The sequence below is a fragment of the Polyodon spathula genome, chromosome 24 (assembly GCF_017654505.1).
Source record: "Polyodon spathula isolate WHYD16114869_AA chromosome 24, ASM1765450v1, whole genome shotgun sequence".
Taxonomy (NCBI): Eukaryota; Metazoa; Chordata; class Actinopteri; order Acipenseriformes; family Polyodontidae; genus Polyodon; species Polyodon spathula.
In genome coordinates, this window is record NC_054557.1 from 3,355,464 (window position 1) to 3,427,552 (window position 72,089).

Consider the following 72,089-nt stretch of genomic DNA (forward strand, 5'->3'; position numbering starts at 1 on the left):
TAAAAGTTTGCCACACAAAATGGCGTGTGCTAGTCTCAATACAAGAAACATCCCGCTCCAGGAAGCTGTTACTCTATGTAACCCTCTCTATGCTGTTTTGGGATTATTTTCCCTAAACTGGCCTACTGTTGTTCTGTTACTCCCAAAGTCCCAGCCTCCCAGGAACTCCAGACCGTTCCAATAGTCCTGGCTGGGCAAGCGCCTTCACAGGCTCCATCATGCAGTTGAAGGGTTCCGTAGTAGTTCCTGCAGAGTGGACGCACCCATCTGGATGTAAACAAACACACGCTTCACTCAGCGCCCGTCTGTGCGACAATGGCTTTACTTATTACATTTTACATTTACATTTGAAAAAGTAGCACGTATATTGCTTTTAACACTAGAGCGGCAACGTTTATAGGCATACCTAGAACAACCATGACCGGTCAATTTGACCGGTGTATTAAAAACAACATAAATATTATAATGAAAGGACAAACAATTGAATAGAAGCTATAGTTGTATTCAGGAACATCATATAAAACATCTACGCAAAAAAAAAAAAAAAAAAAAATTGAAAATGTGTGTGTAGATACAGGTATATCATCTACGTACAAAGCTGTACAACTGAAACAATGTAAATAAGTATCAACATGTTTTTAAATAAATGTTTTTATTGCCTACATAACATATATATTATATACAGACATACTATAATCAAAATCACATGAATAAATAAATATTTGAACAGAATGGGCTTGTGGCAGAGCAAAGCTCTGCCCTTTAAATTGGCAGGGATGGGGTTAACTAACCCTACCTGCCTGGGTTTATTATGTTCAGGTGGCTGGGGTTGATTAGTTGATTAACGATCAATCAGCGCCCAGCCACCTGATATAAAAGGAGGCCTCTGCTTCTCATTTGGGGAGAGGGAGCTGAGGAAGCAGGTTGTTTTTTTTTTTTGGTTGTTTGGAGAGCTTGAATCCAGTGAAGGCATTGCCCAGCCTGGAGATTGTTATTTTTGTAAATTTTGCTTTTTGTCTTTCTTTGTGTTTAAATTGTTTTGTTTTGGCCCTTGTGCCCTTTCATTTTGTGTTTATTTATAATAAAATAGTTTTTTTTTTTGAACTACAGTCTGTCTCTGGGCCTCTATCCACTTGCCAGCCTGCCACATTTGGTGTCAGAAGTGGGATAGCGCCACCTAGAGGCTCAGAGCAGTATTTTTGTTTTGTTTTGTGGAATTTTTGGGATAATTTTTTTTTTTTTTGAAAAAAAAAAAAAATGGGAAAGAAGAGCAGACAGCGGCAAAGGCAGGAAAAGCAGCAGCAGCTGAAGAAATGTAAGCTGCTGCACCCACTGCTGGAGGACCCGGCCAGCCTCTTCCCCTGGTGTTCCTGGTGTGGGAAGGAGGACCATCGTTGGCGGTCCTGCCCAGACGTGCCACCGGCAAACTGGTGTGGCCGGTGTGAGGAGGACGGCCACAACTGGGCAGGATGCCCCTACAACCAGGCCCAGGAAGAGGTGCAGTATTCACCCCGGGCATCAGGGGCCACCCCACTACCTCCAGCACCACCACCACCGGCCGCCGCCTCCGCCACCAGAGGGAGCCGGGCCGCCGCCCGTCGCCGCCTCCGCCACCAGAGGGAGGCCGGGCCGCCGCCGTACGCCGCCTCCGCCACCAGAGGGAGCCGGGCCGCCGCCGTCGCCGCCTCCGCCACCAGAGGGAGCCGGGCCGCCGCCGTCGCCGCCTCCGCCACCAGAGGGAGCCGGGCCGCGGTCGCCGTGCTACCTTGGACATTCGGGGCCCCCTCAACCAAAGAAGGCTTGGGGGCTCCGACATCAACCCCGCCCACCACCACCCACCATAACAGCCCACCCAAGGGACATAATTGGACTCTTGGGGGGAGGGGGGTGGGGGGAAGGGGGGAGTTGGCCGATTGCGGCCGGTGTACGTTGTACATGGGGGGAGGTGTGTGGCAGAGCAAAGCTCTGCCCTTTAAATTGGCAGGGATGGGGTTAACTTCCCCTACCTGCCTGGGTTTATTATGTTCAGGTGGCTGGGGTTGATTAGTTGATTAACGATCAATCAGCGCCCAGCCACCTGATATAAAAGGAGGCCTCTGCTTCTCATTTGGGGAGAGGGAGCTGAGGAAGCAGGTTGTTTTTTTTTTTGGTTGTTTGGAGAGCTTGAATCCAGTGAAGGCATTGCCCAGCCTGGAGATTGTTATTTTTGTAAATTTTGCTTTTTGTCTTTCTTTGTGTTTAAATTGTTTTGTTTTGGCCCTTGTGCCCTTTCATTTTGTGTTTATTTATAATAAAATAGTTATTTTTTTGAACTACAGTCTGTCTCTGGGCCTCTATCCACTCGCCAGCCTGCCACAGGGCTTCATTTACAAAGTCTTAAATGCTGGCAAAAATCACACAGATCCTGCATTTTTCACAATATGCAGTGCACTTGCCAAAATTTGCAGTAATTCTAAATATTCTTTTCTGTCCTGTGTCTTCAGAGATCCATTTGCAATGTGTATTGTGACAACAATGACTTTCTTAGAAAAACATGTGATTTACAGTAACCAGTGCAGACAGAGATTGTGGCTCCGTGAGCTATCAGAGGCTCATTGAAACAATAGAAATATCAACAGACAGCTCACTTGAGGAATGTAGACAGATATAATCAAACTTCAATATGGCTTCAAGTCCTGACTGATACACACAAATAATCCTTCAACATTTATTTGTTATAATATGTATCGGTCAATTTGACCACTCTTCTTCGGACTAGGTATGACAGTATTTTATCTCGCTAAATTTTGCAGTTCAAGGGAATTAGTACATATATTTATATTTGTATAATGTATTATGCCTGTATTTAATGTATTTGCATTGTTCCTCACTATCTTGTAAAGAGCTTTGTGATGGTTGTCCACTATGAAAGGCGCTATATAAAATAAATATTGATTGATTTAGGAAAAGTCAGGAAAGCACAGCTCCTTATCTTAAATACACACACATCAATTTAAATTTAAATTGCAAAAACAGTCAAAATTACCGCCTTTGTCATTTTAGTATTAAATACTACTCATTACATTCCTTCTTCTTGTCTTGCCCTGTGAAACAGTTGTTGTGAATATTATTTACTTTTTTTAACTATCTGTCTGGTAATTCATGTATTAAATGGGTCAAACAGATAGTAATAAATATATTTCATTTTGTGGAAAGTAACTTCCATTAAAAATCTCGATGCAAAAGTATTGGCAAAAGTAATATTATCACAGTAAGGTGTTATTTAAGTAGTATGTTAACCCCATCTCTGAAAACACATCGTTCCTTCTTGTTCCATTTTCGGGCGTGGCATAAAGAAACATAACCAGAGGGCTCAGCAAGATAGGTTATTGACTAGAGTTTATATGTGAGTCTAGCAAGCAAATAGAAAATAAATGATGGAAATGTTTCTCTCTTTTTTCTCTGTTTGGAACATGAAAATGTATGTGACAACCATTTTTTGAAACTCGTGGCATCATTACATACAGCTCTTTGATGGAAACCTGTTTTTGTTCTATAAGGTTCTGTATATTTTCATGCGAAATTCTGCAAGTTCACCAGAAATGTGTTCATTTGTTGATGGAAACATAGCTAATTAAATATATTTTAAGACTGCATAAAATCTAATCATATTAATGCCAATGAAATACCAATCATGTAAATTTTACCAGAATCTAAAACTGGTGGAACTATTTTTGTGAATTGGAGAAATTGCCAATGTATTATTATGGTAATATAATGGTAAATTCATGCCAGGATAGACTTTTTGTTTCCATCATTTTTTTTAAGGATAAAACATGATCTGCTTAGAATTGTATACTGGTAAAACTTTATTGCCACATTAGAGAAGAGTATTATAAGCCGCAGTTCCTTCTATGTATCGAGCAAGTTTATAATTTACTCTGTAAAATTGCTACAAAAAAAGCGACATTAAGAAAGAAAAAACTATTTTCCAACTAATGCAGATTCTCCCGAGTAAAAGGGGTTTACTTGTGACGTTTAATGTCGTCATAACCTAATTTGCATTTGTCGCAAACTTTTCAGCTTAGTTGCATGAAATATATTCGCTGAAGTAAACAAGCTAAAACTGGTCAGCCCCTATTCCCATCAGAAAGTAGCTGTACAGTTTGTAAAAATACCTTTGTTTCTTGTTGCAATGGATCCCTTCAAGAACGCTTCTATTTGGAAGACTCCTTTTGCTGTTGCTCTGCCAGCTATCACCACCATTAAAATGATTAAACAGAGACAGTGGCAACAAAGACTAAATTTCACAACCTCAGTTTGAAAGCATGTTTTACATGGGATTGATCAATAATGAATCTACATTATTTCCCTTTAGTCAATATACAGTTTTTAATTTAGTGCAGTTATAACCCGAATATTATTAATTTACTATGCTTACTGTAATGGTGGCTGCCAAGGCCAGTACTGCAGTTGTTTGGTTAGGATTTAGCGGTGCTATAAAACTGAATGTCTGACCCTGACAAGGGGAGCCTCTTATCAAACACCAGTGAAGTACCATTACAACACAACCTCTCAAAAGACACCTGTGAAGTACCATTATAACACAACCGATCAAAAGACACCTGTGAAGTACCATTACAACACAGCCTATCAAGAACAACTGTCAAGTACCATTACAACACAGCTTATCAAAAAATAACTGTGAACACCCGTAACATTATAATGTAAAAAAATATAACAGACATCAATTTATATTTTACATAGTTTATTTGCTATAAAATTTAAATGATCATACATTTACATACATAAATATGGTGCATTTGTTTTTATTCTTTTAAACAATTATATAATACCTTTTCATACACAAAGGGAAGACAGACAGCATGACTGCAGTAACACAGCACACTCTGGAAGTGTGAAGCGCAAAATAAACAGGCTTTCTACACAACCACTACGGGAACCATTCCAAACTGCTTAAAATGGATACACATTCATTTTCAATGGCATCTTCTTTCTTTTAAACCCTTTCTGGTTTGAAATGTGTATTTTGGTTGTATTTGGCATAGCCTCAGATAACTCTTCCAGGGAATCATTAGTACTGTGTGTTCACACACAGACCTGCTCTCTGCTGTTGTACTGTGTCTTTTATTATTACACTTTCTTTCTCTTTTGTTGCTATACCCGTTAAGCCATTCAGACCAAAGTTAGTTTGTTTTTCAAAGGTAAAATAAAAACTAGGTTAAAAAAATATATTTTAATCTGACATAGGTCACAAAGTGTAGACTCCACTCATTCAAGCATGATATATAAATTACAAACAAATAATTACTGTGTATATTATTAAAGAAAATGAGAAATTCAGTTGCTTTCAGTTTCCATTAACATTTAAAAAAGGTTTAAATGAAAGATGTCTTCATTTTGCTTCCTGGTCCCATCTTTCTGATATTGCATACACATTCATTGCCCTGCAATATGAAACAGAAAGTCAATTATACACCTGAACAAAACCACAACAGTGCCACTTTGTACCTCTAACATGTCTTATGGTGTGTTGGGTTATCCTGAATGGTCTATGCACTCACTTTATCAGAAGAATGAATATATTGTGTTTACCGCTATGGCTAAAAGTTTCGCATCATCCTACAGAATTAACACATTTCGCTTCATAAAGTCGAATGAAACCTGCTAAACAGTGCGAACATATTGAATTACACAACACTTTGTAGTTTCTTTATACAATTTAAAATGTCACATTTAGAAATCTAACATGAAATATTGGTACTGCTATTCTGGCTTCCAGTAGACTTCTCCAATATAATTTTGTATTTTATTTGATTATACATGTTAAATAAAATATCTAAATTATGTTCATATAGTTTATTTTTTTTAAATCTCCTCAAATTCTAGGTAATGCAAAACTTTTGGCCATAGCTGTATAAGTGGATTTCACATTTTACATTTCAGATCAAACGACAAGACATATCAGCATTCAACTATAATTAAAAACTATAATTAAAAACTATAATTAAAAAATGATTCAGTATCATCAGCCTTCTACTAGACAATAGATGCCCTTTGGAATCAATAGATGCCCTTTGGAATCACCACATCAATGGTGAATCAAACTTAAAATCAATCTGCGTGTGTGTCGACTTTTTCATTTTCATGCTACATAGAAAGCTCAGTTCATATCTATTGGACAGCAAATACTATACAAAGATACAATTGGTGCAAATGTATTTTATTATCTACCAAAACCAGAGGGACACAAAACTCCAGTTGCAGTCAACTACCACACACAGAGCATTCATCGACAGGCACTATCGCTTAAATGTAACCAGACTTTAGAATGTATAATTATCCGATTTTGCACAGTAAATATATATTACAGTAAATAGTATACAAATAATTAAAACCAAGTTTTAAAGGGTATCCCCGAGGGGTTCATCCAGCTAAATCACTGCCGCTGGGATGAGTCACACAGGATGAGTCACACAGTTTAGACGCCAGGCTAAATTTTGTTGTGGACCCAGAGGGGGGGGGGGGCGTCACATTATATATATTATTCTTAGGAATAAATATGTCTTATTGTGCTTTTTTTTGTAAATCAATGTGAATAGGATTTGTCTTACCAAAAAGAGTGAGCCATTTAAAAGTCATAATAATCTGGTGACCTCAGAGAGAAAGCTTGTGCTAGCTTCTTGAACAGCCTGGTCTTCAAAGCCTGAAAACGAGAGGAACAGGAGCAGAATTAGAGTGGGAAACAACTTTCAACACACAGATATAGACTATAGATATGCTAGAATTCTGGGAGCAAAGATACTAAAGGAAACTGTATATTGTGTTTTATAATTCAGGAGGAACTGTGAATGGTTGTGTGGATTGGTTTAGTATCCCTCAGCACAACACGTTCTGTAGGGTGTAGTTGCTGAGACACTCCATCACATTACAGCTTAGGAGTGGAAATGATGAAAGACACGCAAACCCTTTCATTTCGTCATTTTGTACAATACTTGTATTCCATCAAACACTTATACAAGTTTATATGAGCAGCTTTATATGCATGTTATGATTGAAGAGTATCTTATCTAACACACTCTAGTATTCTCTCTTGTGAATGCATTAAATACACAAAGAGGGTACTTATATCAACAGTCATATTATTTAGTGTTATCAATAACAAAGCATGGAAGATTCTCAATATGTTAAAAATGTTTTGGTAATGTGTTGTATTCCATGCCACTGGAACAGCTTATTCTTTGAGCTTAGGGTTATCATAGCAGTCCAATATGGTTAGTTTGGCCTTGTTCTGTTGCAATCAGTCTTCTATTTATCCTGAAGCCATGTTTGCGTCTCTGAAGATCTAACTGTTTACTTTTACTTACCACAATAATGAGTACTGGGATAATGAGGATGGCCAGGCCACACAGTACAATGATGGCAACAGCAAACCCAGGGAAGGGTCTGGGGGTGGGTGGCACTGAAGAAAAAATAATCCATTTGAAACAAATATACATGCATGTCTTGCATTTCAGATTTGGATGAGTAATAATACATCTATCAACCCCTGGAGGGGTAAATTATGCACCCCCTTTCTTCAACACCTTCTTTCCTGTCATTAACCAATCACTTGTTTCTCCAAATTACTGGCATGCTTTACAGCCAATTATATGCTTTTACCCAGAAGACACTGCTGAGGTGAAATGACAAAATGTCACACTCCTGAAAAAAAAGGCATGTAAACTGAGACCCTAAAAACTCTAAGCATTTCTAATTAATGGAACGTTACAAAATAATCCTGACATATAGAATATTATTTTTTTTCGCAAAGCCTAATTTAAGTGAATCCTAAGCAGGGTCTTATTAGAGCATGCATGTAGAAGTCTTTTTGGAAATGAGTTTGCACACCCTGTATAGATATTTCTGAATGAACACAGTATAGTACCTGGCGGGCTAATGGAAGTGGGGTCTATTATCAAGCCTCGTGTTTCCAGATAGGGGACCCCATTAAGTAGGATCTGAGACACGCTATTTAGTGAGGTGGATCCCTGGGAGAAGGTCACCTCTGTACTGGCAATGACCGAGCCTTTCCTGTGGAGAGAGGGGTGCATTATGAATATCACACACTATCATACCTCCTGGGCTCAGCAAAAATATATCAGACAAAACCATACGGGGTTGGGTTATACTGATAAGGATTAGAACCCGTCAGTACACATGACTAGTTGGAGATCATTTGCACACAGATCAAGGATGATCTGTCCACTTAATATATACATATATACTTAAAATATAATACTTACGTGAGTTTTAATACATAGACTTCTGAAAATCTGTTCTCATTTCCAAAAACCGTGTTTATCTGTGAGGGATTGAAGAACACACTTGTGGTTAAATCTGTGTTCACAACTCTTTGATTAGTGTATTGTTATTGTCACTGTACAGTAACCCCACTTAAGAAGTGCAACCCTGAATCTCCCAGAGTCCAGTTACTCACCGAGGTTGTGATTTGTGTGCTGAGCTCTTTAAACTCTGTGGAGCCTCTGTTAGATAGGCTATCAGAGAAGTCTTTGTTCAGTATTCTCAAACTAAACAGGAACCTATGAAATTGTGCTTGATTTTCTGCTGGGTCCAAAGAAAGTACAATTAGAAAATGATTGAAAAAAAAATAACATAAAGATAAGAGTGTATATTTGGTTTGATGCATTATTGTTGATGTTGCTGTTGCATGTTGATTCTCTTTAGTCTTATACAATCAGTAGATCCCAATTATATTCCAGTCTGAAAGCAATAATACTTAGTGGCCATGGACTCCATGGTGTTGACTGTAGATGTAAGCCTCCTGCCTGTTAACATACCATTGACTTTCAGGGTGTATTTCACATAGCGTACAGGACTTGTGCTTGCAAGGATATCAGCAATTATCTTGCTGGTGTTCACAATTATGGGTGTGTTGAATTGATATTCCACCTTGGTCTGGATCCAATTATCAGAATTGCTGTGAAAAAAAGTTATAACTAATTTCTTTTTTTTACATCTACACATATCATTCTTAAAACATTATTATTTTAAACCATTATTTTCTACACAGATTACCAGTCTCATTTCTATTCAGTACTGACTAGTAACACTTTAGTTTTAAGATTTGTTAAATAATTGATGATGCCTTTATGTTTACAAGAGGTTATTAATAAAAGCAGGCTAGCAGGCTATCACATTATACTGTTATAAGAACATTTACTAAACCTTACTTTTTAACATGATATGAAGCTTTACAATACCACTGTCATTGACATGTTCTGATAAGAAACTGTAACACCGTGTCAATAATTGTCAAATCTTTAATTACACATTTAAAGATGTGTATAGTTTCAGAAATAAATTGTTACAATAACATATAGAATATAGTATTTTTAACAATCATATAAGATATATATATATATATATATATATATATATATATATATATATATATATATATATATATATATATAACACACACACAAACACACACATTTAAGGTAAACTTCCCTGGTAAAAAAGCCAATAAATGTAGTAATTTTATAACTCTTGAGAGCATGTACAATACACCATTACTGGACAATTTTATAAAATATTTGACTTGAAATATCTAACCTTGCTTTCAGTCTCAAGGCCATACTAAGCACAGTTGGGTGTGCCTCATTTCTGATTTTATAAGCAGCATATCAGTATTAAACAGAACATAATGTAGCTTTTTGAAAAGTCACTTACCTGAAGTTTGCAAAGGGTGAATTCACCATTGTTTGACCATAATATTTTTCAAGTATAGGTTTCAACTGAAAAAAATAGAAAAAAAATTAATTAATTTCTAGATTATAAAGGAGCCAGAAAACAAAAAAAAAAAAAAAAAACACATTATTATTATTATTATTATTATTATTATTATTATTATTATTATTATTATTATTATTATTATTATACATGTGTTGACAAGTCCATCGTAGGGCACCACACACACACCTTCTTTACCACTGTTCATGTAATTATAGTAGTTGTACTAGTTCTCACCCAATTATTGATTTTATCATTAAGATTAATTGATTCTGCAGATATGCTACTGGACAGTCCTGGTGTAAATCCGTCTATAAGGAGGAATTCTGTAACAATCTTGAGTGGAGGCAGCGTATTCACAGTAGCAGCTTAAACAAAATAAAAACACAAAAAAGAAAGAAAATTAACCAAAGCAATGGGTGATGTAATCTGTGCCACATTTGTGTTGATATAACTCATTGGTGAGCCGTATTCTTCATGTTCAAAAGGCTGGTTTTAGTACCATTAAGAGAGATTTTACCAAACACGCTTATTGTGAATTCTACACCAAGATGTAACATGTAAAAGACATAAAAATGAATCTACTTAAATAAATTGCACTTACTGTCTGAATTAATGCTTGTTCTGTTCAATTCTAGGTCTCCCACATATCCTGATCCATTCACTGCTGTGTAGAGTACACGGACAATGTCCGGATTGCTTGGGGTCGTGGAATTAGCTTTGAATTCCAAATCCACTTCTGGGATGACTGATCCTGGCCTGGAAAGGATCAAAAAATTGTAAGGGGTTTATGAATGAAATATAATAAATGAATACTGGCAAATTGTATACTTCCATATTGTTTTCCAGTCTCTTTGTTAATAATATTATGAACATACAACAGTCAATTCCAGCATACCAAATTTAGTCCACCTAACCGGGGGGTTAAGTGAGTTTGATCCACTTGCTTGTTCCATTGCTGTTCCCGATTGCAGTGTACCAAAAAATTGATCATTGAGATCATTGGGATCATCAGTTAAACTCTCACTTTAATTTTAGCCCTAACCCTAAACCATGCAAACTGCAATTCATAATCTGAATACATTTTCATAGTTTATTGAGAATAAAATATACAATCAAATGAAACTATTCAATCGGTTTCTTACTTAATATATATAGACTCAACACAATATATTACTATAGATGAATGGTCTTATAAAGGTGAGCAAAGTTTAAACAATATTACTCCCCTCAGTCTACCAAGAGAAGCACAAGGATCAAAAATGTAAGTTCAAGTTTAAAAAAGAAATATATGCAACATAGAAACACATTAAGTAGGATGTACGAGGATGTAAGCACAGTAAGCAGAACACTAGTACAATGAGCTGTATTAGCATTAGAAAACCATTTAAAAGTGGAGAATTAACGTGTAAAATTACCATGGATCATTTTTATACGATCTTGTATTAGCTTGTATAAGAAGGGTTCAAACCCTTAATAAATAATATGCATTGTGACACTGTATCCAGGCTGTTGTAATGCAAGCATAAGAGACATAAAAGGTTTTCTAGAGTGTAACTCATACTGTATTAAACAGATATGCAAGCAAATATCAAGACAAAAAGGGGACATATCAGAGCAAGCAGACTATCACAGTCTCTACCTTCCAGACTTAATGTCCTCTTAATGTGGATCTGCAAGGGTCTGGTTTAGTGTGTTGCAATCACTACTAAACTTGGTCTAGTTCAGGAGTTCCCAAACTTTTTATGCTGAGCCCCTCCCCCCTTCAGAGATTTTGTCTTTCGCGTGCCCCCCTTCTAGTAAACAGTACAATATTTAGAAAAATATGATTTTCCGAAAATAACATATTGTAACATTGCGTGTAAAATGAAAGCAGGCTCTACACTGGCAGGAGCTTCCTGCTAAAATTCAGCAGTTTATTAGCACAGGTCAAATAAACAATTAAGGATCACGCTAAATCAAAACAAAATAATAAAAACCTATTTCTCTGTGTTAAATTCCAGTCTACCTCTCGCTCTCACTTCGACAGCCTTAGACAAGTGTGCTCAGACACGCACTCTTATTTATCTCTTAGCATTAAACCACGCCCTCCATCCACCTTAACCAATCCCGGCCGTGACATTCGGACCTTCTACCATCAACATTCTAGGGGTACAGATGTCCAGGATTGGTGAACAGGAACAGACGCGCAACCAACCCTCACTCCTGCTCGCTGTCTAGTGGTCTGACTACGCAATACCGAAATATAAAAGACAAACAAACGGGACAGTCAATAAGTCCTGCAACAGTGGAAATCACTAGGTTGTTACACTATTCTAGCGCTGAGCGTGCTGTTGGTTCTACCAGGATACAGTGCAACGGGGACAGAGGAAAAGGTGCAACATTTAAATAAGCGATTAATCTTTAATAAAGTTATATATTTAAGATGGATTGTATTAACATCAATACAGTCACTTATTCCCGTTCCTCATTCCACATTTAAATGAGAAAGTAAGGCCGTGGAGGATTTAAAAGCACATTTAATTGTTTCACAGCCAAACCCAGTAAATTAAACTGATTGAATTGTTATTACAGTATTGTCATCACAGCATACCTTTTTGTTTAGACCAGTCTGGTTTTACTAGTAGTAACACCCTTAGTGCTTTTAAATTTTCTTTTAAATTTCAAAATTTTGAAATTTCAATTGGTTTATGCTTGTGAAATAAGGTATACTGTTTTAACAATACTACAATAATAATAGTAATAAAATCAGTTGAATTCACGGTGTTTTGCTGTGAAAGAACTAAATAAACTTTTAAATCTCCTCCAAGTCCTAAAATCAGAATAAAGGACGAGAAAACGAGGGTACAACTTAAAGTCTTAATGTTAATGCAATTGCGAATATGAATTGTAATTTTGTCCAGCTTTTTTTTTTATTCTAACTATTATAACTTTATTAAAAAAATGTGTATTTATTAAAATGTTGCACCCTCGTTTGCCCGTTTTCTACATTCTGCATGCAATAAACAAAAATGTAATTTAAAAGTAAATGCTAAGACCCCTTCTATTTATAAACTGTAAGTGTAGAGCGAACCAGAATTTCATGGGACTGAAGTGCCTCTCTTAAACGGTACCCAACTTCCTGAATATGCGGTGTAGTGATTTTATATATATATATATATATATATATATATATATATATATATATATATATATATATATATATATATATACTGTATATATTCAGTTTTCGTTTGCCTGTTCCGCTACAAAAAGGCACAAGTAAACCTCATGTTATTGACAAGTCTATGTCCACTGTTTACTGTGAAGAAACAGAAATGGCAAGGATGAAAAAAAAAAAAAAAACGCGTTGTGTACTATTTATTTCGGGAATAAACAAAGGAACATTTAACCTGAACGGCTATTTCTGGCATCATTTGTTTTGTAGCTAATTCACTGGGAAAAAGTAAAGGCCACAGCACACTAGACTGACCTGATAAGACACTAACGTGATTTCGTCGTGTCTGTTTTATGTGTGTCTGACATGATTTCGTCGTGTCTGTTTTATGTGTGTCTGACACGATTTCGTCGTGTCTGTTTTATGTGTGTCTGACACCGACACCGTCACGACACGATACTGATGTACCGACGAGCAAAATCCATTGATATTGTGTCAAGTTTCAGACGCACACAAAACCGACGAGAAACTGACACGACGATCGTGTCGGTGTCTTATCGGGTCGGTCTAGTGTGCTGTGGTCTTTATTCTTTACTCCTGGAATATTTTTGTATTTTAATTTGTTATTTGTTGTAAGGTCTTGCTGTAAAATAAAGCCACACACAGGCGCCATGTCGCCTGCTGTTATGCTGTCTCTGCTTGCGTTCAATGCAATATATGAAAAACGAACTAATATCTGAATGTATATTTAAATTATTAGGGAATATCCAAACATGAAAATGCCGTGTTTGTCGCAGCATTAATTAAAACCTGCTGTCAGTGCACTTTCAAATGAAGGAGGGCTTGGCGGTAGAGTCACTGAGCCACGATAGGTCTGAAACGACACAAGCTCTGTAGACAGGGATTGGTCAGATTTAACAGGGGGTTGGTCAGATTAAACATGATCCCTGCCTGGGTAGTTTATTGAGTCAATCATCCTGGAGGCCCACTGAATCTGTTATTTACCGCGGTGCTTTGTGCAATCGCCAGGAAGTCAGAAATGTATTTTCTAGTAAGGTATTGGCACCCCACTAATAACCTCGTCAGGGTGCGCCCCACAGTTTGAAAACCTCTGGTCTATTTTAACTGATGATCCCAATGAGCTAATGAACTTTAGTTACAGGATCATCAATGGTATTTATGTTATTTCAAGCAAGTGGATCAAACTCACTTAATCACCCTGTCAGACATATCTAGTGGTGGGTCTACATCTGGCACGCTGCAACGACCCGAAGAATGTACATGTAAACTGCTTGGGCATTTTCAGAGAGGCCAAAATATTTTAGGGCGATTGCTAAAATGATTGCACAGACTATCTGAAAAACCTGCTTCAACATACAGTATTTTAAACACGTTTCTTTAAAAATGTGTTGTTGGTAGAATTAAATATATATATATATATATATATATATATATATATATATATATATATATATATATATATATATATATATTAATTAAATTTAATTTTCATTTGTTTTTGTGCTTAATTTGTTTAAAGGCATACAGAAGTATCAGAAGTTTGAAAAACACCCGTTAAATAAGGAAGTATACTATATACTGAGTAGTGTGTTTACTTATAGTTCTGCCTGAAGGCTTCAGGCTCCTACTTGTTGTCACAGTCAGGATATTTTCAGGATATTCCTCTTGATATAAAACTATTTTGTATTTCCATAGAATAATACATTGAAAATGCGTGTGATAGAACCTAGTACACTACTGGTTATACTGGAGAACATATTGATTGATAGGCAAGTAACCTGTTTGTTATATTCAAATTCAGCATGAAGCAGCACTTACCTGAAGCTTCTAACTAATGATCTGATGTAAGTAGCAGGAAACATCCCTCTGTAAATTCCATCAAGCTGGAAAAGATCAGAAATTACATTTATATTCATTCCAAAGTCTATATACTGTACCAGTACATTCAAAGAGTACTGATAGAAATATGCAGATTTGTATGTTACTTTCCAGTTTACATGGTAACATTTCAGCAGTTTTATCATGTATGCACTCTATATGTGATATGGTATTGGTGTATGCTTATGTTTTGTATGTTCTAGATTAACATTGATGCCATGAAGTTGCATTTTTTTTATTAAGACTGTTTTAGCTAGGCAGCTGATAAGATTTTGTGTTGCTTGAATGAAACAGAAAAATATATTATGGCTTCTAAAAACATTGAAGCTAAATTTCGAACAAATACTGGGATATAATTAATATTGCATATCTCAAGAAATAATGTATTCAAGGGTGAAATAATAAATTTGATGTACTTAAAAAAGAAAATAAAATACAGACTTACATAACTGGTAACTTTATCACTTAAGCCTTTGAAATCCTGTGACGTCGCATCTCTCAGGGTTTCTTTAAAGTCCATTATGATTGTGAATGAAAGTGGCATGAATCTAGGACCATTGGGATCAGAAGTAGTTGTAGTGTTTACAGGGGGAGAAGCAGTGCTTCTGGTTGTAGTGGGGGCTGAAGTGGTTGTGGTTGTACTTGACTTGGTTGTAGGTGAGGCTGCAGTGGCTGTGGCTCTAGTGGGGGCTGCAGTGGTTGTGGTTGTAGTTGAGGCTGCAGTGGTTGTGGTTGTAGTGGGGGCTGAAGTGGTTGTGGTTGTAGTGGGGGCTGTAGTGGTTGGGGTTGTAGTGGGGGCTGCAGTGGTTGTGGTTGTAGTTGGGGCTGCAGTGGTTGTGGTTGTAGTAGGGGCTGCAGTGGTTGTGGTTGTAGTTGGGGCTGCAGTGGTTGGGGTTGTAGTGGGGGCTGAAGTGGTTGGGGTTGTAGTGGGGGCTGTAGTGGTTGGGTTTGTAGTGGGGGCTGTAATGGTTGTAGTTGTAGTAGGGGCTGTAGTTGTTGTGGTTGTAGTGGGGGCTGCAGTGGTTGTAGTGGCGGCTGCACTGTTTTTAGTGGAGGTTGCAGTGGTTGTGGTTGTAGTTGAGGCTGCAGTGGCTGTGGATGTAGTGGTGGCGATAATAGTTGTGATTGTAGTTGGTGCTGCAGTGGTTGTCGTAGTTTGGGCAGCAGTGGTTGTGGTTGTAGTTGGGGCTGTAGTGGTTGGGGTTGTAGTGGGGGCTGAAGTGGTTGGGGTTGTAGTGGGGGCTGAAGTGGTTGTGGTTGTAGTGGGGGCTGCAGTCGTTGTGGTTGTAGTAGGGGCTGCAGAGGTTGTAGTGGGGGTTGTAGTGGTTGTGGTTTTAGTTGAGGCTGCAGTGATTGCGTTTGTAGTTGTGGCTGCAGTGGATGTGGATGTAGTGGGTGCTGCATTAGTTGAGGTTGTAGTCGGGGCTGCAGAGGCTGTAGTTGTAGCGGGGGCTGCAGAGGCTGTGGTTGTAGCGGGGGCTGCAGTGGCTGTGGTTGTAGTGGGGGCTGCAGTGGTTGTGGTTGTAGTGGGGGCTGTAGTGGTTGGGGTTGTAGTGGGGGCTGAAGTGGTTGGGGTTGTAGTGGGGGCTGAAGTGGTTGGGGTTGTAATGGAAGCTGGATTGGTTGTGGTTGTAGTTGAGGCTGCAGTGTTTGGTGTTGTAGTAGGTGCTGTAGTGGGTGTGGCTGTAGTTGGGGCTACAGTGGTTGTAGTCAAGGCTGCAGTGCTTGGAGTAGTAGTGGGAGCTGCTGTGGTTGTGGTTATTGTTGAGGCTGCAGTGGCTGTGGATATAGTGGGGGCTGCAGTGGTTGTAGTTGAGGCTGTAGTGGCTATGGATGTAGTGGGGGCTGCAGTGGTTGAGGTTATAATTTGGCTTGCAATGGTTGTGGTTGTAGTTGGAGCTGCTGTGGTTGTGGTTGTAGTGGGGGCTGCAGTGGCTGTGGTTGTAGTTATGGCTGCAGAGGTTGTGGTTGTACCTGGGGATGCAGTGTTTGTGGTTGTAGTGGCAGCTGCAGTGGTTGTAGTGGGGGTTGCAGTGGCTGTGGTTGTAGTTGAGGCTGCAATGATTGGTGTTGTAGTAGAGGCTGTAGTTGTTGTAGCTGTAGCTGGGGTAGCAGTAGTTTTTGTTGTAGTTGGGGCTGTAGTAGTTGTATTTAGGGTAGCAGTGGTTGTGGTTGTAGTTGAGGCTGCAGTGGTTGGGGTTGTAGTAGGTGCTGCAGTGGTTGTGTTTGTAGTTGGGGATGCAGTGGTTGTGGTTGTAGTTGGGGCTGCAGTGGTTGTGGCTGTAGTGGGGGCTGCAGTATCTGTGGTTGTAGTGGGAGCAGCAGTGGTTGTGGTTCTAGTTGAGGCTGCAGTGTTTGGGGTTGTAGTAGGTGCTGTAGTAGTTGTGGTTGTAGTTGGGGCTACTGTGTTTGTAGTCAAGGCTGCAGTGGTTGGGGTAGTAGTGGGAGCTGCTGTGGTTGTGTTTATAGTGGAGGCTGCAGTGGGTGTGGATATAGTGGGGGCTGCAGTGGCTATGGTTGTAGTGGCTGCTGCAGTGGTTGAGGTTAGAGTTTGTCTTGCAATGGTTGTGGTTGTAGTGGGGGCTGTAGTTGTGGTTGTAGAGGGGGCTGTAGTGGTTGTAACTGTAGTTGGGGCATCAGTGGTTGTTGTTGTATTTGGGGCTGTAGTGGTTGTGATTGTAGTGGGTGCTGCAGTTTTTGTGGTTGTAGTAGGGGCTGTTGTGGTTGTGGTTGTTGTTGGGGCAGCAGTGGCTGTTGTTGTAGTTTGGGCTGTAGTTGTTATAATTAGGGCAGCGGTGGTAGTGGTTGTAGTCGGGGCTGCAGTGGTTGTGGTTGTATTGGCGGCTGCAGTGGTTGTAGTTGTAGTGGGGGCTGCAGTGGTTGTAGTGGGGGTTGGAGTGGTTGTGGTTGGAGTGGAGGCTGCAGTGGTTGTGGTTGTAGTGGGGGCTGTGATGTTTGTGTTTGTAGTTGGGGCAGAGGTGGTTGTGGTTATAGTTGAGGCTGAAGTGGGGGTGGATGCAGTTGGGGCTGCAGTGGTTGTGGTTGTAGTAGGGGCTGTAGTGGTTGTGGCTGTAGTTGAGGCTGCAGTCATTGCGGTTGTAGTGGGAGATGCAGTGTTTGTGGTTGTACTTGGGGCTGCAGTGGTTGGGGTTGTAGTTTGGGCTGCAGTGGTTGGTATTGTAGTGAGGGCTGAAGTGGTTGTAGTTGTAATAGAGGCTGCTGTGTTTGTGGTTGTAGTGGGGGCTGCAGTGGTTGTGGTTGTAGTGCGGGCTGTAATGGTTATAGTAGGGGCTTCAGTGGTTGTAGTTGGGCTGCCAGAGGTTGTGGTTGTAGTGGGTGCTGCTGTGTTTGAGGTTGTATTGGGGGCTGCATTAGTTGTGGTTGTAATTAGGGCGGTTGTGGTTGTACTTGGGGATGCAGTGGTTGTAGATGGTGTTGGATTGGTTCTGGTTGTAGTTGAGGCTGCAGTGGTTGTGGTTGCAGTGGGGGCTGCAGTGGCTGTGGTTGTAGTTGGGGCTGCAGTGGTTGTGGTTGTACCTGGGGATGCAGTGTTTGTGGTTGTAGTGGCGGCTGCAGTGGTTGTACTGGTGGATGCAATGGTTGTGGTTTTAGTGGCGGCTGCAGTGGTTGTAGTGGGGGTTGCAGTGGTTGTGGTTGTAGTTGAGGCTGCAGTGATTGGTGTTGTAGTAGAGGCTGTAGTTGTTGTAGCTGTAGCTGGGGTAGCAGTAGTTTTTGTTGTAGTTGAGGCTGTAGTAGTTGTATTTAGGCTAGCAGTGGTTGTGGTTGTAGTTGAGGCTGCAGTGATTGGGGTTGTAGTGGTTGTGGTTGTAGTTGAGGCTGCAGTGATTGGGGTTGTAGTAGGTGTTACAGTGGTTGTGTTTGTAGTTGAGGCTGCACTTGTTGTGGTTGTGGGGGATGCAGTGGTTCTGGTTGTACTTGAGGCCGCAGTGGTTGTTGCTGTAGTGGGGGCTGCAGTATCTGTGGTTGTAGTGGGAGCAGCAGTGGTTGTGGTTCTAGTTGAGGCTGCAGTGTTTGGGGTTGTAGTAGGTGCTGTAGTAGTTGTGGTTGTAGTTGCGGCTACTGTGTTTGTAGTCGAGGCTGCAGTGGTTGGGGTAGTAGTGGGAGCTGCTGTGGTTGTGTTTATAGTGGAGGCTGCAGTGGCTGTGGATATAGTGGGGGCTGCAGTGGCTATGGTTGTAGTGGCTGCTGCAGTGGTTGAGGTTAGAGTTTGTCTTGCAATGGTTGTGGTTGTAGTGGGGGCTGTAGTTGTGGTTGTAGAGGGGGCTGTAGTGGTTGTAACTGTAGTTGGGGCATCAGTGGTTGTTGTTGTATTTGGGGCTGTAGTGGTTGTGATTGTAGTGGGTGCTGCAGTTTTTGTGGTTGTAGTAGGGGCTGTTGTGGTTGTGGTTGTTGTTGGGGCAGCAGTGGCTGTTGTTGTAGTTTGGGCTGTAGTTGTTATAATTAGGGCAGCGGTGGTAGTGGTTGTAGTCGGGGCTGCAGTGGTTGTGGTTGTATTGGCGGCTGCAGTGGTTGTAGTTGTAGTGGGGGCTGCAGTGGTTGTAGTGGGGGTTGGAGTGGTTGTGGTTGGAGTGGAGGCTGCAGTGGTTGTGGTTGTAGTGGGGGCTGTAGTGTTTGTTGTTGTAGTTGGGGCTGCAGTGGTTGTGGTTGTAGTTGAGGCTGCAGTGGTTGTGGTTGTAGTTGGGGCTGCAGTGGTTGTGGTTGTAGTAGGCTGCAGCTGTAGTGGGTTGTAGTTGGGGCTGCAGTGGTTGTTGTTGTAGTAGTGGGAGATGCAGTGTTGTGGTTGTACTTGGGGCTGCAGTGGTTGGGGTTGTAGTTTGGGCTGCAGTGGTTGGTATTGTAGTGAGGGCTGAAGTGGTTGTAGTTGTAATAGAGGCTGCTGTGTTTGTGGTTGTAGTGGGGGCTGCAGTGGTTGTGGTTGTAGTGGGGGCTGTAATGGTTATAGTAGGGGCTTCAGTGGTTGTGGTTGGGCTGCCAGAGGTTGTGGTTGTAGTGGGTGCTGCTGTGTTTGAGGTTGTATTGGGGGCTGCATTAGTTGTGGTTGTAATTAGGGCGGTTGTGGTTGTACTTGGGGATGCAGTGGTTGTAGATGGTGTTGGATTGGTTCTGGTTGTAGTTGAGGCTGCAGTGGTTGTGGTTGTAGTTGGGGCTGCAGTGGTTGTGGTTGTAGTTGGGGCTGCAGTGGTTGTGGTTGTAGTTGGGGATGCAGTGGTTGTGGTTGTAGTTGTGGTTGTACTGGTGGATGCAGTGGTTGTGGTTTTAGTTGCGGCTGCAGTGGTTGTAGTTGGGGTTGCAGTGGTTGTGGTTGTAGTTGAGGCTGCATGATTGGTGTTGTAGTAGAGGCTGTAGTTGTTGTAGCTGTAGCTGGGGTAGCAGTAGTTTTTGTTGTAGTTGGGGCTGTAGTGGTTGTATTTAGGCTAGCAGTGGTTGTGGTTGTAGTTGAGGCTGCAGTGATTGGGGTTGTAGTAGGTGCTGCAGTGGTTGTGTTTGTAGTTGAGGCTGCACTTGTTGGTTGTGGGGGCTGTAGTGGTTTGGTTGTAGTTGAGGCTGTGGTTGTTGTTGTAGTGAGGGCTGCAGTATCTGTGGTTGTAGTTGAGGCTGCAGTGGTTGTGGTTGTAGTTGGGGCTGCAGTGGTTGTGGTTGTAGTTGGGGCTGCAGTGGTTGTGGTTGTAGTTGGGGCTGCAGTGGTTGTGGTTGTAGTTGAGGCTGCAGTGGTTGGGGTAGTAGTGGGGCTGCAGTGGTTGTGGTTATAGTTGAGGCTGCAGTGGTTGTGGATATAGTGGGGGCTGCAGTGGCTATGGTTGTAGTTAGGCTGCAGTGGTTGTGGTTGTAGTTGGGGCTGCAGTGGTTGTGGTTGTAGTGGGGGCTGCAGTGTTTGTGGTTGTATTTGGGGCAGCAGTGGTTGTGGTTGTCATTGGGGCAGCAGTGGTTGTTGTTCTAGTTGAGGCTGCAGTGTTTGGGATTGTAGTAGGTGCTGTAGCAGTTGTGGTTGTAGTTGGGGCTACTGTGTTTGTAGTCGAGGCTGCAGTGGTTGTGTTTATAGTGGATGCTGCAGTGGCTGTGGATATAGTGGGGGCTGCAGTGGCTATGGTTGTAGTGGCTGCTGCAGTGGTTGAGGTTAGAGTTTGTCTTGCAATGGTTGTGGTTGTAGTGGGGGCTGTAGTTGTGGTTGTAGAGGGGGGTGTAGTGGTTGTAACTGTAGTTGGGGCATCAGTGGTTGTTGTTGTAGTTGGGGCTGTAGTGTTTGTAATTACGGTAGCAGTGGCTGTGGTTGTAGTTGGGGCTGCAGTTGTTCTGGTTGTAGTTGAGGCTGCTGTGGTTGTGGTTGTAGAGGGGATTGCAGTGGTTGTGATTGTAGTGGAGGCTGCAGTCTTTGTGGTTGTAGTAGGGGTTGTAGTGATTGTAGTTGTTGGGGCAGCAATGTCTGTTGTTGTAGTTTGGGCTGTAGTTGTTATAATTAGGGCAGCAGTGGTTGTGGTTGTTGTCGGGGCTGCAGTGGTTGTGGTTGTATTGGCAGCTGCAGTAGATGTAGTGGGGGCTGCTGTGGTTGTGGTTGTAGTGGGGGATGCAGTGGTTGTTGTTGTAGTTGGGGATGCAGTGGTTGTAGTGGGGGTTGCAGTGGTTGTGGTTTTATTTGAGGCTGCAGCGGTTGTGGTTGTAGTGGGGGCAGCAGTGGTTGTGATTGTAGTGGGGACTGTAGTGGTTGTAGAGGGGGCTACAGTGGCTGTGGTTGTAGTTGGAGCAGCAGTGGTTGTTGCTGTTGTGCGGTCTGTTGTGGTTGTACTAGTTTCTGTAGTTGTTATGGTTGTAGTGGGGGCTGCAGTGGTTGTGGTTGTAGTGGGGGCTGCAGTGGTTGTGGTTGTAGTGGGAGCTGTGATGGTTGTGTTTGTATTTGGGGCAGAGGTGCTTGTGGTTGTAGTTGAGGCTGAAGTGGGGGTGGATGCAGTTGAGGCTGCTGTGGTTGTGGTTGTAGTGAGGGCTGCTGTGGTTTTAGCTGGAGTTGTGATTGCAGTTGGGGTGGCTGTAGTTGTAGTGGGGGCTGCAGTGGTTGTGGTCCTAGTGGGGTCTGCAGTGGTTGTGGTTGTAGTTGGGGCTGCGGTGGTTGTGGTTGTAGTTGAGGCTGCAGTGGTTGTGGTTGTAGTGGGGGCTGCAGTGGTTGTGGTTGTAGTTGGGGCTGCAGTGGTTGTGGTTGTAGTTGGGGCTGCAGTGGTTGGGGTTGTAGTGGGGCTGCAGTGGTTGTGGTTGTAGTTGGGGCTGCAGTGGTTGTGGTTGTAGTTTGGGCTGCAGTGGTTGGTGGTTGTAGTTGGGGCTGCAGTGGTTGTAGTTGTAATAGAGGCTGCATTGTTTGTGGTTGTAGTGGGGGCTGCAGTGGTTGTGGTTGTAGTGTGGGCTGTAGTGGTTATAGGTGGGGCTTCAGTGGTTGTAGTTGGGCCGCCAGAGTTTGTGGTTGTAGTGGGGGCTGCTGTGGTTGGGGTTGTATTGGGGGCTGCATTAGTTGTGGTTGTAATTAGGGCGGTTGTGGTTGTACTTGGGGTGCAGCGGTTGTAGATGGTGTTGCATTGGTTGTGGTTGTAGTGGGAGCTGCAGTGGTTCTGGTTGTAGTTGAGGCTGCACTGGTTGTGGTTGTAGTTGGGGATGCAGTGGTTGTGGTTGTAGTTGAGGCCGCAGTGGTTGTGGTTGCAGTGGGGGCTGTAGTGGCTATGGTTGTAGTTGTGGCTGCAGTGGTTGTCGTAGTTTGGGCAGCAGTGGTTGTGGTTCTAGTTGGGGCTGTAGTGTTTGTAATTAGGGCGGCAGTGTTTGAGGTTATAGTTGGGGCTGCAGTGGTTGTGGTTGTAGTTGGGGGCTGCAGTGGTTGTGGTTGTAGTAGGGGCTGCAGTGGTTGTGGTTGTAGTTGGGGCTGCAGTGGTTGTGGTTGTAGTGGGGGCTGCAGTGGTTGTGGTCCTAGTGGGGTCTGCAGTGGTTGTGGTTGTAGTTGGGGCAGCAGTGGTTGTGGTTGTAGTTGGGGCAGAGGTGGTTGTGGTTGTTGTTGAGGCTGCAGTGGTTCTGGTTGTAGTAGGGGCTGTAGTGGTTGTGGCTGTAGTTGAGGCTGCAGTCATTGCGGTTGTAGTGGGAGATGCAGTGTTTGTGGTTGTACTTGGGGCTGCAGTGGTTGGTATTGTAGTGAGGGCTGAAGTGGTTGTAGTCATAATAGAGGCTGCAGTGTTTGGTGGTTGTTGTGGTTGTAGTGGAGGCTGCAGTGGTTGTGGTTGTAGTGCGGGCTGTAATGGTTATAGTAGGGGCTTCAGTGGTTGTAGTTGGGCTGCCAGTGGTTGTGGTTGTAGTGGGTGCTGCTGTGTTTGAGGTTGTATTGGGGGCTGCATTAGTTGTGGTTGTAATTAGGGTGGTTGTGGTTGTACTTCGGGATGCAGTGGTTGTAGATGGTGTTGGATTGGTTCTGGTTGTAGTTGAGGCTGCAGTGGTTGTGGTTTCAGTGGGGGCTGCAGTGGCTGTGGTTGTAGTTGGGGCTGCAGTGGTTGTCGTAGTTTGGGAAGCAGTGGTTGTGGTTCTAGTTGGGGCTGTAGTGTTTGTAATTAGGGTGGCAGTGTTTGAGGTTATAGTTGGGGCTGCATTGGTTGTGTTTGTCATTTGGACAGCAGTGGTTGTGGTTGTAGTTGAGGCTGCAGTGATCCGGCTTGTAGTAGGGGCTGTAGTGGTTGTAATTAGGCTAGCAGTGGCTGTGGTTGTAGTTGAGGCTGCAGTGATTGGGTTTGTAGTAGGTGTTGTAGTGATTGTGGTTGTAGTTGGGGCTACAGAGGTTGTAGCGGGAGCTGCAGTGGTTGTGCTTGTAGTTGAGGCTGCACTGGTTGTTGTTGTTGTGAGGGATGCAGTGGTTCTGGTTGTAGTTGAGGCTGCAGTGGTTATGGTTGTAGTGGGTGGTTGTGGTTGTGGTTGTAGTTGGGGCTGCAGTGGTTGTCGTAGTTTGGGCAGCAGTGATTGCGGTTCTAGTTGGGGCTGTAGTGTTTGTAATTAGGGCCGCAGTGTTTGAGGTTGTATTAGGTGCTGTGGTATCTGTGGTTGTAGTGGGGGCTGCTGTGTTTGTGGTTGTAGTTGGGGCAGCAGTGGTTGTGGTTGTCATTGGGGCAGCAGTGGTTGTTGTTCTAGTTGAGGCTACAGTGTTTGGGATTGTAGTAGGTGCTGTAGTAGTTGTGGTTGTAGTTGGGGCTACTGTGTTTGTAGTCGAGGCTTCAGTGGTTGGGGTAGTAGTGGGAGCTGCTGTGGTTGTGTTTATAGTGGAGGCTGCAGTGGGTGTGGATATAGTGGGGGCTGCAGTTGTTCTGGTTGTAGTTGAGGCTGCTGTGGTTGTGGTTGTAGAGGGGTATGCAGTCGTTGTGGTTGTAGTAGATGCTGCAGTGGTTGTAGTTGGGGTTGCAGTGGTTGTGGTTTTATTTGAGGCTGCAGTGGTTGTGGTTGTAGTGGGGGCTACTGTGTTTGTGGTTGTAGTTTGGGCAGCATATGTTGTGATTGTAGTGGGGACTGTAGTGGTTGTAGAGGGGGCTACAGTGACTGTGGTTATAGTTGGAGCAGCAGTGGTTGTTGCTGTTGTGCGGTCTGCAGTGGTTGTGGTTGTACTAGTTGCTGTAGTTGTTATGGTTGTAGTGGGGGCTGCAGTGGTTGTGGTTGTAGTGGGGGCTGCAGTGGTTGTGGTTGTAGTTGGGGCTGTAGTGGTTGTGGTTGTAGTTGAGGCTGAAGTGGGGGTGGATGCAGTTGAGGCTGCTGTGGTTGTGGTTGTAGTGAGGGCTGCTGTGGTTTTAGCTGGAGTTGTGATTGCAGTTGGGGTGGCTGTAGTTGGGGCTGCAGTGTAGCTGGGGCTGCAGTGGTTGTGGTTGTAGTTGGGGCTGCAGTGGTTGTGGTTGTAGTTGGGGCTGCAGTGGTTGTGGTTGTAGTTGGGGCTGCAGTGGTTGTGGTTGTAGTGGGGGCTGCAGTGGTTGTGGTTGTAGTTGGGGCTGCAGTGGTTGTGGTTGTATGGTTGTCTGTCAGTCGTACGTGCACCAATGGCTGTGGAATGGAGATGGCTGTTTTGGTTGTACTTGGGGCTGCAGTGGTTGGGGTTGTAGTTTGGGCTGCAGTGGTTGGTATTGTAGTGAGGGCTGAAGTGGTTGTAGTTGTAATAGAGGCTGCAGTGTTTGTGGTTGTAGTGGGGGCTGCAGTGGTTGTGGTTGTAGTGTGGGCTGTAGTGGTTATAGGTGGGGCTTCAGTGGTTGTAGTTGGGCCGCCAGAGTTTGTGGTTGTAGTGGGGGCTGCTGTGGTTGGGGTTGTATTGGGGGCTGCATTAGTTGTGGTTGTAATTAGGGCGGTTGTGGTTGTACTTGGGGATGCAGCGGTTGTAGATGGTGTTGCATTGGTTTTGGTTGTAGTGGGAGCTGCAGTGGTTCTGGTTGTAGTTGAGGCTGCACTGGTTGTGGTTGTAGTTGGGGATGCAGTGGTTGTGGTTGTAGTTGAGTCTGCAGTGGTTGTGGTTGTAGTGGGGGCTGCAGTGGTTGTAGCTGTAGTTGGGGCAGCAGTGGTTGTCGTAGTTTGGGCAGCAGTGGTTGTGCTTCTAGTTGGGGCTGTAGTGTTTGTAATTAGGGCGGCAGTGTTTGAGGTTATAGTTGGGGCTGCAGTGGTTGTGTTTATCATTGGGACAGCAGTGGTTGTGGTTGTAGTTGAGGCTGCAGTGATTGGGGTTGTAGTAGGTGCTGTAGTGATTGTGGTTGTAGTTTGGGCTACAGTGGTTGTAGCGGGAGCTGCAGTGGTTGTGTTTGTATTTGAGGCTGCACTGGTTGTGGTTGTTGTGGGGGATGCAGTGGTTCTGGTTGTAGTTGAGGCTGCAGTGGTTATGGCTGTAGTGGGGGCTGCAGTATCTGTGGTTGTAGTTGGGGCTACAGTGGTTGTCATAGTTTGGGCAGCAGTGATTGCGGTTCTAGTTGGGGCTGTAGTGTTTGTAATTAGGGCCCCAGTGTTTGAGGTTGTATTAGGTGTTGTGTTGATTGTTGTTGTAGTTGGGGCTACAGTGGTTGTAGTGGAGGCTGATGTGGTTATGGTTGTAGTTAGGGCTGCAGTGATTGCGTTTGTAGTTTTGGCTGCAGTGGATGTGGATGTAGTGGATTCTGCATTGGTTGAGCTTGTAGTCGGTGCTGCAGTGCTTGTGGTTGTATTGGAGACTGCAGTGGTTGTGGTGGTAGTGGGGGCTGCAGTGGTTGTGGATGTAGTGGGGGCTGCATTGGTTGTTGTTGTAATTAGTGCGTTTGTGGTTGTACTTGGGGATGCAGTGGTTGTAGATGGTGTTGCATTGGTTGTGGTTGTAGTGAGGGATGCAGTGGTTGTAGCTGTAGTTGGGGCAGCAGTGGTTGTTGTTGTAATTGGGGCTGTAGTGGTTGTAATTAGGCTAGCAGTGGCTGTGGTTGTAGTAGGTGCTGCTGTGGTTGTGGTTGTAGTGGGGACTGCAGTCGTTGTGTTTCTATTGAAGGCTGCAGTGTTTGTGGTTGTAGTAGAGGCTGCAGTAATTGTGGTTGTAGTTGTGGCTGCAGTTGTTGTAGTTCTAGTGGTGTTAGCTGTATTTGTGTTTGTAGTTGTGGCTGCAGTGGTTGTAGTGGGTGCTGCAGTGCTTATAATTGTCATTATTGGTGCCGTGGCTGTGGTTGCAATTTGTGCTGCAGAAGTTGTGGTTGTAGTGAGGGCTGCAGTGGTTGTACCTGGAGTTGTGATTGTAGTTGGGGTTGCTGTAGTTGTAGTAGGGGCTGCAGCCGTTGTGGTCCTAGTGGGGGCTGCAGTGGTTGTAGTAGGGGCTGCAGTAATTATGGTTGTGGTGGGCGCTGCAGTAGTTGTATTAGGGGCTGCAGTGGTTGGAGATGGGGTGGCTGTAGTTGTAGTATGGGCTGCAGTGTTTGTGGTTGTAGTAGGAGATGCAATGGTTATAAATGGGGCATATGTGGTTGTAGTGGGTGCTGCAGTGGTTGTAATTGTAGTTGGAGCTGCAGTGTTTGTGGTTGTAGTTGAGTCTGCATTTGTTGTTGTTGTAATTAGGGCGGTTGTGGTTGTACTTGGGGATGCAGTGGTTGTAGATGGTGTTGCATTGGTTGTGGTTGTAGTGGGAGCTGCAGTGGTTGTGGTTGTAGTTGAGTCTGCAGTGATTGGGGATGTAGTGAGGGATGCAGTGGTTGTAGCTGTAGTTGGGGCAGCAGTGGTTGTTGTTGTAATTGGGGCTGTAGTGGTTGTAATTAGGCTAGCAGTGGCTGTGGTTGTAGTAGGTGCTGCTGTGGTTGTGGTTGTAGTGGGGGCTGCAGTCGTTATGTTTCTAGTGAGGGCTGCAGTGGTTGTACCTGGAGTTGTGATTGTAGTTGGGGTGGCTGTAGTTGTAGTAGGGGCTGGAGACGTTGTGGTCCTAGTGGGGGCTGCAGTGGTTGTAGTAATGGCTGCAGTAATTATGGTTGTAGTGGGCACTGCAGTAGTTTTATTAGGGGCTGCAGTGGTTGGAGATGGGGTGGCTGTAGTTGTAGTATAGGCTGCAGTGTTTGTGGTTGTAGTAGGAGATGTAATGGTTATAAATGGGGCATATGTGGTTGTAGTGGGTGCTGCAGTGGTTGTGGTTGTAGTTGGGGTTGCAGTGGTTGTAGCTGGGGTGGCTGTAGTTGTATTAGGTGCTGCAGTGGCTGTGGTTGTAATTGGGGCTAAAGTGGTTGTATAGGGTGCTGGAGTGGTTGTAGGTGGGGCGGCTGTGGTTGTAGTGGATGCTGCAGTGGTTGTGTTTGTAGTTGGGGTTGCAGTGGTTGTAGTTGTGGGGGCTGTATTTGTAGTAGGGGCTGCAGTACTTATGGTTGTATTTCGGGCTGCAGTGGTTGTGTTTGTTGTTGTTTCTCCTGTGGTTCTAGTTGGGTCGGCTGTGGTTGTAGTAGGGGCCACAGTACCTGTGGTTGTGGTTGGGACTGCAGTGCTTGTAGTTATCATTAGGGCTGTAGTGGCTGTGGTTGTAGTTTGTGCTGCAAAAGTTGTGGTTGTAGTTGGGGCTGCAGTGGTTGTAGCTGGGGTGGCTGTAGTTATCGTAGGGCCTACAGTTGTTGTAGTAGTTGCTGTAGCGTTTGTAATGGGGGCTGCAGTGGTTGTAGCTGGTGTTGCTGTGGTTGTACTTGTAGTTGGGGCTGCAGTGTTTGTAGCTGGGGTGGCTGTTGTTGTCGTAGAGGCTGCAGTGGTTGTGGTTGTAGTTGGGGCTGTAGTGGTCTTAGCTGGGGTGGCTGTGGTTGTGATTGTAATTGGGGCTTCAGTGGTTGTAGCTGGGGTGGCTGTAGTTATCATAGGGGCTAAAGTGGTTGTAGTTGGAGCGGCTGTGGCTGTAGTGGGGGCTGCAGTGTTTGCTGTTGTATTTGAACCTGCAGTGGATGTAATGGGGGCTGCAGTGGTTGTATTGGTGGCTGCAGTGGTTGGGATTGGGGTGGCTGTACTTGTAGTAGGGGTTACAGCCATTGTAGTTAGTTCTGCAGTGGTTGTGGTTGTCATTATCGCTGCAGTGGCTGTGGTTGTAATTGGTGCTGCAGAAGTTGTGATTGTAGTGGGGGCTGCAGTGGTTGTACCTGGGGTGGCTGTAATTATGATTATAGCTGGGGCTGCAGTGTTTGTAGTTGGGGTGGCTGTAGTTGTAGTAGGGGCTGCACTGGTTGTGGTTATAGTTGGAGCTACAGTCGTTGTCATTGTAGTAGGAACTGCAGTGCTTGTAGTTGTCGTTAAGGCTGCAGTGGCTGTGGTTGTAATTGTTGCTGCAGAAGTTGTGTTTGCAGTGGGGGCGGAAGTGATCATAGCTGAAGCTTGGGCATCTGTGGTTGTTATTGGCTTGGCTGTAATTGTAGAAGTGGTAACAGTGGTTGTGGTTGTAGCTGGGGCTGCAGTGGCTGTAGTTGGAGTGGGGGCTGCAGTGGTTGTGGTTGTAATAGGGGCTGCAGTGGTTGTAGCTTTGGCAGGTGTGGTTGTGGTTATACTAAAGGCTGCAGTGGTTGTGGTTGTAGTTGTGGCCGCAGTGGTTATAGTTTGGGCGGCTGTAGTTATAGTAGGGGCTGCAGTGGTTTTGGTTGTAGTTGGGGCTGCAGTGGTTGTGTTCATGATTGGGCCTGCAGTAGTTGTAATGTGTACTGCAGTGGTTGTAGTTGAGGCTGCAGTGGTTGTAGTTGTAATGGTGGCTTCAGTGGTTGTGTTTGTAGTGGCAGCTGCAGTTGTCGTAGTAGGGGCTGCAGTAATCATGGTTTTTGTTGGGGCTGTAGTGGTTGTAGTTGTAGTGGGGGCTGCTGTGGTTGTGGTTGTAGTTTGGTCTTCCGTGGTTGTGGTTGTACTGGGGTCTACAGTAGTTGTGGTTGTACTGGGGTTAGCTGTAGTTGTGGTTGTAGGTGGGATGGCAGTGGTTGTAAAGGTGGCTGCCGTAGTTGTAGTTGTAGTGGTTGTGTTTGTAGTTAGCGCTGAAATGGTTGTGGTTTTAATAGGGTCTGCAGTGGTTGTGGGAGCTGCAGTAGTTATTGTATTTTGTGTATCTGTAGTTGTTGCTGTTACAAAAATATTTTAAAAATTAGTACCATTTTTTAAATGTATTATTCTCTTACCCTGAATTTTATAATAGCTTTTTAGAAGAGCACGAAACATATATTGTTATACAATTTGCATTTTAGTAGACAGCATGAATTTAAACAAATAGTCTATAACAGGTATTTGTTTTGCAGCAATTTAATGTATCTTATATGTCACACTTATGAAATTGACCAGTTACTTTGTTTATTTTGCCAATTATTTAAGCCTCTTGAAACATTTTTTTTTCTATACAGAAACCTTGAAAGTCTTTACTTAATAAATGGTCCATTGCAAACTAAATAAATATTAATGTGTCCAGACATATTTATATTTTTCGGACACTTTGGTTTTATTACACATAAATGAATATTCATGTGGGGTTTGTCAGGTACAGAAATGGTTACATTACATAATTGTAAATGTAAACGACTAATATTTGAAAAGAAAGGTGTAAAATAAACATGTCCAGTATCATGTAATGTTATGGCACTTAACTAACATTTTATTAACTTTTGAAAATATATGCCGATAGGAAAAAAGACATTAGGCTTACCTGTTATAAGTAAAAGTATTGCTATTGTTTCCAGCCTCATTGTGTTTGCTGATGTTCCAACTGTTAACCAAGTATAAAAGGAAACAGAAAAAAAATGTGTACAGATCATGTACAAATATCATTATTACAACAAATAAACTTAGACAATCTAATTAAAGTGAATTCATGAAATATGTGAAGTTCAACATGTATGAATCTCTTGGCCTGACACTTCGTTCGTAGGGTTAAAAGGACAGAGCATCGGTACACTAACTCATCGACCTGGAAAGGAAATGATGTGGCAGTCACGGTTTGGAGGAGAGGCTGAAATCATTTACCAAGGGGTCATGAGTGACGGTATAAGTAGGGGTCGAAGCGATGTAATGTCTTACACCCCCCTGTTCCGCGGGCGGAACATCGGTACTGCAGTTACACATAATATTTCAAAAATCATCTGTAACATTATTACAAAAGCAAAACATCAATATCAAAAACTTTATTTTCCTACCGTCAAACAGAGAAGGAATTTTTCGAATTCTCCATTTCACCGCTGAGATAGTCCCTTTGCAATGTGTCTAGTACCCCACTGTTCAAAAACAACTCTGATCGATTAGCTGTGCGTTTCGCTTCTCTGGCCTTACATGTATTTGTTGATGGTGAAATCTCCCTGATCACGTTGTAGGGGAGGTCACAAGCTGTCCAATCATACGTTGGCTTTGTTTGCAGCCTAATCCATTGAAGAGTAATCGATGTGCGTACGTAAACAAGACACATATTTGCAAGCGAGAGCGCAGTGTTACGCACATAGGATCAAGGTTTCTTACCATTTTCTGATCATTTTTCAATTTGTAAAATTTATAAAATCGAACGAAATGGCGAGCAATGTTCCAAAGCATCCCAAAAGAAGTCGATTCAGTCGTTTTGAAGTTTTGGAGGAGATGGATAATAGTGAAAGTGACGGCAAAAATGACTTTCTGGGTTGAAGAGTGCTGATTCAGCGTCTGTGAAGCAGCATTTGAAGGTGGATTGGAGCCTCTTCAGGATTTGTAAGTATAATGGATCCACACTACATTTATTATTATTATTATTATTATTATTATTATTATTATTATTATTATTATTATTATTTAAATTTTCAATATGCATTTTTACTGTAAATGTTATTAGAAAATGCAACCATTTGACTCTCAAGGGACACATCATTTTTTTTTTTTTTTTTTTTAAATAATTTTTATTGCATAGTAAAGAGCAACACCATGTCTCATCTGTGCTGTGCTGCTGTATACGGTCCCTGATCTTTACGATGCAATACAAGTTGCAAGAAGTAATTGTTGCTTCCGGGCCGTGTTTATTATTTTCTCATTGATGTTCATTGATTTAGATTATTGCATGGGAGTGTTTAGCAAACTTTTTTATATTTCACCTAGAGACAGTGTAGGTTTCTTAGCCTTTCAAGATAAGCTGTCTGCCTGCTCCAACAATCACTCACTCAGTTCCTTTGTTTGCCACATGTCAATCAAAGTAAAGATGAAAGGAACTGAGGTCTTCTCAGTCTAGCAGCCTGATTTAGAACAGCAAAGGTGTCTGCAATCGCATTATTATTATTATTATTATTATTATTATTATTATATTATTATTATTATTATTATTATTGTAGACATTTAGCAGATGCCTTTATCCAATAATCAACATATGTTCACGTGTCAGCAGTGCTTGAATGAGTGTAACCACTTTATTTTGAAAAAGAAAAACTTATTATTTTGCTTCTTGACGTTTACATACTTTCAAGCAAGTGAGTAACAAAAATACAGTCAGGTACTGAAAATTCAGAGCTACAAAAAAATCTCAGTAGCAACATTCTCCTGCACAAACACACAGTTATGTGAGAGCAATGTGCCTGACAGTTGTGGCATATGAACAGAGAGTATTTGTCATGCATAATCATCATGGTGGTTAACCGAAAGGACAGGTATTCTGTGTTAAAAAGAATCTGAGTGTTTTGTTTGTTTTTGTCAGTCTGTCTATATCATCTTGTTTGTCCTGTGTATTTAGACTAGACAGCTAAACACAATCCAGAGATGTCGCCCACGGCCAGCACAAAACCCAGACAACAACGCACTGACTGTTCTTTAAATAACATTGTAAACTCACTACCAGCACTACAGCATTCACTGGGAGAGGTGACCGTGTTTGTGTTTGGGTATTTGCACTGGGATTATTCTTGTGGGATAATTGTTCATTGTAAATGGGACTAAAACCCATCATCATTTACTTTGCAATACACATTGGTGTGTATTGCCAGCCATCATTGTTAGTTTCTGTTTGGTCATCAGACCCCTATATTAAAATAAATAGAAACCTTTTTCACCCGTACTGTGTTTGTCTGTCATTTCTTGTTGGATTACTGCACTGCACCTGCACATACCACTTACTACTTTAAATGACATGCCTATTCCACATGTCTTGAAGTTCTTAAAATTATGTGAATCAGTCTATCCACTATCAACTATCATACATTGCATTACTTTCATCATACCACCAAAATGCATGAGGAGGTATTGATCTTCATGTTTCACCACTTCAAAATAGGGTCATTTCTTATTAAATGTATGTCGCTTATTGTTTTTCCAAGAGTATTTGCGTTATACTGCTCTTCCACAAATTTCTCGTTGTCTTCTGTGGATAAAACTTTAAATCTACAGGCCATTGTTGTTTGCTTTGGCATTGATGCTGTTTTTTGTTTTCTGGTGTTAGAGTTTGTTTTTAAAAATATTTAGCAGAGGTTAGCATTTTTACAATCAGCCTTATTATACATAGGCAATCTTACTATACACTGGTCTCGCACTCCCACCATGTCTATTAGGATTGTAAAAACACCAAGGTTTATTGGAAAATTATCATTCACCATGTATATAATAATAATAATAATAATAATAATAATAATAATAATAATAATAATAATAAAATAATAAAATTTATTCATAGAATGATCATATAAATAATCTGAAATAACAGAAAGGGTCAGCCTGACACATTTATTTATTTATTTATTTATTTATTTTTAAATATTTCCAATTGTGGAACAGCCCTCTGTCTGTGGGTTTGTAATATATAATTCCATTTTTAAAAAAACACTAATATTACCTGCAGTGCATGTTTTTGTGTGGTACATCAGTTGATGTAAACCTATATTTGCATCCTGTTTCTGTTAGATTGTAGTTTATCGTACAATATTTTTAACAGCTCACGAGCTGAAGTTTTCTTTGACATTTTCCACAGTGTTTCTACATACCCTAAGGTTTATTTTCAGATGTGGAGCCATCTTATATTTGATCTCTGATGACTGTGAGAGGTCAATGACCTCGGACAATGGTAATTTTCTATTTTAGCACCATGTGTCATAGTAACATGATCGTAACTCCCTAAATTTTATAGTTTTAGTGGATATCTGTATTTCTGTGGCCTGCAACACTATTTTCATATGTGAAATCACTGGAGGTTTGACCTCCGATGACCGCGAGAGGTCAGTGACCTCACACGGGGTTTAAATGTGCTGTCCGATTGAGAAGTTGTAATGAATGCCACAAATATAATTAACCAGTTTATTAGAAAGTTTGTGTCTACATGTACATCAGATGTTACACAGATACTTATTAGATGCACGGATGTGAAGAACTGGGAGGTCTGAGTAATGATATGAGTACTAGCTTAGTGCCAGCCTTCTCCAGAACAGGAGCAGAGGATGTACACTTGAGGGCGGCCTTGACACATTTGCATTGCCCAGTTCATCTCTTCCTACACCCACAGTGAATGAGTTCATAACACGAATGTGATGCTTCTGGATGGGTGGTCCACAGTGTGTGCCACCCTGTGGTGTCCTCTCTCCAGCCCTATTCTAATGGTCTTGGAACCTCAGGGGCGGGAGTTAGGGCCTGTTTCCAACAGTTGGCTTGGTAGCTGGCCTGTTTGATGTGCTGCTTGAGTGCTGCCTGTGTTGGTGGTATGTTCTCCAGGCTCCTTGACTTCTGTGTGAACAGTTGTTTCCTGGCATCAATGACCTCCATGGTGTCGCTCGTGCGGTGTGACATCAAATGAAGCTTGGTTGTAAATCTCCCTCCTGACCTGTGAGGGCACTAAGCAAGTTCTTTGGATGGGCTGGCCTGACAATTCTTTCCACGGGTCAGGAAGTTGGTCAGTCTGGAAGAAGGCAGGACTCTGTTGCAAGAACGTATTGACCTGGACGGGAAACAATGTAGCATCTGCAGATTGTAAAGGCAGCTGCATTTGTTAACCAAGGGGTCATGCGTGACAGCATATAAAGGGGACGGAGAATCGTAATCTGTTCCTTCGCTTTGGTTTGTAGTGAGTAAGAACCAGAAGGACAGTAACAGTATATTAAGAATTGAAATCGTGAGTGTTGTGTTTTTGTTTGTTTGTAATTGATTTGTCTTGTACGTTACCAGACAGTTAACACAGTTCCGGAGCTGTTGCCAGGGGCCAGCACAAAACCGGACAACACTGCACCTTTGTCACAAATATAAACGGTACTACCAATCATGAGCACTACTGCACACACCCAGGACTGGTGACTGTGTTTTTATTATTGTGGGACGGATATTTGTTTATTGTTTGGGACTGTCTGTTTTTATTATATACCCCATGCTGTACACATTGGTGCGTACTGCCGGGGAACTATTGTTTATTCACAAGACCTGGAAATATTAATGAAATATTTCTAGACTAGATTACAATGATCTCTGTCTGCTTCTTTCACGCATTACATCACTCCTGCACCTGTCTACCATAAACCACTTTGCCATACGTGATTTTAGAAGTGGGATTGTGGACCACAATGCACTAGCAGAGCTGCTGGAGGTGCTGGATAGCAGATGGGAGACAGAGGAGAGAAAGAGGGAGGAGCGGTACACTGTGCTCATTGAACAGGTAAGGCTGGTGTTTTCCACAGCATCAGCTCCTACAGGAACACCTACAATGTTGGCACCAAAGGCCCAGGCGATGAAGATGTTGGGAGAGGATGACCCAAAGGCATACCTGGTTGCATTTGATTACATGGCCACCACTGTGTCATGGCCACAGGAGTTCTGGGCAAGCCAGCTGGGACCCTGCCTGATCGGGAAGGCTCAGGCAACCTACCAGGTTATGAGCCATTTTCTGTCACCTCAACATTACGGCAGAGACTTACCGGGTATAGTTCAGGGAGTACCAAAGATCCCCGGAGACATGCCACAGGGTGGTTGCGGAGCGGTTGTGTGACCAGATGGTACACTGGCTGATCCCCGAGAAGAAAACTAACCAGCAAAAGGGGGAAGCAGTGGCTGTGGAGCAATTCTGACATGTGGTCGGCACTGACAGCCAGGCTTGGATACAGTGCCACAACCCCCACACCCTGGAAGACACTGTGAAACTGGTCTAGGATTACGAGGTCTCCCTGGTCTCCGCCCGCACAGGGATAATGTCAGTGCTCACCTTCCGGAGCAGTCGAGCTCCTTCTCTCTCTTCTCTGCCACCACCTCCACCCTCAACACCAAAATCCAGACCTCCTAGATCTCTGGCCCCTATGGGCAACCTTGCCTCCTGTCCATGGAGATCAAGGTTGAACCCCAGCGGGGGTATAGCTGCTACCCTGGCCTTGTTGCCATTCCAGCAACAAGACATTAATTTAACCAATGTTCTCTCCTATCCCCTATCTGTTTTAGATGCAACCAACAGGGCACCAGGCCAGGTCATGCCCATCAGCAATGGAGTGTGACGTGGCAGTGTGCAATTGGGCATCTGGAGCGGGTAAGCACGGGGAAAATGGTCAGGAGGGGCCTTGTATTGAGAATGCAGTTTTAGGCAAGGTGACAACCCATGCATTAGTGGACACCGAGTTTGAGCAGACCTTGATTAAAGCAGCTCTCTTGGGTAGTGTGACATGGCCAGGTGGCGATCTCCTGCGTCTATGGAGATACAGCGACATACCCCACCCTAAAACCATATTTATCGGTAGGACTGACAAAAACCACCTAGTAGCTGGGGTGGCAGAAAGGCTACCACACCCAATAATTCTGGGTTTGGACTGGTCAAATTATAGAGAATTGGTTAAATTAATGGCAGTCTCGACCGCACATGTAAACGTGATAGAAAAAAAGAAAAGGAACGAATTGGTCAAGTCTTTCCTTTTCAAGCTGAAATGTTTTCCCCCATTTTCCATATTAGAAATACGAATAAAGAGAGAAGGACTGCAAAATGGAAGGGAGCATCATTAAGACAAGGCTGGGGTCTGGTGGGAAAGCGCCCAGGTGGTAACAAACGTCAGTCAAAAGGAGTCGGAATTTAATGTGACCGAGAAGGCGAGGACTGGGCCATCTAGGGCAGATGCTACTCCATCCCTTCTCAATATACCGGACATGTGGTACTCAAGCACGAACATAGTGTGGGGCCAACCCGTCACTAGTGCACACTTAGGGGCAGGTCTGGTCTTTTGAAGGTAAGGTTGTTGATGGCGATGGGGCGCTAGTATATCTATACTTCAGTATCAAAGGGCGATTACTGTATTGGGTAAACCTAGCCGCGGGCACAGAACTGTCTTGTCGGACCGAAGTCCTGATATTGGTGCTTGATATCCCTTTTGCGGGACACCTCAGAGCTGACAAGACGAGCGGATATTGGCTCTATTCTATTGGGTAGGTCTTCATACTGATGTGTCGAGATATGTAGCCACATACCCAAACTGCCAGCGAGTAGCGCCGGGTCGAGTTCTCCCCACCCCTTTGGTTCAACTGCCGATTATTTCCACACCTTTTGAACACATTTCAGTGGACATAGTGGGCCCTTTACTTCCTTCTGACTCCGGGTAGACACATGTTAGTAGTGGTAGATTATGCAACGCGATACCTGGCGGCAGTTCCATTGAGGTCCACTAGTGCCGCTGCAATAGCAACAGAATTAGTACAGATTATGGCTAGAGTAGGGCTCCCCAAGGAGATCTTGACTGATCATGGAACCAACTTTCTGTCTAACATGCTACAGCAGGTGTTTAAAATATTAAAAATACGTCCCATCAGGACGTCTGTTTATCATCCACAGACGGAAGGTTTAGTGGAACACTTTAATCAGACCTTGATGCCGAGACGGTTTGTAACTCAAGAGCAGAAACATTGAGCATCGCTTCTTCCCTACCTCCTTTTCACAGTGAGAGAGATGCAGAGTTTGACATGGTTCTACTCCTTCGAGCTCTCACCAAGATAAGCACCAACTAAGACGTAGCTTTGCATTAAACTAATGTGATCCATCTGCATCTCCATCCATTTGCGTTGTTTTCCATCTGATGATGTAGATATCCTTCGGTCTGGTGATGATTGCTGAAGTGTAATGCTGGCTCCAGGGATCAGCTCATTTTGCCTCCTCAGCGCATCAGTCTGGATTGAGCTAAGTAGGGTACATCTCTGGGGTCTTCAAGTGGGCACCTAGACTCAGGTAAGATCACTAGTGGGATTAACCGGTTATAACCGCCACTTTATCCCCGAGTATGCTACAGTGGTTAACCCTTTAGTCGAACTCACCAAAACGATTGCTCCAAATTTGATCAAATGGTCAGCTATTAAGCGTAAACTTTGCGAGGCCCCCACCCTTATCACACTGGATTTCTCCAAGAGATTCATCCTCGACACCAATGCCTTGAACGTGAGTTTGGTTTGGTTGCAAAAAGGTCGACGGAGTTGAACACCCGATACTTATATCTCAGCAAAAAGATGCTACCTCGGGAAGGCAACTACTCCGTAGTCAAAAAGGAGTGTTTGGCCATTAAATGGGCTACTCACTCTTTACGAAACTACCTGCTGGGGCAATCATTTGATCTCATCACTGACCACACCCCACTCAAGAGGTTAAGCACAAAGAATTGCAGCAATGCCCGAATAACTCGGTAGTATCTGGCATTGCAGCCCTTCTTGTACCATATGGTACACCGTGCGGGGAAAGACCACCAAAATGCAGATTATTTTTCCGGGGAGGGGGGAGTAATGGGAAAGGTGGATTTAGCCGAGTGTTCCTTCGGTTCCACTCTGAACGGTGGGATATGTGACAAAAATCAAAAGATCCTTGGTTGTAAATCTCCCTCCCGACCTGTGAGAGTGCTAAGCGAGGGCGGGTTGGCCTTACAGTTCTTTTCCCGGGTCCGGAAGTTGGTCAGTCTGGAAGAAAGCGAGACTCTATATAATGTGAAAATGGCAGGATTAATATCGTCCACCAAGGAACCGGTAAAACATGCATTGCAGAACATGTATATAATTTGATGTCAGTTTAACAACAGATAAGAACACTGCTTATCCATATTATCTTGCACTACATTTCAGTAAGCCACATTTCTTTCCCAGAGTCGGGAAGTTGGTCAGTCTGGAAGAAGGAGAGAATCCATTGCAAGAACGTATTGACCCGGACAGGAAACAATGTAGCAGCCGCAGATTGTAGGGGCAGCTGCATTTGTTTACCAAGTGGTCATGCGTGACGGCATATAAGGGGGATGGAGAATCGTAATCTGTTCCTTCACATTGGTTTGTAGTGAGTAAGAACCAGAAGGACAAGAAGTGTTTTGAAAATTGAAATTGTGATTGTTGTGTTTTTGTTTGTTTGTAATTTTCTTGTCTTGTACGTTACCAGACAGTTAACACAGTTCCGTAACTGTCGCCCGGGACCAGAGTGAGCATGTTTGATCAAACCATCATTAATGTTGTTGCTGCAGTTATAGGTTGCTGCAGTTCTTACTGGTTTGTACATGGCTGTCATTGCTATCATCTTTGCTTAATGTGGTGTGTTTGTTAATCATGGTACTTAACTTCAAGATGGCCATGTCGATGTGTAGCTCACCAAACATCACCACAAAGTGGTCCTCTCCAAGGCTAGTTGGCCAGGTCCACAGGATTTGCTTGGCAAGGGTGTACAGTGGTTGGTCATCAGCAGGAACAGGAACTTGACCAGGGGTGAGGTGCTGTACAGCCGCGTGGACAATGGCCATGGAATGTTTCCATGGCCACTGAATGTGAATTGTTCAGGAACAAGGGCAACAGGGCAATGATTTCTGCAGACGGGATCACTGTTTCCTCGATGTCGGCATGGTAGGCAGCCCAGGATACCCAATCCATCCTGTCATCACTGTATTGAGCCACTCAGACTCTGCCTCTGCAGCCTTTGTAATAGTCTGCAGGTTGGGGGGGTCTCACAGGACCATGGACACCAGGTACAGTGAATTGCTTGGTCTTCAAGGCAGCTGGTAGCACATTTGTGTACTTTGGTAGCAGGGGAGCAACTGACCTAGTGGATGAAGTGGTTTGATTGATGATCAACACACCACAGTCAAGTCCTGCAGACTGATTGGATGGATTCTGCATAAGCGAAATGACAGCATGTGGCAAAGTGGTTAATAGTGTGTAGGTGCTGGTGATCAAACAGACAGACAATTGTAATCCAGGTGAAAAAGGTTTGTTTCCAGTGCCTGATGGCGAAACAAACAGTAAATAATAATGCTTGTAAGTAATACAGTGGCATGTATTACTTACATTTATAATCTCTGGGCTGGTCCCAAAATAATAGTCCAATTATTGTATCCCCACATTAAACACAAAACACATGCACAGTGATTGTGGTACAATACAGATTACAGTGATACAAGTGAAGTGCTGTCCCGGGTTTGTGCTGGCCTCTGGCAACAGCTCCGGAACGTGGTAGCCATCTAGTGATTACAAGCAACAATAGACAGAAGAAAACAAACAAATCCATGTCTGTGAACAGGATGACTGTAGTGGTGACATCAGACCCAGAAGAACACAGAAACCAAAACATGTAATGGCGGTGAACCTGAGACACTACGGCATCCAGCGTTTTATTAAATAATAAACAAACAAAAGATTTAAACAAAACACACAACACTGAAAATAAAGGGCGCATTGGCCAAACAAACAGACAGACAAAACGCAAAATGGACGTGGCCAAACCCAACAAACAAATACCATGCAGGATTTTAGCCAGCACGCTGTAGCAATTGCTGTATTTTTAAATTAACTCTCCTCTCTCTCACCCATTCTCCACTTCCTGAACACACAACCCCGAGTGAGTGAAAACATGTTGCTTTTATGCAGCTGTACTGAGACTCGATTGCTAATCAATCATTCAGTTGGTACAACTGTACGTGAATTAATAAAAGTGCAATTCCCCGTGCTCACATATTATTACATTTTACCTGTACGTGAAGTGCTTTGCAAACCTTCTGCTTAAATACAAATATGCATTTCTCATAACCCATATTTATATCCCGTGTATTTTATACATAAACACCAACATTAACATAAAACACTAATAAACATAAAGGGGCAGGACACTCCGCCACAAGGTCTTTCCAGGTCATTTATTAATAACCAAACGAAGGAACAGATTACGATTCTCGGTCCCCTTTATATGCTGTCATGTATGACTGCTTGGTAAACGAATGCAGCTGCCTTTACAATCTGCGGCTGCTACATTGTTTCCCTTCCAGGTCAATACGTTTTTGCAACGAAGTCTCACCTATATCCAGACTGACCTGACCAACTTCCCGACTCTGGGAAAGAATTGTGGCTTACTGAAATGTAGTGCAAGATAATATGGATAAGAAGTGTTCTTATCTGTTGCTAAACTGACATCAAATTATATACACGTTTCCGCAATGCATGTTTTACCAGTTCCTTAGTGGACGATATTAATCCTGTCATTTTCACATTATATAGTTGTAGTCAAAAGTTTATATAACCCAATAGAAATTTCTCAAAAACAAATAATTTTAGGAAAAACCTTTTGTAGCAAAGGTTTTGCTTTGTGGATGAGGAAAAAGTTACAAGTACAATTATTATTTCATCATTTATTATTTTTTTTTGCAAAACTCCAAAAATGAGAATTCAAAAGTATTCATACCCTTTGATGCTATGATAACATCTCTACAAGGTGTTAGAAATTTCAATATCATAATGCAGAATCTAATTCTAGAAAAGTCTAGAAAATGCTGGATTGTAGGTGAACATTCTTAGAGCGTTGTAACAGGGAGAGATCTGTGCTGACTCTGCTGGCGTGTTCACAGGACTGCAGGAAGAGGGCGGCAGTCGTCCAACAACCGCCTGTGAGTCATGGCAGTGACACCGGGAGGTGGGAAAGTGGGTGTGTGGACTTTCCCCCTCTCTGAATGGCTGAGAGGCACGTCTTGGGAGATTGTTAGCCCTATAAATTAACACTCTGTTGTTTCCTCAGGTCTGCCCTTTTAAACGCGCAGAGTGCGTGGAAACGCTGGTCCATGACCGAACGGAACGGAGGTTCAGAGCGAGACAGTGAGGGAGGGGAACCCTTGGGCAGATCCCTGAATAAGTATAGCTGAGCAGGCTAGGTAGCCGGCAGCGTAGGACGGTGATCCGGGTCGCACGGGCAGCGGCGACCGGGATATTGCTGCAAAGTGCAGCACCTTTTCTTTGTAGTTTTGTTACTGTTTTATTTTCCCTGTTTCTTTGTGCCTTCGATTTTTGCAGTATTGTTTTGAAGCACCTGCGAGTGCGCCTGGACTGTTTACCATTGCTTGGTATTCCCGTGGTTCTGTTTACCATAGTTGGTAAGAAGACCACGGACCAACAGCACCCTCTGCGGGCTAAAGAAACCCAACGCGCCCCTGAAATAAAACTGGGCACCTGTGTGGTGTTTTCAATTACACCTGTCTGTCTCCTGGTCAGTGAATTACCCACACCCCTTCCACAAGCGTATACAAAGGTTAGACATAAGATGATTGCTGTTTACTTCCAATAAGTCAATATGGGAAACAGTAAAGAGCTATCTGAAGACCTCAGTTAGAAAATGATTTATTGCCATAAAGCTGGAGAAGGATACAAGATTTCTGAGCATTTGAGTACCCCAACTTCAACTATTGTTTCTATTATTAAGAAGTACAAGACTCATGGTACTGTCACAAAGCTCCCTCAGTCTGGAAGAAAGAAAGTTCTTTCACCAAGAACAAGTAGAAGAATTGTGAGAAAGGTTAATAATAATCCGAGATTGACTGCCAAAGATATTCAAAGTGAATTGGCTGCAAGGGGTTTCTATTTCAACCATAGGTCGAGTATTGCATGGTGAAGGCCTCAATAGTCGCAGGCCAAGGAAAGAGACGCTCTTAGGGAAATGTCACAAGAACAATTGCTTAAAGTTTGCAAACCGGCATTTTAATGATGGATATGAGTTCTGGGCAAAGGTTTTGTGGAGTGATGAAACACAAATCGAGCTATTTGAACACCATACCTACTGTCAAGCATGGAGGAGGTAATATCCTTCTATGGGGCTGTTTCTATCCAATACATGGTAAAATGGATTCCATGGCATGCCAAAAGATATTGGCCAATCATCTGAAACAGTCCACTACAAAACTTGGCTTAAAGCACAACACAACAATGGTCCAAAGCACACATCAAAATCTACTTCAGAATGTTTAAAGAAGAATAACATCAAGGTTCTGGAATGGCTTAGTGAAAGTCCTGATCTAAGTCTGTTTAGAAGAGGTTATTATTGCTAAAGGTGCACCAACTAGCTATTAATTTCATTTTCCTTTTCAGGGCATGAATACTTTTGAATTAGCATTTTTGGAGATTTGCTAAATAATTGCTGAAATAAATGATTGTAGACATCTATTTTGGAAGGGCGAAAAGGGTTTTTTATTTATTTTAATCCTGGTCTGGTGACCAAGCAATAATTCCATGCAATATACAACAATGTGTATTGCACTGGAAACAAACAAACGGGTTGCAGTCCCAAATAATAAACACACGTATCTTTCCCACAGTGTACAAACACAGTCATCAGTCCTGGATGCGTGCTGCAGTGCTTGTGGTGGGTGACACAAGTTTATTCGTGACAAAAGTGAAGTGCTCTTCTTGGTTTTGTGCTGGCCAATGGTGACAACTCCGGAACGGTACACTCACTGTACTTTTTATCACTCACAAGTCGGGAGGGAGATTTACCACCAAGAATCATTGTTTTTCTGTCACAACAGGCTTCCAGTTAAATGCAATACAAGGTAAACTCATAATAGCCTAGGTAGCATTTGGGGAGCTTTAGATATTTACTAAACTATGAGTGCCAGAAGTTCCCAGACACTACAGAATGTGAGGATGACATTTGACCATAAGCAATCATGTTGAAATTAAAGTTAAATATTGCTATGAGTTTGACTATTGTGGCCTATGAAATAACAATGATTTTGACCATGGTTGTTTCATAATTTAAGAGCATGGTCCAACAACTAAAAAACAATTCATTGTCATATGATGAATCACCATGAAACAATCAAAGTTATAACCCTATTCTACATTGGTAGAATAGGTTTAGGGGGACTAGACGGCGCTGAGAAATCCAGAATCAAAAGTCCAAAATTGCTTATTTGCCAGTCACAAACATGCATTGTATTTTTTTTATTGAATACCCAGACTTATTGGTCACATGTTTCTGGCAATTCCCAGGTAGGCTACAATCAACTGTCCGAACATTCTGTAACTATCATATGAAATGTATTCATAATTGACCATTGAGACACGGGGAACCAAAGAAGTACAAGAAGCTTGATAACATGCAAACTCAAAATTGCTATGTGTATTCATACCAATTACATTTAAATATCATACATAATTGATAGTTTTTCAATACGTAAAACACCCTTTACACAACTTATCTAGCGAGTGACAGCAAGTCAGATGAAGTCTCCCTGGCATTCAACATGGATTCTACGCTAGAAGCAGCTGTGTGTGTGTGTGTGTGTGTGTGTGCTATCGCTCGACCAAATCTGCTCAAATCCAGCTAGAAATCACATCGCAAGACATTCAAAGGACTGGATTTTATAGTCAACTTCAAACTTATCCAAAGCTATTGCATATTAAATAAATAGCACAAAAAATAACACTAAACATCCTGATATTTGCACACAACACTGAATAATTTTAAGTTTAAAATTTACGTACAAACAATAAACTCTTTTCTACTCATGAAAAGGTTTGTTTGATGCAGTGTCTTTTTCAGTACTGGTGAAGCTTTTTAGATCTATGTTCTTTTATTTCTTATCTTTGTAGTACGCTACAACTATGGACGGTACAATTTTTTTAAGTCCATGTACGTATTCACATTTCATACTCACCTACCTCTGTTAAAATTATTCATTTCTTAAAGGCACAGTGCTTCATTACATTGAACTTTGATCAAACTCAAAGCTAATAAATATAAACACACTAGAATACTAATAAAGAATGTATGAATGTTTTAACCACTTAAAAGATATTGGGCCCGATATTCGAAAGGTTTGCACACTGCGCAGAGGGGTATGCGTGTCGCAAATGGCCGTTGTGCCAAAATAGCCATATTCAAAAACGTTCTTTTGCGCAACCCAATCCATTCTGCGCTGTGCAGAAATAAAATGTATGCATCGCGCAATATGAGGGGAGTGGCCGACAATATGCATGATCCTGATATATTCAAAGGTATGCGCCAAGTACAAAACCAGGTTTGTGATGCGCAGAATAAGGATTGTAAAAGGACTGTGTTAACTCCGCGCACACTACCATTCCAGCACTGACTACAAACAGGCAACAATGGGAAACGTGGGTAGCATGCAGCGTGTCCGTCAACATGTGGATGTGAATGATGCAAGACACACCCAGCAACAGCAACCCCAACATAGGTGAAGATATGCTGAAAGGGTGTACCGGCCTCGGCACACATATGAGGAGCTCAGCAATAAGCAAATCGTGTCCAGGTATCGTCTCGACTCATCTATGCCACATGCTGTATGATGACCTGGCTAGAACAAACCTGCGCAGTCATGCCTTGTCTGAGCAATTGGTAGTGTCTGTCTATATGTGTATCCTGGCTGCTGGATAGATAGCAGATAATATAGTGGGAATCACCCAGTCAGCGGTTTTTATGAGGTTGTGCACCTGCAGCGCGTGGTAGATGCAATTGACTGCACCCATATTGTTATCCGGGCACCTGTTCCAGTTGTCTTGTTCTATCAGGATTCCAGTTGTATTCAGAATAGTGGGAAATTTGAATAGCTATTCCATGTCATGTAAACAGGGTATTTTGAATGAATCCGTCCATATTCTGGATACCAGTATTCTGAAAAAATGATACCGAATACCCACTTAGTATTAGGATACTTTCAGAATACTAGCCCTTCTAGACACCTTATTCAGAAAACCAGTTTTTTTTTTCTAGACACACAAGTCATCGTTTTATAATCTATAATATGTAAGAAGGTGGCTTGTGTGCCCAACAAAGCCTTTCCAAAATCTGTGCACAAATATATTAGTACTTGTATGACCTCAAACTGGTTGCCACACTTAAGCAATTACTGATTGAAGCGGGTTTAGTTCTTGATATTTGACAAGTTTGAAACTTCACCAGTTCTCCAGAAGAAGATTTTGAAAGTTTCTTTTTCAAAAAATGCATCAGGCGGCCAACTTGGTTCATGCACAAACACCATTTTTGAAAAAAAGTCTATTGTACTGATACAGACATGATGGTTTTCAGGTTTGGAATTAATCAAGTAAACAATTTTTAAACTGAAGCAGTTTTAAATTTAAGAGGATGTAGGTCTGGCAGCCATCTTGTTTTACAAAAGAACATCATTTTGCCATATTTGAATTCCATGTCCCCAGGATGATGCCTACCAAGTTAAGAGTTAGTTGGTTAAACAGTTTGCAAACAGAAGCAGTTTGATGTCTGGGGTGCGTTTTAGCAAATTTGGTGGCAGCCATTTGACAGTAAAATTTATCACAGCAACTTCTGCTTTGTAAACTTGAAGCGGGTTTGGTTGCTGATGACATATGTGAAGTTTCAGATCAATCGGTTCACCGCTTCTCAAGAAGAAGATTTTGAAAGGTTTTTCCAAAAAATGGCTGGGAAGCCTAATAATAATAATAATAATGATAATAATAATAATACAACTACCCAACTCTGCCCATTTAAAAAAATGTAAAAAATCTGCAATCAACATTTTTTTTTCCTTTTTTTTTTTTTCACGGCACTGGATAGCATTTAATTCGACCTGTTATTGAATATGATATATGTACCGATCCTGGCGACAGTATTACGTTGGTTTTTGAATGTTTATTTTCAATTTTTTTTTTTTAGCATTTAAATTTTATAATACTTCTTTGTTAACTTCTTTTTTTTTTGCAGTTACTATAAAGCCATGTGAACAACAGGGCTCTGGGCAGCACCGTGCCAGTCAGTTGAAAGGATGCTGATATTACATGGTGCTGACACCAGCCAGGGCATGGTATGGATTTTTACAAAAATCATGAAAAGAATGTGGCACACTTTCATAACAGTGACAGAACAATGCAGCACGACATGCAGATGTCGTGGAAACGAGGTAATTGCAGAGTGCATGTATGTGTGTGTCTGTGTTTTCTTTCAATATTTTACACAATAAAAATAAAAGGTAATTATTATTATTATTATTATTATTATTATTATTATATTATTATTATTATTATTATTATTATTATTATTATTAAACCTATTTTTACTGTTATTACTACTATTTGTCATTGTATTTAATAGCATACATTCATTGATATTCAAACGAAACAGTAGTACAACACAGACTTTTCTTTTTTTCTGCCATGGCTGTCTTTGCCTGCCTTTCTGCATGTTACCGCCTTAATTTCGCCCCTTCAAAATGTCACAAATACCGGCTGGGGATTGGTCTACAGCTGTTTTCATGTTTCTCCGTCCATTTTGCAAATTGGAAATGGCTAGTTTTGGTTTTGTGATAAAGAAAATGCGATATGGAAACTAGTGATATTATCGCATAAACACCTCGAGGGTAGCCCCAAATGTGTCAAACTATAAGCTAATTTGAAAAATTACAAAATTAAAAACACAAATAAACTAAAATAATAAAAAAAACAATGCAACCATGCTGAAGTTGGCTTCTTATTTGACTAGCTTCTTATCCATGTGTATTCTTCCCTGTCTAACAGGAATTTACTTTCCTTTGTTATCTTGTCTAATAACCCATTGTTAAGTTTTGTGCTTTCCCCATTTCATATAGCATAGTCCCACAGACCTGAACAAGAAAATTTCAGTTTTTAGCAAACCATTCTGGAGGAAATTATAAGCTCGATAAATATATTACGGAACTAAAATGTTATTTAGTGGTAGAGATTGATGTTCAACAATGATACAGTGTTTACACATTGCTTTGCATTTCCGATATATGGAGGGCTTACTTTTGAAAAGTAGAAATAAAACTTCAACAAGGAAAACATGCTTTCCGTACGATGCAGAATAAAGTAGTAGACTTGGACAGTTGACTTTACAACAGAATGGTTTGTTAAGTTGACTTTTTTCTGTTGCTGTTTAGTTTAAAGTAGGATTTATAATTGAGTGTTTAAAGTTGTGGATGAACATACAATAAATGCAATACATTCCTTAAAGTAAATTAGCTTTCATGTCTCCTCAGGGACGGTCTTCAGTTTAACAATGCAGTATTCAGTATTTTGATGCATATTCTGTACTTGCTGACCACTTTGTTTTAGCACTGTTCCTTTTTTAATGCATATTTATGATATTGGAATGTTTTGATATTATGCATGTTGCAATATTGACTTAAACATTACTTAGCATACTTTAGTACTTTTGAAATATATAAATAAATAAATCAGATGGTTTGCCGATTTAATTTAAAAGCATATGTCTGCAATGTGTTTATTTATTTATTTACTTGCCAGCAGATAAAACGGAGGATCACCTTAAAAAAAATAGGCAGATATTTTTTAATGGATTAACAGGTGGGAAGAGTCTGCAGATTTTGCCATTTCTATCGAAAATGAAACCCCTTTAAAAAATCGTGTCCAATAACCCTGAAGTAATGCATGTGTAATGCATGTGTAATGCACGTGTTATGGTCAAAGTCAGAATATTGACAAATCTCAAAATGTACTGGTAAAGCGGTAAATGTCCAAATCTCAAGAATAACCACATGCCTTTGCCAATAAGCTTTCAATAAATGTCCAAAAAGCAATAATTCCAGACATTTACCAATAAGCTTTGGTAAATCAGACGATTAACTGGTAAATATCCATAAAATATATTTCTTCACAATTCTGGACATTTACCACCCACTTGGTAAATGTTTACTGTTATCGGTAAAACGTAAGATTTACTAGATTCTGACTGTCACTGTAACACGCATAACACAATCTTGTGTTTAGTTGTACAATAATGGAACTTGTTCAAAATGGTTCAGAATGATTAAAACACAGTTACTATGATGTGAACTGTTCCACTTCTAATACATCTTCTCCACTCCTGATGTTTGGATTTAAATTTTCACTGTTTTGGTATAAAAATAAAATATCTATCGCTGTTTCAGGTTTAATTTTTACAAATACACAACAAATTGTGAAATGTGTTTTTAACAACTTCATTTTAAAATCATTAAAAAAAGAGTCCTTGTTTTGAATTTGATTTTTTTTTTTTTTAAGATAAGTGCATAAGGTGAAGTTTAGCATTTATTCCCTTTTCTGTGATAAAATGGTTAATTTACAGATATATCCAGACATAATCACATAACATTTGAAAGGAATGAAGAAATACATGTTTAAAAATAATAAAATAATAGAGAATATTTACTAACCTCCTCTTTTGAAAACCATCTTCAAATTCTTAGTGTAAAGAATCCCATGAGAGATGTGAAGTATATCTGTCTTCACTCATTCAATATATAATGTGTGTTTGTTTGTTTTTAAATGATGATAAATCACGTAACCCTGCCATAAACATGGAATATTGCTTATTTATGTGAAAATACATCTGAACATTACTTTGTTATACACACCCATGCCCTTCCCAAATTGGGCTACATATCTTCAGGCTAAAACATGAAGAACTTGTTGTGTTTTGAAATTTGAATTAGTCACATTGTTGTTTACATTGTTCTTTTGCAGCAACTGTGTTTGAATTTGCATTAAAATTAATGCTACTTACACATTAGATTTGACATTTTATTTTATACATTTTAAAATCTACAAGAAAATGTTTCTTCAAAAACAAAGAATGTACAACAATGAAAATATCAAGTCAATACAGTCAAAACTGTATAGTAACAAACAGGGTAGCCTAAATTAGTATAAAAGTGTGTGTGTGTAAGCTCCCAGGAAACCTATTTTTACTGTTCAATCTTTTTCAAGTTATTGTCGTAATTGTAAATTAAAATAAAATATATAACATTTACTAACAGCACTTATTAAGTATAAAGTAAAGTAGCAGCAGCTGGTAGGAGCACTTCTACTGGCATATCTGCACAATGTTATACAGTACTTATACGGTGAACAGATGGGGAGAGGCAAAAATCTTTAGTATTTTTTAGCAGTTTCAAATCTGTAATCAATCTTTTTTGTATCGAAAATCGGGCAGAAGTTTTCATGTTAAAGTGAAAATAAGATGAACTCACCAATCTAGCTGGTCTTAAAAGTCCCAAAACTCAAGTCCTGTGGCCTCAATGTCAAGCGAGTCAGTTATTTTTTGGTGGGTGTGTAAAAGAAGCATGTGGTTCAGTTGTGACTGTCATTCTGCTCTGCAGGTATATTTTAAGTCTTCTTAAGCCTGAGAAACTTCTCTCAGCTGAAACAGACGAGGAAGGCAAAACCAGTACAAATCTTTAGAAATGTATGCAATTGACTAAATACTTTGGTAGCCTCTCCCATTTTGGTTACTTCTGTGATTGTTGTCTTGATAACATCACTGCCACTGGTCATGTTGGTGTCTGGTTGGGCAAGTAAGTCTAGAAACATAGTTAACTGGAATTTGAGGTGTGAGATGTCCACATCTTTTGAATAGTGTGTCTCTGTTACATTAAGCTCCTTAGTAAAGTCTTCTCCTCTTGCACTTTTAAAGATGAGCTGCTCCAAAGATGCTGCTACTGATGTCCTCAAATTGGCAAACCTTCTATTGCACTTACTAAGATGTAAACTAGTCGTAGCCAGTGTTCCATTCTAAACATTTCTCCTACATTTGCAGGAAAAAAGAGTTGGCCAAACTATCATCTAACCTCTTTGGTGTTTTTGTTCTTCGGGGCATGTTTGGCTCATCCAAATTCAAGCTGTCTGCCTTTTCTTTTGTTTCATTCCACAGAACTTGGAACGAGTTTTCTGTTCTCAAGCTGACTATTGTTTTTGTTAAACAGTCAGTGGCCATTTTGGTTTCACATACAGTGATTTTTGAGCTTTGTAAAGCTCTATTGACTTCTTCTGATTTGCAAAATACAGTTTCGTTCATTTTAACTCCAAACACTGTTTTGAATCCCTCAAGTTGCCGAACAAGATTGAGTACATGTCCTGAACAGTGCACATAAAAAAGCATTGGGCTGTTCTTTAAGAATCCTGGCCTGCAGTCTTCATGAATGTCAAAACTACTGCTGACATGGCATAATATGACACTGACTTGTTCAATGTTTGATGCTTGAGATGTTTCATCAACAATCAGTGCATAGTATCCATCTTCACTGACCTTCTTTGCCACATTCTGAGAACAGTGTTTGCCATTATTTATAATATTTCATTTTCAGTATCATGCCCTTTTGTTTCAACCATTTCTCAAGGTCAGCTGAGTCCCCTACATGTAAGTGAAGCAGCTGATGGAGATTGATGTTGGCATCAGAACTTCCTTGGGATGGCATTCCTTGTCTTGCTAGAAACCGCATTGACCCCAAAATTTGTAACAAAGCCGTTTGCGCTGACTTGGTGTCCTGAGATGCTTTGGCAGACAAAATATTGACAATACTGCTACCTGAAGTATAGATACTAAATTTCATAATAGCTTCTTTATGAGCATATGTTTTTTCATGTGCACTGAATCTGTCTGTGGCCTATTTTCAGTTGCAGAACCCAACAGATACTAGTTCTTCTTCCGTACATTTGGAAAATGACATAAGGCCCAAATGCTCAGCCATTCGACAAGGGTGACTGTGGCAGTGTGTCACGCCCATGTGTGGATTTTGTGATATGTGTTGTGTGTGGTGTGTTAATGTTGGTGTATAGGTATTGGTGCATGGGATATAAATGGGTCTGCGTAGCACAAATGATTTAAAATATACAGTACTGTGCAAAAGTTTTAGGCAGGTGTGAAAAAATGGCCATACCATCACTTCCAGGACTCCTTGTTCTTCTTTACGCTGAAGATAGTTCTTAATGACTTTGGCTGTATGTTTGGGGTCGTTTTCATGCTGCAGAATAAATGTGGGGCCAATCAGATGCCTCCCTGATGGTATTGCATGATGGATAAGTATCTGCCTGTACTTCTCAGCATTGAGGAGACCATTAATTCTGACCAAATCCCCAACTCCGTTTGCAGAAATGCAGCCCCAAACTTGCAAGGAACCTCCACCGTGCTTCACGGTTGCCTGCAGACACTCATTCGTGTATCGCTCTCCAGCCCTTCGGCGAACAAACTGCCTTTTGCTACAGCCAAATATTTCAAATTTTGACTCATCAGTCCAGAGCACCTGCTGCCATTTTTTTGCATCCCAGTTCCTGTGTTTTCGTGCATAGTTGAGTCGCTTGGCCTTTTTTCCACATCGGAGCTATGGCTTTTTGGCCACAAGTCTTCCATTAAGGCCACTTCTGACCAGACTTCTCCGGACAGTAGATGGGTGTACCAGGGTCCCACTGTTTTCTGCCAATTCTGAGCTGATGGCACTGCTGGACATCTTCCAATTGCGAATGGAAGCAAGCATGATGTGTCTTTCATCTGCTGCAGTAAGTTTCCTTGGCCGACCACTGCGTCTACGGTCCTCAATGTTGCCTGTTTCTTTGTGCTTCTTCAAAAGAAACCCCTGTCTGCCTTGAAATTTCTGCCTGGTAGAGACCTTGCTGATGCAATATAACGATAGGTTGCGGATGCAACCCCGGTTCCCTGAAAGAGAAAATAACCATCAAGGTATGGGACATTGCCATCAGGCAGTAGGGATTGGCTGAGCTTTATAGCAAAGCTGCCGATAGGCCTCTGCGCGAGCTGACGTGTAAGCCCGCCCCCCTGGGAGCTTACTATACTCAGCGCTCGGAGACTCTCTTCCTCTTTTGCTCTTCACGCCGTTAAGACTTCCAGAGCAATCTCGCGGCTTGATGGTTATTTTCTCTTTCAGGGAACCAGGGTTGCATCCGTAACCTATCGTTTCCTTTCAAGTCGAAAATAACCATCAAGGTATGGGAACAGTGTACCCAAGCCATCGCGAGGGAGGATTCTCGGCAGTAGCACAGACTTACGTCATAACGCAACTGCGTAGGCAATACATCTAGGCATATGTGGAGCTGCGCCTCAGCGTCTATTCTCACAATGACACCTGTCCTAAAGTTGAATAGTAAACACCATATTGGCATCCTGAGGTGCTATAGAGTGTAGTACAGATGCTCCAAATAGTGGAGCAGAGGAATCCAGTACGTTTAACCGGTAAAACCTTAAAAAAGTATGCGGTGTAGCCCAACTGGCTGCCGCGCAAAGAGGGCCCAGGATGTCGCCATACCCCTAGTGGAAAGCGCCTTCAACTGCCCTGGTAGTGGAAGGCCTGCAGATTCATAAGCTAATTTAAAAGCATCCACTATCCAATGGGAAAGGCATTCTTTAGATAACGGCTGACCCAAGCTCTTAGAACCATGGCATATGAACTATTGTTCTGTTTGCCTCACAGTCGTTCTACGGTCAATATAACATCTCAATTCCGCAACGGGGCAGAACATGTGTAAATGTTCTTCCTCTGGGGAAGAAAAAGAAGGAGGATGGAATGCCATCAACTCGACTGGTTGATGCGTATAAAAGGGGGATATGACCTTTGGAACCGTCTCCTGCGAAACAAGTACATGATGGATGCACTGACAGTGTATGTAACTCGCTGACGCGTTTGGCTGATACCACTGACAGCAGAAACGCGGTTTTAATAGACATGAGCTTCATATCCACAGTGTGGAGAGGCTCAAATGGTGCATTGGTAAGGGCTTCTAGCACCACGTCAAGGCTCCATGACGGTAAACTGGTCATTCTTGGAGGTCGCAAACGTCTTGCGCCCTTGAGGAACTGCGATGCCAGGAAATGGCAACCTGGTGATAACCTGTCAATGTGTACATTGCAAGCTGATATGGTGGCTAAATACACTTTAAGTGGTCCAAGACACGCCACACAATCATCGTGTGGGTCACTGGCAGGCAGCTTTGCGTCGAGCGTGTAGCGTCGAAGCGCCGAGCATCGAGCGTCGAAGCGACGAGCACCGAGCGCCAAGCACCTCCTACACAGCTCTTTCTGTTTCAGTTAATGATTGTGTTTCAACCTACATATTGAATTGATGATCATTAGCACCTGTTTGGTATAATTGTTTAATCATAAACCTGACTATATGCCTACAAAATCCCTGACTTTGTGCATTGTTTTGAAGGCAAAGGGTGGTCACACCAAATATGGATTTGGTTTAGATTTTTCTTCTGTTCACTCACTTTGCATTTAGTTAATTGATAAATATAATCTATTAACATGTCTATTTTTGAAAGCATTCTTACTTTACAGCATTTTTTCACACCTGCCTAAAACTTTTGCACAGTACTGTGTAGTTGTATTTAGGCACAGGAATTGCATAATCACTTCACATGCAGATAAAATATGTGAGCACTGGACTGCACAAGTTAATTCACATTCTGGGATTCAAGTGAATAATTAATTAGTAATTGAATTGCACAACAGTATATATTGATGCACATTTTACACACTCACTCTGTGTTTGAGAGTGGAGAAGGGGAGAGAAAGAGAAGGAGAAAAGAATTAAAAAGTAAGCGTAACAATTGCTACAACATACTGGAAGAACCAGCATGGTACTTGTTTAGTGTTTTGTCTGTTTTGTTTGTCTATTTATTTTGGCACAAAGTGCCATGTTCTGTTTTGTTTTGTTTATTTTCTATGTGTTAATAAAGCACTGAGTGCTGCAGCGTCTCAGTTTCACCTAACAGCCTGCCTGTCTCCGTGTTCCTTTCTGGCTTGACGTCACCCTACAGCTAACCTGTTCACAGTGATAATATGCCTTTTCCATGTCTGAGTTCCATTCTGTCCAAGGAAACATGGTATGCCAGGTATATTTAAATGACCTCTGGTTCTTTCCAAAATAGTTTTTTGATATTGGATGTTTTGTGGTTGGTTTGTTGTTGTTCTGACCTGAGCACCCACTACATCCACTGGGTCCACTGTACTTTTCTAAAAAAAATAAATAAAAAAAATAAAACTTGAACTCCTCTCATTTTGGCTAAGGAAACTTTTGTAAATGAAATTTTAAACAGATAAAACTAAAGATACATTTTATTACAGATACAAATACGGTAACATTTACCACAGGGAGTTTAGAGTTGTTTTCCTACAGATTAAAACTATTTCATACAGAATATATTAAACCCTCTCACCTTTACTATATTATTTCATGCTAGCTTTGTAATAATGTCCCCTTGTAAATCAGGCAATTGTCAAAAGCTTTAATTTACTTTAAACATGTGCTAGGCAATAAAACAAGTAGATTTTGAAGTACCTTTTCATGTTTTTTTTTTTATTTAAACACAGATAACCATAATTGACTTGAACCATAATAATAAAGAATTATGTCAGCAAAATGCTGCACTGTACTAGATTAAAAAACAAACAAATCCCTTCTCTCTCACTATTCCTACCTGCAGCTCCTCTCCCTGCACAGACCTGGAAACCTGCTCTTCGCCTTTGGCACCTTTTAAAATTTTAGAAGACTCATCTATTCACATAAATGATATTGGATTACTTTTTGTCCTTCCCTGGAGGTGGATTAAGATTTTGTGAAATTGAACACTTGACACATTGTTTTCCTGTATAATGTTGTTTTTCACCAATACACAACTTCCCTTTGTCCTGTAACAATAATATCTTAAATAATTTCTATATGTCTATGTACATTTCTATACACTGGGGTATATAAACTTTTGATTATTATTATTACAGGCCCAGGTTACAAAGAACTATGTTCCCTTTAAGGCTTTCATTTAGTTAGCCACTGTGGCTAAAGTAACTTAACAATTTTTAGCCACACTGGAAAAACTTAAGCCACTTAACAAAACTATAAACAAGTTATGTTCAGCAATTCAAAGACATGTATTTCATTTGAAAACATGTAGATATTTAAATACCAGACCATACCCTTTACAATATAGATAAACAGTATATTTAAAGAGCACTGTAACTCTGATTTAATTCAACACTATTCAATATGCAGGAGATATTACGCTCCCTAGCGCATCAACATGACAACCGTCTGCATTGAGCTGAGTAGGGTACTTCTCTGGGGTTTTCAAGTGGGGACATTCCATCCTTGGTATTTCATTGACTAGCCCACAACACCTTAAGAGGGCTCAACAATCAACCCGTCTTTCATCCCCCACTCAGCTAAGCCAAGCTTACTTGCCTTACTTTCCATCAACGTTGCTTTCTTTCTACTGTGCTTGAGGTCCAACCAGAATCTTTTCATCTCAACCAGAGCCAGTTGCTACTCCTCTCTGCTGCTACAGATAAGTTCTTCACTATGCGTCGCAACTCTTGACCACTGAATCTGATGTTTCTGAGAAACCGGGTTGTGGAGTGTGCCATAAATCCTCGACAACCCACCTCCACTGGGTAAACCTGGCCTCTCCATCCTCACTTTTCCACTTCAGCAGCTAGTTGAGCGTATCGAAGTTTCTTCCTTTCATACGCCTCATTCACAGCATCCTATCATGGCACTGTTAGCTCTACCAGGTGAACAAGGCATGCTGATCCAGATGACAAGACAATCAGGTTACTGGTGGCAATCTCAGGTGGGAAAATAAGCCGTTTTCCAACATCTGCCAGCATTTTCCAGTCTCTAGCAGGTTCCAGTTGTCTTAGATGAGTTTTGGTTTTAATACCTTTTCTTGGTGGTTGCGCCCTTGGACGATGGTATGTTGTTCTTCATGTGTCATATATTGCTGAAATTGGTGGCAACCTGTTGGTCATGCTGCGCTTGTCTTCCAATGCTAAGGCCAAACATAGCAGCACCTAGTCATGATGCCAAGTCAACCGTCCTTGGCTAAGGCCCACCTTAGATCTGGTCAAAGTGTGTCTTAATGTAGCTGGCGATGAACATAAAGGTGACCATGGGTCATCTCCTACCCATAGATTAAGGTTCTGTGGTGATGGGAGAACATCATATGTTGACCTGATGAGGAAACTGATTCTGCTCTGTTCCATTGTCCATAGATTCCACACTCTCCCATCTTGTACAGTCTCCCCGCTTGGCCTGGGAAACTGCTTTTATGTACCTCATCCTCTCCTCCTGCTTTTGGACCGCATTGACTACCAGCTTCCTCCATTGAGCTGGGGTTGCTTTGTGCCATGTAGGAGGAGCTGAACTGAGACCAAGGCCTCCACTTCCATGTTGTACTTGCCCCATGATATCACTGACACAAAGGGCAGTCTTTGCATCTTCCACAGCTTCCTTTGCCAACACAGATGCTATTTCCAAACAAACCTTGGTGCACTTAAACTCCCCAGTTGGGGCTGAGACTGGCTGCTGCAGTATTCCTTTACCATACAGTCCCACTCTGCTGAGGCAGCATGGAACTCCTAACCATTTTCTGATGTCTACATACAGTATAACAACTCTACTAATAAATAACAACAGACAATGTGCTATTTAATATGCTTGAGATATTAAAAAATGTTAAAAAATACTCCATACTGCATTTTCCATTGTGACAAATGATGAGACGTGGCTGTTGTATTTTTCTATAAAAATAGATTTGATGTTTGCTATACACAACCATGCCCTTCCTAAATATGCTACATATCTTCCCTATGTGTAATATCTATAACAAAAACATTGTCAATGTAAAAAAAAAAAACAAGTTAGAAAAATGCAACAGCCGTTTAAAATGGTGATATAAAACACAAAAGCCCAAGTTAGGAGAAGCCATTGGGGCAACCTTGTCAAACATCAAGCAAATAGACACGATTGGAAAGGTCCTGGGGCCCAACATTCACTCAACTGTTGCTTCTAACTTGGCTCTAACTTGGATCACTTCTTTATTTACTTGATAAAATAATGAATAAAGCGAGGGAAAGCTATTTGAAAATACGGTAAATAGACAGACAAGACAAGAGAGTAATAAGTAGAGTAACATAAGAGAAATGAGAAAAGATTTGAAAGTAAAATAATGGTAGAACGGACATTATTTAAAGTGCAAACATTGTATTGTTTTAGTTGCAAATGTACATCCATGAGTGGTGAAAACAATATATCTGTTTTGGTAGGTATTGCTATATTGATATTTAGGTAGGTACAAAACAAAAAGGTTATGAATGGTTAAAAAGGTACATATGCATGTCAATGCTAAAGAGTAGTATACCAACACATTTTAATGCTGGAAAAAAAAACATTATTCTCCTTGTTATAGAGGTGTTACGAAGTTGGGTCAATGTAAGGCTTTGTAAAGCATTAGATCACTTAATAAAAGGTCATATCCATGTCCTTTGCATTTGTTGGCCATGGTTTGACTACAGTGAGTGCGTCATTTGCATGCACCCATTCCAATAGTACCCACAGCAAGAAGTGACACACCTTGTCCTTGGTGTATGATAATGGAAGATAACTGGGCATTCCTGTTGTCCACAGTAATTTTGCTCTTCTGCACAACAGTACACTTGGCATTGTGTTGCTTTTAAACAGTCCTGGCTGTTTTGGACTGCAATCATTGTTCCTGTTGACTGAATAAGTTCAAGTTTCATGATTGGAGAAGTGTTGCTTTGCCTGCATTTGCTATCAAAATAACATTTCTATAAATGAGTTCTTCCAAACACATGGAATCTGTACCAGCAGGTGCATGTAGAGCATAAACATGCAACACCTGTAGCTTTGATGAGCAGTTGTTGCATCTAGTACATAGTATTTGAATATATTACCACTACATTTGTAGGGATGGAATGTATGCAATATGCTGCAGCTACCACAACTCCGACTAGGTCGAGCAACAAAAGGAGCTGGGTCCGTGCTCCCAACACTACATTCACCCCCCTTCACTCTCCCTCTACACGTCCCTTAGTATATGATGGTTTTTTTCAGGGCCTAGGCTTTAAACAATTGCTACCCCAACCACCATAAAACTAAAATAGTTAATGTATCTACCAGCTATTATGCACAAATAGCATGTGGGATATCTAAACAATTGTTAATTAGATTTACTAGATCACAGGCTGGATTAGAAGGGCTCTGAAATACACACACACACACACACACACACACACACACACACACACATGTATATATATATATATATATATATATATATATATATATATATATATATATATATATATATATATATATATATATAGATATATATATATAGATAGATAGATGGATAGATAGATGTGTCCCTACTCAAAATTGTAGCTTAACACATTTATTTACATAATAGATGCTATACTTGGACTTGATTATAAACAATAAAAAATTGCTTTTATTTAACAATGAAAACAGATTAAATGCAGATAATTATGTTATTATCTGTACTAATAAACTAAACTTCAGTTCTATACCTTTCTTTCAATAACACACTGCAACATTTACAATTTCAAACAATTTCAAACATGAAAACTCTCATAGTTACGTGCCTTGTTACAGGTTACAGTTACCCTGGTATGTCTCTGACACAGGTTACAGTGATCCTGGAATGTCTCTGGTGTGGCAGATCCTCGGTCCTACTCGCAACGTGAATCGACTCTGTTAAAACGCAACAAGCTTCTTTCCTCTGTCTTGCATGGCGCAGCACTCCCCCACTCGCGGTTCAAATCTTGACTGGTGCTGCTCATCTATCTACACTCGCTCTAAAATGGCATCTACTACTGTGAACACAGCTGCAACACGACAGCTCCAGTTATTGCCTTCTGGTGCTGCAGTTCATTTTCTTAGTTCTCACAGTTGAATTAACATTAGGTACTATTCAAATATCAATAGCCCAGTTTATATAGTATTATATTATTTAGCAATCACGTTATATCGGGTGACTAGAATCTTTTCACTGCTCTCTGTTTCAGTTTCCTTCACCGCCATTGCATAACAACAATCATAACGATAGTCAGTTCTATTTTATTTGTTCATCTTATCTTCTTGCATTGCTCTCACTCTCGTAATAACAGTTACGGGGTAATGCATTTAACAATATTGGAACTTTACAATAACTAATAATGAAACCACAAAAATAATTCAGCTTTCCCCTACCATATTTCTCACTCCCAGCATCCTCTGCTACACATCCAAAGTGTAGAAAACTGGCACTGAGTACAGCACTCTATTCGCCAACAGGTGACAACGGCGAGTCAGTCCGACCGTGCCCGTCACAATATAAACATGAATTTATTTCTATGTTATTTATTTAAAATATTTATTTCTAAATGTATTCATTCCTCTATGCATTTGTTTAAAGCATTTATCTATTTCTACCAAATAAATTATTCCTTTATTTTTAATTTACACTAAAACCACCTGTGATGAGTCAAAGGGATTTCAGTCTGTGATTCAGCCTCCCGACAGTAGATGACATCAAATCAACTCGGGACTTCCCTTACCAAGATCTCGTGACCATGGCAAAAGTCATCTTTTGAGGGGCGGCACCTTGGTGAGGGGCGGAAGTACAAGTATGTAAATTCCAGCCACTGGAGTCAAGTGAAGGATAAGGACACTTGTCAGTTGGGGATTGGTGTTCCACTGACTACAGAGGCAGGACATTACATACTAAAAGGAACGTACTACTGTGTTCGGGGTTGGTCCGAAAGTAAAATAGGAGGAGTAACGGGTGGAGGGAGAGACTAGTTTGGTGCAGCGGGATTTTTAAAAAAAAAAAACACTAACATTTCTTTTGTCTTTTTTTGTTTATGTATGGTTTACCACGAAGACGATTAAAGACGAGTTATCACGATCTGTTTTGGATTTCACCCCTGCACTCCTTCCCTCACACCATTTTGTTTTCTTTTGTTATTTAATTATTTTGTTGTGTATAGATAATAAAAATAAATTATTTTATTTCTGTACACATAAATTACTGTCTGGACATTCCATTTAATACACTCTCGCCTCACACCGCCACAGTAGTCATTTGGATGGTTTTCACGTTTAAAATTTAAGTTATTCTGCGTGTGTTAAAGATCAGTGGTTGTCTGTTCTTGACTTATATATATATATATATATATATATATATATATATATATAAAACAATACATGGGCAAGCAGCTGTTTCCGACAAAAGCACAGTGTCGGTGGACAGAGTACACGTCAAACAAGCCTGTCAAATTTGGGATCAAGTTTTGGCTGGCAAAGGGCCATAACCCTACCTGTGCAAAGATGAAACTCGTCCAGCTGGTCAGTGACTGGGTGGTCATGTGGTACTTAGGCTGATATAACCGTGCTTAGTAAAAAGGATGAATGTTACCAATGAAAATTTTTATTTCACTGTAATTAGCAAAACAGTTGGAAAAAAAAAAAAAAAAAAACACAGCCTGGTTGGAACAGTAAACAAAGCAAGAAGAGGGTTTCCACCATCTGGTGTCCAGTTGCTGTATTTTACAATGTACTGGACATGGCAGCCGTCAATTTCTTACAATGAGTTCACAGGGGAAAATATCATCTTATGATGCAAGCCACAGAGCTTTGGTAGAAACAGTTTGATCAGAAAGCTGCAATGCGGCAGAGAAACGCTACTCAACCTGGATAGAGTGCGCATCAAGTGAAACACGCAACAGAAAACACTGACCGGTAATTAAATGCAATAAAAATACAATATCTGTGCCCAGTGTGAAAGAGCAGTATGTGGTAAATGCACACAACAGGTTGATAAGCGTTACATCTGTGTGGATTATGGAGTTATTTTCTTTTTTATAAGTAATGATTTTGATTTTACAGTTCTGTATTTAGGTCTACATATAATTAGTTTACAGCTGGTTGCACACTAATTTCTTTTGAAATATTTATTTTATTATAGTTTTCATTTTTTTAAGTCGTGCTATGCAGTAGGCTAATGTGAAAAAAAAAAAAAAAGCCTTGTATGTTATTTTTGTAAATAATTACTTCGTTTTTACAATTGTGTATGTACATGTAACAGTTTACACCTCTTTACATAATATCATTTTTTTGGAAATGTTTATTTTATTATAGTTTTTCATTTTTTTACATCATGCATTATATGCGCAAATTTCAAAAATAAAGCCTTTTATGTTTATTTTTTCATTTAAATATGGAGTTTCTGCTATGCAAATGTTAGATATGATGTTCATAAATAAGTATTTTGAGTTGTATCTGATAGTTTGCGTTTCATTTTCATATCGAAGCTGTTTAAAATGTACCCATCAAAACGACTACTGCTGGCGGTTAGCAGCATAAACCTGGCGCTTCTAGTGTTAAACAAAGTATTACATTCGGTGCAGGCAGATTGTTCCCCAAGTACTGATCCAGGATCAGTGAATTATAAACACAGAAAACGATTTCCAGAATATAATAGTACAAGGTTATGGCTAAGGTTATGGTAGGGGTTAGGGGACAGTTAGGTACAGTTTGCCATCCCGCTATCTGGACTTCATGACAAGGTATTTTTCATTTTTTGTTTCTCTCACTGATCCTAGATCAGTAAGTGGGGGAACAATCTGCCCTGAGCACTACATTCTACCAAAGAGGAAACCAGATATTTTCAAACAAGAAATAGAGCATTTCTAGAATCAAGCGGAACCTTTGTTTTCAGCAAAAGCTGATCAGGCATGGATGTAAGCTTAAAAAATTAATGCATTTCAACAACTTACCAGTGGTGCAGCGGGCTAAGGCCATGTGCTCTTCAAGGACATCATGTTGCGAGTTCTAGCCATGCTGAAATTTTTTTTCTGTTACAGTTATGTAGATTTCTCCTAAACAGTTGTAGATTTAAAATTAACAATAACATGTTATAAGTAACTTGAAATCTATAACTTTTTAGGAGCTGAGAATAATTAAAAAGGTCTAATTATTAGTTCAATCAAGGGTTTGATTGAACTAATAATTAGGTAGTTATTCGACTAACAAGTTAAGTAATTGAGAGCTCAGCTGGAATGAAACCCAGAAGACACAAGCGCTCCTCTGGACAAAAGTGTTACAAAAGGGTTTTTTTTTTGTTTCTTTGTTTTCATAGAAAGCTTTACACTGCCTTCATACAATACAGCCTGTAATTAGTTCATGACACTGACTGAATAACCGAATTTGAATTTCACTTGTGATTGTAATGCTTGCTAATGGATGGACAGTGGAAAACTTTAAATGCCGGTATATTACATATTACTGCAGGGGTGTAAATAAGCCTCTCAGTGGATAGCAGTTTGGTCCATTCCTGGTTTTACTGTGAGTTTAATGGTACATACCTGGGCTTGTTACTTACTCACTGTGGCTAATTAAGCTCATAGTAAAACCTGGAATGGTTAAAACTGCTATGCAATTGTTAAATAATGAATTAAATGTCAGTCATCTTAACGAATGGTCATCTTTTTTTCACTTTAGACCACTGTCTGATTCAATTCTTATATCTGGGTGAATTTAAAGTCTATACATTTAATGCACCCTTGTGACTTTACAGTACTCCCAAAAGTATGTTTGAGTTCATACGATACCTTTTTACCGTTTAATTTCAAATACTAGTCCTTCCAATCAATTCCAGTGCAGTTCTTTGGTACAGCCAACTCCTTAATTATGAAATTGAATTAATTATCAATTAATCCAACCATAAAAGAGCTGGTTGTGACACAATCCCAATGGAATACATTGGAATGTACGGTATATGTCTACCCCTGTCCTACAGTCATCATGAGAATCATTGTGTAATCAGCAGTAGCTGTGGAGGAAAAGCCTCAGGAATTCATAATAGGAGAGAGTGCTTCGTGACTTAAGGATGAGTATGGGGATTCCCCTTGGCTCGTGGAGAAGGACTCTCACTGACGTGACACTGAACCGATTGGCCTCCAAGGAAGCAACCGGTTATTCCCCCAAGGGAAACCTAGAAGTGTGAATGGGAAAACAAAAAAGATAGATTTGGCCGGGGGTCCCCTTTGTCTCTCAGAGAACCTTCCTGGGAGAGGGCGAAGAGGCTGTGCTTCTAAGGTTGAAAAGTGAGCTTCATTTACATGTAAAAAGTAAATAATGTATATAACAGCCGGCATAAACTAAGTTATTGTAAATAATTTTTATATATTTTATTACAAGTAATCCAAAAATGCTGTAAGAGGTCAGCTGAGGGAACCAGATGTCTGCTTTCAGAAGGCAGACCAGCTTTTTGTGTAGGAAGAGTGAGAAGCTAGGAGGAGCCAGTGTACTGGGGGCATTACAATATTATGAAATGAGTGAATTTAAGTTCGATATCAGATGGTTGAATTGTGTAAGTTATCTTATGTGTGAACAAGGTAAGACAGAATTAAATCCTGGTTGCTTGTGGAAAGGCGGGTTGCGTGAGTAGATGGAGCAAAGGCAGTGGTCATGTAATCTTGAGCGTGAGGAGATTGCGAAGGTGAAGTACAAAAGTGCGAGTCAATCCTACAGTTAACACCAGAGCAAAAGAAAAAAATCTGCATCTGAAAATAAGAAAGCAGCTCAGCAAGACATGGTAAATGTTTTCTCATCTAAGTGAGGCATATACTGCTAATCGAAGGACAATTAGAGACATTCTAATGAATAAAAACAAATGGCTTACCTTGATGGAACAGATCAATTTGTTTAACCTGAAAAAGGCTTGACACAGTAAAAAAAAAGTGACTTTTAAAAATCACAGTAAAAAAAAAATTTAAAAAGTAGGGTACTTTTTGTTTGCTTACATGCAAATTTTGCACAAATGAAGGCTGACAAACTAAAGCATCAGTTTTGTAAACAGCAGAATAGTTTTTTTTTTTTTTTTTTTTACTTTTTGTTTAAGAAAAGTGCTTGCCTGTACATATTGAAAGTTTTTTAAAAAATAATGCTGTTGAGCATAAATTGCTTTGTGAAATAAGTAGATGGCTTGTTCAATGGGGGATAGTATTCAGCAGGCTTACAGTCATGCCACAAACATTAAAATGTCCAGTACAGTAAAAAAAATAAAATAAAAAAAGATTGTACACTTTGTTTTTATGGAATTGTTGTTTGGGTGATTTCACACTAAATGAGTGTCTTTTTTTTTTTTTTTAAGTGTTCCTCAAAAGTAACCATGTATGTTTCATACAGATGGGAAAAGATGATAAAACACAAAATCACTAGTAGACCTACTGTCGTGTTAAGAACTAGTTCTGTAGTTTTAAAAAAAAAAAGATTAATGTTTTATTAAAATGGCCTGGAGATGTAATTGTATAACTAACAAAATAAAACGTTTGAGTTTATTGCAAACATAGACGGTTGTGAGTGTGTTGTTTTTTTTTTTTGTTTGTTTTTTATTTACCCTCACTATAACGCCACCCTTGCTTATTGCCTTTATTTGCCCATGGCCCTTACCAGGCAGTATTAATAGGGTTGACTGTATACATAAACACTTTTTTTTTGATGTGGGAATTAATGACCAATCTCACCGCTCAGTGGAGAGGAAATACCCCCGCGATGGGAGGAAACCTCTGGTGGTCCTGTTGGAGAGATAGCTCCCACTCCGGGCATACTAGCAATACTCTTCTGGGCAAATATATATCATGGAGAAGAATGAACACAAGATTCCCCTGCAGTGGAAGACCTGTTGACATTGACTTTGGCTGCTGCATCTATACAGAGTGAATAAATATTATGTTGAATCATGAAATAGTTGTTGTTTTAGACCATGAAATGCCGTGAATAAGCGTTGTAAAACAATACATAACTGCATGTCACTTTTGATTAAATGCTGGTTAACAACTGTGAAAAAAGATTACCAAGAAACAAGAGGAATCGAGGGAGGAGAAAGTCATCCAGCAAGTGCAGCTTAGGGTTCTGGAGAGCGAAACAAATTTTGGGGCTGCTGCGGCAGCCGGAAGTTAGCTCAGTGGTGAAATAGAATTGTTTCTGGTACCAAAGAGATGATGTAAGGGATGGCGTATAGGCATTTTAAAAGTTACCCTTCCCTCACCTTTACAATTGTGTACCAGTCAATGGCAATTGACTTCCACATTGAGAGTTTTAAAAACCGTTTGGAAGCTAATTTGACAATGCGTCACAAAACTAGATTGAAAGGTGAAAGTGAGATCTGATTTTTCTTCCGTAGACCAGCCTGTTGCTTAGGAAGAGCGAGTGGATGAATCAATGGCAGTGGCCATATAGTCGAGTTGAAGTGAGGAGATTGTAAAGGGATGGATTTAATCAGTTCTCTGAATGAAGATATAGACAGGTGGAAGAGGTCAGCTGAGGGAACCAGATGTCACAAATATCTTTAAATGAACAGGACATTATTTGAAGATATCTTTAAATGACGAGGACATTATTTAGATGTATCTTTACAACCCTCATTTTACGATATCTTTAAATGGCAATTTGGTGTGCCATGCTAGCACAAGCCATATGGTTTCCATAATATTTAAAGATATCTGTAAATCATTTTAAGATATCTATTTCATTTTTAGAAATTTCAAATTGATTTACAGATATATTTAAATTAATTTTAGATATCTTAAAAACTGCACAATTAAAGATATCTGGTATTAAATTTAAGATATCTCAAAATTATTTAGAGACATCTTTAAATATTTAAAGATATCTTAAAACGCAATTTGAGAGATCTCTAAATGATAATTTGGCTTGCCATAATGTACCTGCCAGTGTTCTGTAAACTATGAGACCTGTGCCAAAAAAGAAAAAGGTTTGGATCCAGAGTTTTGCAGATAACATTATGACTGTTCCATATGTGAGTGAGTGAGTGAGGGAGGGAGGGAGTGAGTGAGTGAGTGAGTTGTGGCTTCAGGAATAATGTGGATCCATGGCAAAAGCACAAAGCAACAAGGTGTAGCAGATCATCAAAACGATTTCCTCCCAAAATAATATAAAATAAAACATTTTAAAAATAACTATGTTCACCCAAATGTTTAAGAACTTGACATGCCCCAAAATAAAATAAAAACATAAGAACCTGACTCGTGGCTGGGAAATTTAATTCTTGAGAGAGGGGAGACCCCTAGCTGCAGAAATCGATAACTGCCCAACCCGCGACAGTGATCTTGCTTTGCAACAGTGCTTGATTTACGACAGCGAGCATGTAGATTGCTTTACAACTTCAGTGGGAAAGAGAGTGGTGCAGATGAAATGGACTGATGAGATGTCGCAACGCCTTATTAACATGAAGGCATACATGGTATCTATTACTGCATGTATCCATGTCCTGAAACAATGGAAACAGTTTATCAACAATATTATTTTTGTTTACCCTCGGCAAGCAGCTTTTGAAGGAGTCGATTTCTTATTCTTGCTTCAGGCTGCTGGGTCACGTCAACAGCAGGGGAGCCGAGAAGAAAGAGCTGAAACGAGTGACTGGAGGGATGGGCACTGCGCAACGGGAGTGACAGACGTGCCTGTCATGGTGGATGCGTGGAAGGGGACACCTGCTGGTTCTAAGCAAGAAATCCTGGTTTCAAATGCGATCAGGTGGTCGGTGACTGAAGAAACGGTAGCTGCGACAGTACATAGTAAATAGGGAAAAATTATCACTCCCTGTTTGGGATTGTAATTCCTTTCAGAATCTTATCATTGGGTCAGTGTTTTAACACTAGAAGACCCACGGCAGCCATTTTGGCGATGTTTGGTTTTAAAATATAATTTTCTCAAGTCGTGTAACACACATGGGGCTGCGCTTTCATGCTCCTTTCTGTCCGTATGGATTAAATATTCTCACAAAGCATGGGACACGGGAGTGAAGAAATAAAGGAGATATATTACATTATACCTGAAAGCACCGGGAGCAGTCATATTGACGGCAACATAGAAAACAATTATATTGTGATTATACAGAATGGTATTCTACTTTATTATTTTTATTTACTAGTCTGCAATGTGCTTAACTGTAATTAGATTAGTCTTTACTCTCTGCTTGAGTGAATGACTGACTGAGTATAATTTTTCAATCACCGTTTTCAAAGGCTGACGCCTGCTTGCCAGCTGTGTTGTTTTGGTCAGTCAATTAGCATCAGGACTAGTGAAAATAAATACCAGAGACCGTGGAGTTTTACAATGCAAGAAAATATGGAGTTGATGTTTTGGATCAGAAGGCACGGAAGTATTCCTTGAAAGCTGGCTCCCAATGGTGGCCTTTTCAGGTGTTTTACAATGTATTGGACCTAGCAGCCATCAACTACTGGGTATTTTACAAAGAAGAATTTACCGAGGACAGAATATATTTTACAGTTAGCACAGGAACTTCACATGAAGCATTTGGAACAGAGTGAGACTGCCAAGCGTGTACCCACAGCTGAGTGCAGGATCGGTGGATTTCCCAGGAAGAAATACAGAGAAATACAGTCACCATTCAAGAATTCAATTCTGTAGAGAAAGACAAGTGCGTCAAGTAGCCATTTCACATCTAAATTGATAATCGGATTTAAATGATTAAGTCGCAGTCTACTGAGTAGTGATACATGAACGACAACAAACAGCCAATTTGGGTTCAGATTGAGCACTTGAGAATTCAGAGCGAGAAAGCTTTGTCCAGCAGTGTCAACGGTAGAATGGTCAGTTGTGTTGCGACAGGCAAACGGAAAATGCAAGACAGAGACGAAGGCATGACTTGAGATTTAAATAGGGGTTTGGCAGATGTTACTGACAGGACAAAATGGGAGGGAAGCCCTCGCTCCTGCCCCATGAACCATACTGAAGGTTACAAGAACTTGCAGTTTACAGTCTTATGTACAATGGTTGCACGAATACGTTAAGATTATAAAATTTATTAGGTCCACTTAAATACATCTTGAAATTAATACCCTAGTCACACAAAATGTGTACTCTTACAATTAACCCTTTGCCGCTAGACCATTTTAATTTCGTGCATCGATGACGCGCCTTGTGTTCTGTGATGTCTCACAGCAATAATAACCCTTGTGGTAATCAAACCAGTCTTTCTGAAACTTGTTATTGAGTAAACCTAGACCCTAGAAACAAAAAAAACATGTTTCCCTCAGTGTATTTTTAATGACACACTTCAAGGAAGTCATGTACAGGATATGAGATCAGCAGCGGCCACTTTGAAGCCGAGTTACATGGGAAGTTCGAGATGCCATGTAAACACAGGACGAAGACAACACAGACTTCTCATCTACGGCTGTTTTTGAAGGTAATTATAACTTGTAATTCAATACGTGTTTCAATTCAATACGTAATATTTAATTTTTTTGTGTTATATATATTTTTTCTTTTTTTTATAGACTCTTGAAAACGGACGAACTGCCTGTCTTTGACAGTGACGATACAGTATTTGCTTGCACTGACTGCAATAACTTTATTGCATTTTACACGCAAATTGGTTTGTATTTACTATGTATTGCATGTATTGCTTTATCATCATAGAGTTATTTTTTTTCTATTGACTGTGTTTTTTTCTTCTGCTGAATATATACTTTTTCTTTATTTTTTACTTGCCATGGTCGCAACATGTAGGCTACGTTATTCTGCTTTACATAAAATAGCTTGTTTTCATACTTGTGGTTGTAAAAGGTTTTGCATCAGACTTGCCAAAGTACTTATGATATTTTGTTTAGTCCGGCCAACTTCCATAAGGTGGCGCTGTTTGGGGCATTTTTACATACAGACTATGGTTCAGACAAACCCTTGTGACTTGTCAACAGTAAAAAATATTTGAAAATAAAAAAAAATTCTATCTAACTTGGAAAGTAGTCGATATTAGAAGTTATAAAAAAAAAAAAAAAGTTATTAATAATTTTTCGATTTTTTATGGGGGCCTTGGCTTACATATTTATTTTTTTATATTGCATTTCTATTAATATATTGGGTTGTAAATTATGATTTAAGTTTACCAATCAACAAGTAATTTAACAGTTTGGGACAAACACCAATCACAAAATGTTTTAGTACAACTATTTATTGTGGAGAATGCAGAGTATGCGATTTTACAGAGAATTATGTTGTATTTACGTTTTTATTTGGCACCAAACCTAACTTGGTTTGAGGGCTTGCTGCCTGGTCAAATGGACAAGGCGGAGACCCCCAGAAAGAACAAGCCAGTCTCAATGTCACAATTAGTATTGAATATAGCCCACTTGAAGGTTTAGCCAACCTTTAACAAATGATCATCAGCATGCAGGAGAGGAAAACAAAACCCATTTTTTGGGAAATAAACCTCTGGGAATCCATGGCTGATTCGAATGCCCTTCCTCCGGGCAGGCTACTAACACTTAAGGGTACTTTTTTGTAAAAGCATTTTTAGGATCCATAATTTGTTCTAATGTAAACTTGGTAAGCACTGAACGACCAACAACCTAACCATTTGATAAGGGAGCCTGGAACTCCATGGCAAGAAGCTGCTACGATTCTGAAGGAATGAGCGGAGAACTGCTCAGCTGTGAATCCGGACCTGGAAAGAATCTGGCAAAGGTGAAAGAAGAACCAATAATGATTGTTCCATTTTTGTTAATAAACAGCAGGTCTGAAGGTGATGCACCCTGAGAAAGATGGAGATGGATAAAAGAGAAAGGGGTCATATGGGCTAACATGGGAGTTTTATTTATGAACGAAATAGAAAGGGTTCCCTAATCTTCCTGGACAGTTTTACTTATTTTGAGCAGGAAGGAAAAGGTATCAGATGAGGTAATTGTGAGGTTGGAGATACAGGGGTGAATCTGGGGTTTGAATTTGAGAGCGATGTAGACTCTGGAGCACCTAAGGAACCCAAGAAGACTAAGAGAAAAGGGCTTTAAGGTTTATCTAAAAACTGGTAGCTGGATCAGAGGAGAGGCACCAAGAGAGTATGTTGATGGTGATAAGTAAGCAAGCAGGGGGAGAAAGAGATTCGGGTCATTGAAGATCTTTCAGGATTCGAGAAATGTGTGTGTTGCTGAGTGTAGATCTGGGATGCCATAAATTATTTGGTAGAAAAACTGGATGCCGGAAATTGAAATATTGATGGAGGAAACTCTTATAGCTTCATTCTTAAGGGACTTAATATAGGGTGATACTACAGGCATTGAAAATGAAGGGAATGGAATGCAATTCCAAGATGACCAGTATATTTGCAATGAGCAGGGAGTGATGCTGAGAAGAGTTGTCTTTTGAGCCTGCAGAATTAGAGAATGCAGTGGGTGGCTCGCATGAATATCAGGTCTGAAAAGGGAGGACTGTAGCTGAATTATTTGAGTGGAGAAGAATTTTTTGGGCCCAGGAGGACCTCCAAAAGGAATTCGGCTACAGCAACTGGATACATTTCGTACAATGACGAGGAGTGATCAGAGATAAGAATGCTGATGAATTCTTCGGGCAATGGAGCAGAAAACCATTCCCTTGTAGTATCTGCCAAAGCCGAGAGAGGGAGCTGCATTTGTAAACAGTTGAATGTCTTCATGCAGCAGGAGGCACGCGACGTAAAAGTAATGCCGTTCCCGACTTTCAGTAGGAGCTCCCACAGGCAGAGTTTCTTGCGGCAAAAAAGGATTCATGAGTATGACATCATTGAAGGAATCAACAGAAGGGATCAAGAGAAGGTAGGAGACAGCTCTTTCTTGAGGAATTATCCTCATTGCGTATTTTAAATGGCCTAGGAGAGACAGAAGATTGTGTTTGTAGGAGGGTGACTGGACAGAAAAGTGGAAATAGAAACAATGTGATTGCTCCATGAACCTGAAAAAGATTGGGAATCCAGGGTGAAACCTAGAAATTTGATAGAAGTGAGAGGACTCAAGGTCTTTTCTGATGCTAGGGGGATGCCGAGATCTGAAAATAATGATTTGAGAATTGTTATTTTCTGAGCAGGGGAAGCGTGGGGAAAATCTAATTGAAGAAAATCATCCAGGAGATGCAGCACAGAAGGAATGCAATAGTTATTAAGGAGGATCCAGCACACGCTTCTGACAGGGTATTGAATATCTATGGGCTGCTTTTGCAGCCAAACGTCAAGTGAACAGAAAAATAAAATTTATAAAACCACTGTACTCCAAAGAGGTGCCTGAGGGCAGGCTCAATGGGCATGATTAAAAAATGTGTTTGATATATCAGCTTTAAACCCATGGCTGGCTTCACCAGCAGTTTTGATTAAGAATATTGCATGGTTTTGCATATTGCAGGGAGAAATCTTCATGAGGGATAAAACTATTGATGCTGGGTGTGGTGGAGTTATAGTGATCAGAAATGAAGGAAGTTACAGGAGGAATAGTACAGGTTCCTTTGTTAAAGTTATTACAAATCTGACAGCCTCCAGAGTATGCAGTATTGCAGCCCTGATCGTCTTTTGATCTGGAGGGGATGAAAAGATGGGGAGGGACATGAGAGGACGGGGTGGAGGGTCAGTGGGGTGAGAAGTTGATCCACAAGCCGAGCATAATAGAAGCCGAAGACCTGTGAAAAACAGAAGAATATGTATTGGTCCAGTGCACCCCAGTAGATGCTCTGGTTCCATTGTTGGAGATGGGCTGTGGCTTTGACATAAAATACTTTGTAGTATTCAAAGAAATGGGAACCTCCAAATCTAACTGAGAAGTCTAAAATGATTGCCATACAATAACCAACTCACGCTGGCGGTCGGGATAGAACTCGCATATGATGTCTCTGAGACTGCCGAGAGCTAGAATGAACTCGGAAATGATAAGTGTTTTGAATAAACTGCTGATGAGCTGAAAGAAGAAAAGCATCTCACAGAGAAGGGGCTACTATGGGGCCTGCAGTGAGGGGAGAGAAGCTGAAAGGTTATAGTTGGAGGAGAAGGGACCACCATGCTGGCCTGCTGGATGCCCATAGTGGCCAGAAAGGTCACTGCAGGGGTCTGCTGGACGCCTGCAGTGAGGAGAAACAGAAAAAAAATCATTTCATAGAGAAAGGACCACTATGGGGGCCTGCAAGATGCCTATAGTGGCCAGAGAGGTCACTGCAGG

The 72,089-nt window shown here is 40.9% G+C and overlaps 2 protein-coding genes across 2 annotated transcripts; both read right to left on the bottom strand.

Annotated features, from left to right (window-relative positions):
• Positions 1-4,779: 4,779 nt before the first annotated feature.
• LOC121298799 lies at positions 4,780-15,483 on the bottom strand. Its single transcript, XM_041226020.1, has 12 exons — positions 15,297-15,483; positions 14,792-14,856; positions 10,400-10,554; positions 10,033-10,163; positions 9,736-9,800; positions 8,841-8,980; positions 8,480-8,604; positions 8,286-8,344; positions 7,928-8,073; positions 7,368-7,462; positions 6,615-6,706; positions 4,780-5,447 (listed from the first exon to the last, which is right to left on the bottom strand). The coding sequence occupies exons 1-11, from the start codon at positions 15,393-15,395 to the stop codon at positions 6,632-6,634; spliced, it is 1,155 nt and encodes a 384-aa protein (XP_041081954.1). The 5' UTR covers positions 15,396-15,483; the 3' UTR covers positions 4,780-5,447; positions 6,615-6,631.
• Positions 15,484-16,254: 771 nt separating this feature from the next.
• On the bottom strand, positions 16,255-48,788 carry LOC121299369 (mucin-2-like). The gene is made up of 7 exons (XM_041227091.1): positions 48,658-48,788; positions 29,985-30,044; positions 24,897-29,409; positions 23,797-24,711; positions 17,128-17,157; positions 16,826-17,035; positions 16,255-16,357 (listed from the first exon to the last, which is right to left on the bottom strand). Exons 1-7 carry the CDS (start codon positions 48,674-48,676, stop codon positions 16,255-16,257), a joined length of 5,850 nt encoding a protein of 1,949 aa, XP_041083025.1. The 5' UTR covers positions 48,677-48,788.
• Between the last annotated feature and the right edge of the window lie 23,301 nt (positions 48,789-72,089).

Coding starts and splice junctions, on each gene's coding strand:
- LOC121298799 (XM_041226020.1), bottom strand. CDS start 15,395: ATGCCACTTTCATTCACAATCATAATGGACTTTAAAGAAACCCTGAGA. Junction 10,555..14,791: donor TCATTAGTTAGAAGCTTCAG/GTAAGTGCTGCT, acceptor GATCCTTTCCAG/GCCAGGATCAGTCATCCCAG. Junction 10,164..10,399: donor AACAAGCATTAATTCAGACA/GTAAGTGCAATT, acceptor ATTTTGTTTAAG/CTGCTACTGTGAATACGCTG.
- LOC121299369 (XM_041227091.1), bottom strand. Junction 24,712..24,896: donor TCCATTCCACAGCCATTGGT/GCACGTACGACT, acceptor CTGCAGCCCCAG/CTACACTGCAGCCCCAACTA. Junction 17,036..17,127: donor GCAGCCCCCACTACAGCCAC/AACCACTGCAGC, acceptor CAACCACTGCAG/CCTCAACTACAACCACAACC.